The sequence below is a fragment of the Puntigrus tetrazona genome, chromosome 1 (genome assembly GCF_018831695.1).
Source record: "Puntigrus tetrazona isolate hp1 chromosome 1, ASM1883169v1, whole genome shotgun sequence".
In the NCBI taxonomy this organism is placed as follows: domain Eukaryota; kingdom Metazoa; phylum Chordata; class Actinopteri; order Cypriniformes; family Cyprinidae; genus Puntigrus; species Puntigrus tetrazona.
Window position 1 is genome coordinate 641,808 of NC_056699.1, and position 72,089 is coordinate 713,896.

Consider the following 72,089-nt stretch of genomic DNA (forward strand, 5'->3'; position numbering starts at 1 on the left):
AGGCTCACAGACTAACCCCATAACAGTAACACATTACTGGGCATGATTTTATTCAGTAAAGGCCCTGTATTACAGTTTTCTTTAAGGCTTGGGCCCACAAACTCACTCCATTACTATAACACTAATAGGGGCATGATCTTGGCCGGGTTAAGTGTGACTTCTCGTAGTCTTTCCCACTCAACAATGGCAACCCTGGAAGAAATATTCAAGCATTCAAAACCTACATCCAGACATACAGGCTCACAGACTAACCCCATAACAGTAACACAAAACTGGGCATGATTTTATTCAGTAAAGGCCCTGTATTACAGTTTTCTTTAAGGCTTGGGCCCACAAACTCACTCCATTACTATAACACTAATAGGGGCATGATCTTGGCGGGTTAAGTGTGACTTTCTGAGGCTTTCCCACTCGACCATATTAACCCTGGAAGAAATTTTTAAGCGTTCAAAACCTAAATCAAAACATCCAGGCTCACAGACAAACCCCATAAGAGCAACACATTACTGGGCATGATTTTATTCAGTAAAGGCCTGGGGCCACAGATTCATCCGATTACTGTTAAATTTTTATGGGCATGATCTTGACAGGGTTAAGAGTGACTTCTCGTAGGCTTTCCCACTCGACCATGGTAACCCTGGAAGAAATTTTTAAACGTTCAAAATCTAAATCCAGGCTCACAGACTAACCCCATAACAGTAACACATTACTGGGCATGATTTTATTCAGTAAAGGCCCTGTATTACAGTTTTCTTTAAGGCCTGGGCCCACAAACTTACCCCATTACTATAAAACTTTAAAGGGCATGATCTTGACAGTGTTAAGAGTGACTTCTCATAGGCTTTCCCACTCGACCATGGTAACCCTGGAAGAAATGTTTAAGCGTTCAAAACCTAAGTCCAGACATCCAGGGGCTTCATCCAGGCGATATTGGCCGGTTTAAGTGCGACTTCTCGGATGCTAATCCACTCGACCATGGTAACCCTGGAACAAATAATTGAGCATTCAAAACCTATGTCCAGATATTGTGGGATTTATGTTTTAAAGGATTTATGTTTTACAGGTTTTACTCAATAGAAGCACTGTGCCCAGGCCTCATAAAGGCTGTGTTTTTCCATTTGATATTATGTGTTTTTCCATTTTGATATTATGTGTGTATGTGCTGTACAAAATGTCTTATCTACAGAAACAAGATATGGAGACTGCTGAGCTCATCTACTGGTCGAGAAGAAACAACTGCACCTGGTTCTGTGAAGGACACCCTGAATGGGAGGAAGACCCAAGCACAAGAATATAAATATTGTGTGAAATGTAGTGTGAGCATACAGGACTGCCCTGCATGCCTTGATGCTGTTGTTCTGTATCCTGAGCTCAGTCTCAATTATTCTGACTTTATTAAACTTAAGATTTTAAATTTAAGAGTAAGTCTCATCATTGACAGACCTGAACCTGGGAGGGAAACAACAAAGATTTTTCCCAACAATTTGGAGGGGGCACCCGGATCTGTCTGAGATGAGGTCTCTGCTGGGAATCCTCTGCTTCAACCATCAGTACTGAACAACGAAACAGGTAAGCAGTCACCTTTTTCATAAAAGAACTGCAGGATTGATTACTCTAAATTATCTGGTTGAAGTGGTGGAGGCACCAGTGGTTTTCTGTATATTGAAATCAGAATAATTGACGAATTCAAAAAGATTTAAAGAAGTAAATGCAGTCAAAATGAATAGAAAAATGGTAATGTCCTTTTAGAAAGGTTGAACTGTATAAGTAATTTCCTGACAAGGTTGAACTGCAAAAAGTAATTTCCTGGCAAGGTTGAACTGTAGTATTAATTTCCTGGCATGGTTGAGCTGTAAAATTAATGTCCTGGCAAGGTTGAAATTCACTAAAAGGGTGATTTCGTGAAACCCAGCGTGGTAACTTACAGTTCGTGAAACCCGGCGTGGTACTCTACAGTTTGTGAAACCAGCGTGGTAAGTTGCAGTTTGTGAAACCCAGCGTGGTAAAATACAGTTTGTAAAACCCGGCGTGGTACAAAAAGGTATAAGAAATATTGTGAAGTGTGGTGTTATATCGATCTGTGTGTGTACCTGAGTGTGTGTGTGAATGAGATAAGCTGATCTCGAGTATTTTGAGACCAAATTGTCGCGCACCCTCTCTGGACCGTCACTTAAGTGTGACCCGGTAGGAACGGACGCGAGGGTTTGGCCTCAAGTGCGGAGAAAGCTGAATGTATGAGCCCAAGAGATTGGGACACTGAATGACAAAAATAAAACAAGAGTGAAAGAAGCAGTACACACACAGTGGTTTCTGTATTAAGGACATTGATCCTGGGAAAATAGGTGGTGTTAGATTATATAATAAAAAGCCAATTAGTACCCATAGGGAAGCATAGAAAAGTTAGACATACAAACACCCCAATAACCTGATGGTGCAGACTGTTTGGTCATAATCCAAATTGTGAGAAGTGTAATTGGACTAGGGTAAAATATAAACTGATAAAATGACTACCTATAAGGAAGTATGGGATAAATTGAGTAGACAAATGTTGGCACAGGCTGAAATTAAAGAAAAACCAAGGGTGACAAGAGAATTAGAAAAGGCATGGAAGCAATTAGAGTGTATTAATGGGTGGGACAATTCCACTGAGAACAAAGGGGAACTATTAAAGGCCATAATGAGAGAAGAAGAAAGAGCAGACAAAGAGCATAAAATGGCGGTACAGAACAGGCAAGCTGCAACATTTTTTACTAAAGGGAAATTAGAAAAAGAGGTGAAAGAAAAGGCCTATCAGACTAGAATATGGAGCAGAATAAAAAGTGTTATGGTCTGCAGGGTAAAAATTGCAGCTATTAATGAGAAACAATCAGAAGAAGAAAAACCTAGGCCACCCCCTTATGCAGAAAAGTCCCCTTCCGCTCCTTTAATGCTGCCTGTGATGCATGTTGTGGCAGGGGAAGTGTCCACGACAACCAAACAGGCAAATAAAAATGGAAGGTTTGTCCTGACAGGAGGGACAGTTGAGGTAGAACAAAGTGAGGAGGCTAGGTTTGAAGAAGAAAAAAGAGTAAGAGAGCTAATAAATGAAGAACTGACAAAACAACCCATGAGTTCAATCATTAACAGTAGTTTAGACAGAGAAATACTTCAGAGAACTCAGGAAGTAGTGGAATTAGAGCGACACGTAGGGCAGCTGACTGGAGAAAGGAAGAGACTGACGGGTGTGGATAAGGAGGAGGCAGCATGTGGAAGCAGAGTAGGTAGTCTGTATGGAGGAGAAAGTATACATGAGGAGGAAAATGTCAGAATGCTGAGGGCAGAACTCGAAAGTAGGGAAAGGGAAATCAGAGAAGAATGTAGGGAAGATTCAATGAAAGGGCTAAGCCTAGCTAAAGGTCAGGGTGAAGAAAAGGATAGTGTAACAATCACTGGATATGAGCTGGACATAGACTGGGGTTATAAACAGGCGGCACAGGCCCAACAGAGGGCTGGTACAGCTACCAGCCCCCCCACAAAGGAGAAGGAGGTGCCTCAGGAACAACCTTATTACAAGCCTTAAATTTAAAGAAAGACATGGGGGTTAGAACAACATACCCAACCCAGTATCCACTGTACAGGATAGGAGGACAACAGAATCCAGAGTATAGACCATGGGGAAATGCAGACATGAATGCAGTACTGCAGAAATTGCCAGATCTAACTAAGGGAGGAATGAGATGGTTAAATAAACTGACCACATTAACCCATGGTAATGAACTAGCAATAGGGGACTTTAGGGCCCTAATGGGACATCTGCTTACCAGAACCCAGATGACTACTTTAGAGGATGAAGCTAGAATAGAAGACATGGCCAATGAGAAACCACTGTCAAAAGTAATTACCCAAATAAGCAGGGCTCTTACAAACCTATATCCAACACCAAAAATGACTTATCAATCTATCAAATTTAAGATAGGAGCAGAAGAATCTGAATAAGCATATCTGCATAGGACAGAACCTGAATGGGAAGAAAGGACAGGGCAGCACCCAGATTGCAGTGACATCTGTAAAGAGTTTTACAGGCAGGCAGTAGTGAAGGGAGTTCCAGAAGAAGCAAAACAACAAGTAGAAAACAGTCCAGAAATGTGTGGGGGTAGTGGAGAGACATGGGCCAGGTATTTCATTTACTATGTAGACAAAGCCATGGAAAAACAAGAAAGGGAGGATTCTGAGGTAGAAAAACTGAAAACACAGCTACTAAAATTGCAAATAGAGGCAGAAAAAGAAAATAATAAAAAGAAGCCTAGAGAGGGAGCTCTGCAAATGCCTGTAATGAATCAGGGGATGAAGGGACAGGAAGTGTCACAAGGGGCAGCAAACTATCAGCCTCAGGGCCCATATGATTATCCATATGACCCGCTGCGGACTGGCCACCTTATGGAAATGGGTGGAAAACCAAAATTATAGGGGGAATTACGGGAGACCAGGGAGAGAGCAGGGGTGTTATCTGTGCGGAGCAGGTGATCACTGGAGAAAAGACTGCCCACTGAATAGACGGGGACAACCTCCTGCACGGGAACGGGCTCCTGTCAGAGGAGGGCCTCAGGGAAGAGGAAGAGGTGTCCCCAGAAATGTCCCGTGGTCTACCAACCAACAGGTGCCCAGACAAAGCCCAGTCTGGGGGCCAGGCAGACCAGGCGGATTATTGACGAGACCAACAGAGAACCTGTAAGGGGGCTGAGGCTGAGCCCTACCTAACTATACTGGTCAACAGACAGCCAGTACAGGCCTTAGTTGACACTGGGGCCTACTTCTATACAATCAGGCTGGAATGGTTGAGAAAGGACTTTATTATGCTTTGCCAGTGTGCCCTCTGCTCTGCTCAGACGAGACCTGTTAGTAAAATTGGGGGTGAAAATTCTGTGTAGCCCAGAGGGCATAATTTTAACTTTTCCAAATGGAAAAACACAAAACTGTTCCATTAAGGGTGGTCTAGTACCTGCAGCTGGTCAATGGGTATTAACTAAAAAAGGAAGAGTGGGAGTGGACATTTATTGGGTCAGAGTGCTGCATCCAGAACAAACCAACTTTAGGCAGCTGATAAACCAGAGACCAGACCTGTTGAGACACTTCCTGACAGTTTCTGACCCATTATAGACTTTATACTATGACAAAAAGCAATGATGAGGTTTATACAACAGAGTTTAGCCAATATGTAGATCAAAGACATACCAACCTGAAAGGCTGAGTCATATACATTGGAAAGGAAGGGGTAGCTGTGGAAGTAAGGTTGAGTAAGGAACAATATGACTGGTTTGAAATGAAAACTGTCTCTGTACCACACATTTCCTTAATGATAAGTAAAAACCACGGAGCCAAGGCCTTAGGCCCATGGTAAAAAGACTAAAACAGGCAGCAGATTGGGAAGATGAGAGACAGGGTTGGGAAAGATCGCACATGACAGGAGGTCACAGACTACACATAGAGGAAATATGTGAGGGCAGGTACGAGAAGTTAAGGTCAAACAGAGAAAAGACTAATGATGTAATGGATGGGCCAGGGGCAGAAGAGATGCTAGCCAACCTACCAGAAAAGTTATGGTCAACAGGAAGTGAGGATGTGGGTTATTGTGATATTCAACCAGTGTCTTTTGAAATAGACAAAACAACAGTGGTAAAGGAGAGACAGTATAGAAATAATTGTGAGGCCATGACTGGTATTGCCCCCACCATTCAGAGTCTATTGAACAAGGGAGTGCTGTGTGAGACCACCTCTGAGTGGAACACCCCAATACTGCCTGTCATTAAACACTACACAGGGAAATATAGAATGGTAAATGACCTGAGAAAAATAAATGAGAGGGTTATGACAATACAACTGCCCACTTCAAATCCTTACACCATTTTAACCAGATTGACCCCAGAACACACCGACTTCTACTGTATAGATCTGGCAAATGCATTTTTGTGTATACATTTAGAGCTTTAGTGAAGGAAATCGGAATAAAAAAAGTAAGGGTGAATTGAATTGGACAACAGAGGCTGAACAGGCCTTCATTACCGTAAAAGGGGACATGGCAAAGGCTGCTGCTGTACAAACCCCAGACTATGGCCAACCTTTAGATTTAGATGTGACAACCACGGGCAAAAATGTGAGTGGTGTGCTATACGAGAAACAATTTCAACAAAGACTAGTGTTGAGTTTATAATTAGAGAGCAAGCTGCATCATTCCCAGAAGCACTAATATGGAGGAGTATACCATAATAAAAGCCAAGGTAAAGTTGAACGATTGAACCTGACTCTAAAAAACAAAATAGCCAAAATCTGTGCAAGCACTTCTCTGAATTGGGTAGAAGCATTACCAATAGCTTTAATGTCTGTGAGATGTTCAATAAACAGAACCACTGGATTTACTGCTTTTGAATTAACCACTGGACGCCAATTTCCTGGCCCATGGGCACCAATGCCTGGGGATGGGTACACTGATACACCTAAGGCCTACCAATAAAAAGTAAGAGCTGTTATTAATACATTTTTGCCACAGAAGTTTTGGCCTGAAATAGAGCAACAGGAATTGGACACGAAAAGAGGACATGACGAGCAGTGGGTGAGGCTGAAACAAATGAAACGAAAATGGTCTGCCACCAGGTGGTCAGAGCCAATGAAAATAACTGCGCGAACCTCGCACTGCGTACAGTTGGCTGGAAAAGGTAACACATGGTTTCACTTGTCTGCTTGCTGTTTCTGTTATGACCCTAGCAGGTTTCTGACAACAGTTCGAGCTGACCTTCGAGAAGGTCAGAGAGAGGGAGAAGAGGGAGAAGAGACGGGAGACGGGGAAACGGCAACAGACCAACCCGAGGAGGGAGACAAACAACAAGCAGATAATAATTATGGTGCTAAATCATGAGGGATAATGTTAACAAGGTGGTCACATGTTGGGGGGTGGGAATTGTTGTAGTAATAATAACGTTGATACTGTGGAATGGAACAAGAGAGAGGAGGGACTCAAGGCAGACACAAAAGAGATGTCATAAGGGGTGGGGAGAAGCAAAACTAACTCTGGTAAGGGAAAAGGAAAAGATTGCCTGTGGGAATTTGACTTATACCAGGTGATTCACTGTGAGGAAGAAGTGGAGCAAAAGTTGTGATCTCTTTTAGAGAGATCAAGAGAGGGAATTGTGGGATTTATGTTTTAAAGGATTTATGTTTTACAGGTTTTACTCAATAGAAGCACTGTGCCCAGGCCTCATAAAGGCTGTGTTTTTCCATTTGATATTATGTGTTTTTCCATTTTGATATTATGTGTGTATGTGCTGTACAAAATGTCTTATCTACAGAAACAAGATATGGAGACTGCTGAGCTCATCTACTGGTCGAGAAGAAACAACTGCACCTGGTTCTGTGAAGGACACCCTGAATGGGAGGAAGACCCAAGCACAAGAATATAAATATTGTGTGAAATGTAGTGTGAGCATACAGGACTGCCCTGCATGCCTTGATGCTGTTGTTCTGTATCCTGAGCTCAGTCTCAATTATTCTGACTTTATTAAACTTAAGATTTTAAATTTAAGAGTAAGTCTCATCATTGACAGACCTGAACCTGGGAGGGAAACAACAAAGATTTTTCCCAACAATATCCAGGCTCAAGACTAACCCCATAACAGCAAGACATTACTGGGAATGATTTTATTCACTAAAGGCCCTGTACTACAGTTTTCTTTAAGGCCTGGACCCACAGACGCACCCCATCACTAAAACACTATTATGAGCATGATCTTGGCCGGTGTTGAGTGTTACTTCTCGTAGGCTTTCCCACTCGACCATGGTAACCCTGGAAGAAATTTTTAACATTTCAAAAACTAAGTCCAGATATCCAGGCTCAAGACTAACCCCATAAGAGCAATTCAATACTGGGCATGATTTTGTTCACTAAATGCCCTGTATTACAGTTTTTTTTAAGGCCTGGGCCCACAAACTCACCCCATTACTATAACACTTTTATGGGCATGATCTTGGCCGGGTTAAGTGTGACTTCTCGTAGGCTTTCTTACTCGACCATGGTAACCCTGGAACAAATGTTTGAGCGTTCAAAACCTACATCCAGACATCCAGGCGCTTCATCCAGGCGATATTGGCCGGTTTAAGTGCAACTTTTTGGATGCTAATCCACTCGACCATGGTAACCCTGGAACAAATATTTGAGCATTCAAAACCTACGTCCAGATATCCAGGCTCTAGACTAACCCCATAACAGCAAGACATTACTGGGCATGATTTTATTCACTAAAGGCCCTGTATTACAGTTTTCTTCAAGGCCTGGGCCCACAAACTCGCCCCAGTACTATAACACTTTCAAGGGCATGATCTTTGTCGGGTTTATTTTATTCAGTAAAGGCCTGAGCCCACAGACTCACCCCATTTCTATAACAATATTATGGGCATGATCTTGGCCGGTTTAAGTGTGACTTCTCGTAGTCTTAGCCACTCAACAATGGCAACCCTGGAAGAAATATTCAAGCATTCAAAACCTACGTCCAGACATATAGGCTCTCAGACTAACCCCATAACAGTAACACATTACTGGGCATGATTTTATTCAGTAAAGGCCTGGGCCCACAGATTCAACCCATTACTATTAAACTTTTATGGGCATGATCTTGACAGGGTTAAGAGTGACTTCTCGTAGGCTTTCCCACTCGACCACGGTAACCTTGGAAGAAATTTTTAAGCGTTCAAAACCTCAGTCCAGACATCCAGGCGCTTCATCCAGGCGACATTGGCCGGTTTAAGTGCGACTTCTCGAAAGCTAATCCACTCGACCATGGTAACCCTGGAAAAACTATTTGAACGTTCAAAACCTACGTCCAGATATCCAGGCTCACAGACTAAACCCCGAGACAATAACACATTACTGGGCATGATTTTATTCAGTAAAATCCCTGTATTACAGTTTTCTTTAAGGCATGAGCCCACAAACTCACCCCATTACTATAATATTTTCATGGGCATGATCTTGGACGGATTAAGCGTGACTTCTTTTAGGTTTTACCACTCGACCATGGTAACCCTGGAAGAAATATTGAAGCATTCAAAACCTAAATCCAGACATCCAGGCTCACAGACTAACCCCATAACAGTAACACTTTACTGGGCATGATTTTATTCAGTAAAGGCCTGGGCCCACAGACTCACCCCATTACTATAACACTATTAGGGGCATGATCTTGGCCGGGTTAAGTGTGACTTCTCGTAGGCTTTCCCACTCGACCATGGTAACCCTAGAAGAAGTTTTTAAGCATTCAAAACCTAAGTCCAGACATCCAGGCGATATTGGCCGGTTTAAGTAAGACTTCTCGGACGCTAATCCACTCGACCTTGGTAACCCTGGAACAAATATTTGAATGTTCAAAACCTACGTCCAGATATCCAGGCTCACAGACTAACCCCAGAACAATAACACATTACTGGGCATGATTTCATTCAGTAAAGGCCCTGTATTATAGTTTTCATTAAGGCATGGGCCCACAAACTCACCCCATTACTATGACACTTTCTTGGGCATGATCTTGGCCGGGTTAAGTGTGACTTCTCGTAGGATTTCCCACTCGACCATGGTAACCCTGGAAGAAATATTGAAGCATTCAAAACCTAAATCCAGACATCCAGGCTCACAGACTAACCCAATAACAGTTACACATTACTGGGCATGATTTTATTCACTAAAGGCCTGGGCCCAAAGATTCAACCCATTACTATAAAACTTTTATAAGCATGATCTTGGCCGGTTTAAGTGTGATTTCTCATAGTCTTTCTCACTCAACAATGGTAACCCTGGAAGAAATATTCAAGTATTCAAAACCTATGTCCAGACATCCAGGCTCACAGACTAACCCCATAACAGTAACACATTACTGGGCATGATTTTATTCAGTAAAGGCCTGGGCCCACAGATTCAACCCATTACTATTAAACTTTTATGGGCATGATCTTGACAGGGTTAAGAGTGACTTCTCGTAGGCTTTCCCACTCGACCACGGTAACCTTGGAAGAAATTTTTAAGCGTTCAAAACCTCAGTCCAGACATCCAGGCGCTTCATCCAGGCGACATTGGCCGGTTTAAGTGCGACTTCTCGGAAGCTTATCCACTCGACCATGGTAACCCTGGAAAAACTATTTGAACGTTCAAAACCTACGTCCAGATATCCAGGCTCACAGACTAAACCCCGAGACAATAACACATTACTGGGCATGATTTTATTCAGTAAAATCCTTGTATTACAGTTTTCTTTAAGGCATGAGCCCACAAACTCACCCCATTACTATAATATTTTCATGGGCATGATCTTGGACGGGTTAAGCGTGACTTCTTTTAGGTTTTACCACTCGACCATGGTAACCCTGGAAGAAATATTGAAGCATTCAAAACCTAAATCCAGACATCCAGGCTCACAGACTAACCCCATAACAGTAACACTTTACTGGGCATGATTTTATTCAGTAAAGGCCTGGGCCCACAGACTCACCCCATTACTATAACACTATAATGGGCATGATCTTGGTCGACTTAAGTGTGACTTCTCGTAGGCTTTCTTACTCGACCATGGTAACCCTGGAAGAAACTTTTAAGCATTCAAAACCTACGTCCAGACATCCAAGCACACAGACTAACCCCTTAACAGTAACACAAAACTGGGCATAATTTTATTCAGTAAAGGCCTGGGCCCACAAACTCACTCCATTACTATATCACTATTAGGGGCATGATCTTGGCCGGGTTAAGTGTGACTTCTCGTAGGCTTTCCCACTCGACCATGGTAACCCTAGAAGAAGTTTTTAAGCTTTCAAAACCTAAGTCCAGACATCCAGGCGATATTGGCCGGTTTAAGTAAGACTTCTCGGACGCTAATCCACTCGACCTTGGTAACCCTGGAACAAATATTTGAATGTTCAAAACCTACGTCCAGATATCCAGGCTCACAGACTAACCCCAGAACAATAACACATTACTGGGCATGATTTCATTCAGTAAAGGCCCTGTATTATAGTTTTCATTAAGGCATGGGCCCACAAACTCACCCCATTACTATGACACTTTCTTGGGCATGATCTTGGCCGGGTTAAGTGTGACTTCTCGTAGGATTTCCCACTCGACCATGGTAACCCTGGAAGAAATATTGAAGCATTCAAAACCTAAATCCAGACATCCAGGCTCACAGACTAACCCAATAACAGTTACACATTACTGGGCATGATTTTATTCACTAAAGGCCTGGGCCCAAAGATTCAACCCATTACTATAAAACTTTTATAAGCATGATCTTGGCCGGTTTAAGTGTGATTTCTCATAGTCTTTCTCACTCAACAATGGTAACCCTGGAAGAAATATTCAAGTATTCAAAACCTATGTCCAGACATCCAGGCTCACAGACTAACCCCATAACAGTAACACATTACTGGGCATGATTTTATTCAGTAAAGGCCCTGTATTACAGTTTTCTTTAAGACCTGGGCCCACAAACTCACCCCATTACTATAAAACTTTAAAGGGCTTGATCTTGACAGGGTTAAGAGTGACTTCTCATAGGCTTTCCCACTCGACCATGGTAACCCTGGAAGAAATTTTTAAGCGTTCAAAACCTAAGTCCAGACATCCAGGGGCTTCATCCAGGCGATATTGGCCGGTTTAAATGCGACTTCTCGGACGCTAATCCACTCGACCATGGTAACCCTGTAACAAATGTTTGAGCGTTCAAAACCTACATCCAGACATCCAGGCTCAAGACTAACCCCATAACAGCAAGACATTACTGGGAATGATTTTATTCACTAAAGGCCCTGTACTACAGTTTTCTTTAAGGCCTGGACCCACATACTCAGCCCATTACTATAACACTAATAGGGACATGATCTTGGCCGGGTTAAGTGAGACTTCTCGTAGGCTTTCTTACTCGACCATGGTAACCCTGGAACAAATGTTTGAGCGTTCAAAACCTACATCCAGACATCCAGGCGCTTCATCCCGTCGATATTGGCCGGTTTAAGTGCGACTTCTCGGACGCTTATCCACTCGACCATGGTAACCCTGGAACAAATTTTTGAGCATTCAAAACCTACGTCCACACATCCAGGCTCACAGACTAATCCCATAACAGTAACACATTACTGGGCATGATTTTATTCAGTAAAGGCCTGGACCCACAAACTCACCCCAATACTACAATATCATTATGGGCATGATCTTGGCCGACTTAAGTGTGACTTCTCGTAGGCTTTCACACTCGACCATGGTTACCCTGGAAGAAATTTTTAAACGTTCAAAATCTAAATCCAGACATCCAGAGGGTTCATCCAGGCGCTTCATCCAGGCGATATTGGCCGGTTTAAGTGCAACTTTTTGGATGCTAATCCACTCGACCATGGTAACCCTGGAACAAATATTTGAGCATTCAAAACCTACGTCCAGACATACAGGCTCACAGACTAACCCCATAACAGTAACACATTACTGGGCATGATATTATTCAGTAAAGGCCCTGTATTACAGTTTTCTTTAAGGCTTGTGCCCACAAACTCACTCCATTACTATAACACTAATAGGGGCATGATCTTGGCCGGGTTAAGTGTGACTTCTCGTAGTCTTTCCCACTCAACAATGGCAACCCTGGAAGAAATATTCAAGCATTCAAAACCTACATCCAGACATACAGGCTCACAGACTAACCCCATAACAGTAACACATTACTGGGCATGATTTTATTCAGTAAAGGCCCTGTATTACAGTTTTCTTTAAGGCTTGGGCCCACAAACTCACTCCATTACTAAAACACTAATAGGGGCATGATCTTGGCCGGGTTAAGTGTGACTTCTCGTAGGCTTTCCCACTCGACCATATTAACCCTGGAAGAAATTTTTAAGCGTTCAAAACCTAAATCCAGACATCCAGGCTCACAGACAAACCCCATAACAGCAACACATTACTGGGCATGATTTTATTCAGTAAAGGCCTGGGCCCACAGATTCAACCCATTACTGTAAAGCTTTTATGGGCATGATCTTGACAGGGTTAAAAGTGACTTCTCGTAGGCTTTCCCACTCGACCATGGTAACCCTGGAAGAAATTTTTAAGCGTTCAAAACCTAAGTCCAGACATCCAGGCGATATTGTCCGGTTTAAGTGCGACTTCTCGGACGCTAATCCACTCAACCATGGTAACCCTGTAACAAATGTTTAAGCGTTCAAAACCTACATTCAGACATCAAGACGCTTTATCCAGTCGATATTGGCCGGTTTAAGTGCGACTTCTCGGACGCTTATCCACTCGACCATGGTAACCCTGGAACAAATTTTTGAGCATTCAAAACCTACGTCCAGACATCCAGGCTCACAGACTAATCCCATAACAGTAACACATTACTGGGCATGATTTTATTCAGTAAAGGCCTGGACCCAAAGTTTAAACCCATTACTATAATACTTTCATGTGCATGATCTTGGCCGGTTTAAGTGTGACTTCTCGTAGACTTTCCCACTCAACAATGGTAACCCTGTGTGGCAATACTGAGTGGAAGAAAAGTTGTTATATTTAAAGGAACCGACTACGCCACCCCGTAAAAGAAACCGGGGAAATAAAAATTAGGAAGCACAGATTCGTAGGCCGGAATAACTCGGAGAGACGTGGGAACAATGTACAAAACTTTATTTTCGATATCCACAATAAATAGTTAAAAGTCTCAAGATCAATCAGTATCAAGTCAATATCACACGGTCACAAAAAGGGAGCTCTGTTTCCTACAAATAAAGACATTTAGAATACTCAAAGAAACAAAAAAAAATAAGATACAGCACAGACTTTCCAACGGCAAGGGCAGGCTAGGCGAAGTGAGGATCCTAATGGCGCACTCGTGCATCCCACACACACACACACACACTCTGTGAAAGGTGAATCCAAGCAGCACTGCACTCCACGCGATTATACCACCACCAATACTCGAAGCTAACTAGCCTCCCAGCCTCAGGGACCGACAGTGCCTAGAGCAAGCCAAAACAAGAGAAAAGTAATTACATTCGGTAATACAATAAAGATATTTCCATCAAATTAAACCTACAGAAATATTCAAAGCAAAGAAAAAAAGGACCCAAATACTGGATGGAACAGTTCAAATGCTCACTGGAGCGATAGGGTCAGCAATCAGGTTATCGAAAGTCAAAGTTGCATCAGGACACTTTTCACAGCACCGGTAAAAGTCACGGTGCAACCAACCCGTCTTGATCAGTTTTAAATGACGCGACGATAAACAGATGCAAACAAAATTAATAACATAACAGTGGGCATGCCACAAAAAGGAAAATAAAAAGAAAACGAAAAAAAGAAAGTCCCAAAGAGAAATGAGAAAAAGGAGAAAAACAGCAGCGCCGTCCTTTTAAACGCCGTGTAAACACTTCCGCATTCTCGTAACTAAACGCGCGGCATCGGAAAGACGTCCACGCACTGAAAGTAAAGAAAATGATATTTAAAATATAAATGTCCCATATAAAAGGATAAGAACAAAAATCACACTTACCAAAAAGCGGATTATTATAAACAAGTTTTACCGCTGCTCACAACTCACAAAAGATTATGCAGGAAAGAGACACGAAAGGATCCACAACTAAATAAAATAAACACCAGTTAACGTCACCGCTCCATGAACTACGCATAAAAGAACCTGCACATACCTGACATATGGTGGACAGCCTGTCACCAGAACAAAGTATCAACCAGCCACTTTGCGCACTAGGGGAAGAAAAGATCTACTTTTAATCCTCATACCCACTCCTCCATTAACTGCTACATACCACAGAGACCACGCACCCTCTGCACATGCGCACTCCATCAACAACAGTCCCAGCGGTGACGCATACCAGGTGACATGACTCCAGCCTTAAATACTATAAAGGGCAAAACCTCATTGACTATTGTGGGTGACACTCACACGCCAATGAACAAAAGGTTAGATCGTCACCCACCTTGCCACACCTGGAAGAAATATTCAAGTATTCAAAACCTATGTCCAGACATCCAGGCTCACAGACTAACCCCATACCAGTAACACATTACTGGGCATGATTTTATTCAGTAAAGGCCCTGTATTACAGTTTTCTTTAAAGCCTGGGCCCACAAACTCACCCCATTACTATGACACTTTTATGGGCGGTATCTTGGCCGGGTTAAGTGTGACTTCTCATAAGCTTTCTTACTCGACCATGGTAACCCTGGAACAAATGTTTGAGCGTTCAAAACCTACATCCAGACATCCAGGCGCTTCATCCAGTCGTTATTGGCCGGTTTAAGTGCGACTTCTCGGACGCTTATCCACTCGACCATGGTAACCCTGGAACAAATTTTTGAGCATTCAAAACCTACGTCCAGACATCCAGGCTCACAGACTAATCCCATAACAGTAACACATTACTGGGCATGATTTTATTCAGTAGAGGCCTGGACCCACAAACTCACCCCAATACTTCAACATTATTATGGGCATGATCTTGGCCGACTTAAGTGTGACTTCTCGTAGGCTTTCCCACTCGACCATTGTTACCCTGGAAGAAATTTTTAAACGTTCAAAATCTAAATCCAGACATCCAGACATCCAGGCTCACAGACTAACCCCATAACAGTAACACATTACTGGGCATGATTTTATTCAGTAAAGGCCCTGTATTACAGTTTTCTTTAAGGCCTGGGCCCACAAACTCACCCCATTACAATAAAACTTTAAAGGGCATGATCTTGACAGGGTTAAGAGTGACTTCTCATAGGCTTTCCCACTCGACCATGGTAACCCTGGAAGAAATTTTTAACATTTCAAAAACTAAGTCCAGATATCCAGGCTCAAGACTAACCCCTTAAGAGCAATTCAATACTGGGCATGATTTTGTTCACTAAAGGCCCTGCATTACAGTTTTTTTTAAAGCCTGGGCCCACAAACTCACCCCATTACTATAACACTTTTATGGGCGGTATCTTGGCGGGTTAAGTGTGACTTCTCGTGAGGCTTTCTTACTCGACCATGGTAACCCTGGAACAAATGTTTGAGCGTTCAAAACCTACATCGAGACATCCAGGCGCTTCATCCAGTCGATATTGGCCGGTTTAAGTGCGACTTCTCGGACGCTTATCCACTCGACCATGGTAACCCTGGAACAAATTTTTGAGCATTCAAAACCTACGTCCAGACATCCAGGCTCACAGACTAATCCCATAACAGTAACACATTACTGGGCATGATTTTATTCAGTAAAGGCCTGGACCCACAAACTCACCCCAATACTACAACATTATTATGGGCATGATCTTGGCCGACTTAAGTGTGACTTCTCGTAGGCTTTCCCACTCGACCATGGTTACCCTGGAAGAAATTTTTAAACGTTCAAAATCTAAATCCAGACATCCAGGCTCACAGACTAACCCCATAACAGTAACACATTACTGGGCATGATTTTATTCAGTAAAGGCCCTGTATTACAGTTTTCTTTAAGGCCTGGGCCCACAAACTCACCCCATTACTATAAAACTTTAAAGGGCATGGTCTTGACAGGGTTAAGAGTGACTTCTCATAGGCTTTCCCACTCGACCATGGTAACCCTGGAAGAAATTTTTAAGCGTTCAAAACCTAAGTCCAGACATCCAGGGCCTTTATCCAGGCGCTTCATCCAGGCGATATTGGTCGGATTAAGTGTGACTTTTGGATGCTAATCCACTCGACCATGGTAACCCTGGAACAAATATTTGAGCATTCAAAACCTACGTCCAGATATCCAGGCCCAAGACTAACCCCATAACAGCAAGACATTACTGGGCATGATTTTATTCACTAAAGGCCCTGTATTACAGTTTTCTTCAAGACCTAGGCCTAAAAACTCACCCCAGTACTATAAAACTTTCAAGGGCATTATCTTTGTCGGGTTTATTTTATTCCGTAAAGGCCTGAGCCCACAGACTCACCCCATTACTATAACACTATTATGGGCATTATCTTGGCGGTTTAAGTGTGACTTCTCGTAGTCTTTCCCACTCAACAATGGTAACCCTGGAAAAAATATTCAAGCATTCAAAACCTACGTCCAGACATACAGGCTCACAGACTAACCCCATAACAGTAACACATTACTGGGCATGATTTTATTCAGTAAAGGCCCTGTATTACAGTTTTCTTTAAGGCTTGGGCCCACAAACTCACTCCATTACTATAACACTAATAGGGGCATGATCTTGGCCGGTTTAAGTGTGACTTCTCGTAGGCTTTCCCACTCGACCATGGTTACCCTGGAAGAAATTTTTAAACGATCAAAATCTAAATCCAGACATCCAGGCTCACAGACTAACCCCATAACAGTAACACATTACTGGGCATGATTTTATTCAGTAAAGGCCCTGTATTACAGTTTTCTTTAAGGCCTGGTCCCACAAACTCACCCCATTACTATAAAACTTTAAAGGGCATGATCTTGACAGGGTTAAGAGTGACTTCTCATAGGCTTTCCCACTCGACTATGGTAACCCTGGAAGAAATGTTTAAGCGTTCAAAACCTAAGTCCAGACATCCAGGGGCTTCATCCAGGCGATATTGGCGGTTTAAGTGCGACTTCTCGGATGCTAATCCACTCGACCATGGTAACCCTGGAACAAATATTTGAGCATTCAAAACCTACGTCCAGATATCCAGGCTCAAGACTAACCCCATAACAGCAAGACATTACTGGGAATGATTTTATTCACTAAAGGCCCTGTACTACAGTTTTCTTTAAGACCTGGACCCACAGACGCACCCCATTACTAAAACACTATTATGAGCATGATCTTGGCCGGTGTTGAGTGTTACTTCTCGTAGGCTTTCCCACTCGACCATGGTAACCCTGGAAGAAATTTTTAACATTTCAAAAACTAAGTCCAGATATCCAGGCTCAAGACTAACCCCATAAGAGCAATTCAATACTGGGCATGATTTTGTTCACTAAATGCCCTGTATTACAGTTTTTTTTAAGGCCTGGGCCCACAAACTCACCCCATTACTATAACACTTTTATGGGCATGATCTTGGCCGTGTTAAGCATGACGTCACGTAGGTTTTCCAACTCGACCATGGTAACCCTGGAAGAAATATTGAAGCATTTAAAACCTAAATCCAGACATCCAGGCTCACAGACTAACCCCATAACAGTTACACATTACTGGGCACGATTTTATACAGTAAGAGCCTAGGCCCACAGACTCACCGCATTACTCTATCACTATTACGGGCGTGATCTTGGCGTGTTAAGTGTGACTTCTTGTAGGCTTTTTACTCGACCATGGTAACCCTGGAAGAAACTTTTAAGCGTTCAAAACCTACATCCAGACATCCAGGCTCATAGACTAACCCCAAAACAGTAACACAATACTGGGCATGATTTTATTCAGTAAAGGCCTGGGCCCACAGACTCACCCCCATTACTATAACACTTTTATGGGCATGATCTCGGCCGGGTTAAGTGTGACTTCTCATAGGCTTTCCCACTCAACCATGGTAACCCTTGAAGAAATTTTTAAAATTTCAAAACCTACATCCAGACATCCAAGCTCACAGACTAACCCCAAAACAGTAACACATTACTGGGCATGATTTTATTCAGTAAAGGCCTGGGCCACAGACTCACCCCATTACTATAACACTATTATGGGCATAATCTCGGCCGGGTTAAGTGTGACTTCTCATAGGCTTTCCCACTCGACCATGGTAACCCTTGAAGAAATTTTTAAAATTTCAAAACCTACATCCAGACATCCAGGCTCACAGACAAACTCACAGACTAAACTCAACCCATTACTATAAAACTTTAAAGGGCATGGTCTTGACAGGGTTAAGAGTGACTTCTCATAGGCTTTCCCACTCGACCATGGTAATCCTGGAAGAAATTTTTAAGCGTTCAAAACCTGAGTCCAGACATCCAGGGCTTCATCCAAGCGATATTGGCGGTTTAAGTGCGACTTCACGGATGCTAATCCACTCGACCATGGTAACCCTGGAACAAATATTTGAGCATTCAAAACCTACGTCCAGATATCCAGGCTCAAGACTAACTCCATAAGAGCAATTCAATACTGGGCATGATTTTGTTCACTAAATGCCCTGTATTACAGTTTTCTTCAAGGCCTGGCCCACAATCTCACCCCATTACTATAACACTTTTATGGGCATGATCTTTGCCGGGTTAAGTGTGACTTCTCGTAGGCTTTCTTACTCGACCATGGTAACCCTGGAACAAATGTTTGAGCGTTCAAAACCTACATCCAGACATCCAGGCGCTTCATCCAGGCGATATTGGCCGGTTTAAGTGCAACTCTATGGATGCTAATCCACTCGACCATGGTAACCCTGGAACAAATATTTGAGCATTCAAAACCTACGTCCAGATATCCAGGCTCTAGACTAACCCTATAACAGCAAGACATTACTGGGCATGATTTTATTCACTAAAGGCCCTGTATTACAGTTTTCTTCAAGGCCTGGGCCCACAAACTCACCCCAGTACTATAAAACTTTAAAGGGCATGATCTTGGCCGGTTTAAGTGTGACTTCTCGTAGTCTTTCCCACTCAACAATGGCAACCCTGGAAGAAATATTCAAGCATTCAAAACCTACGTCCAGACATACAGGCTCACAGACTAACCCCATAACAGTAACACATTACTGGGCATGATTTTATTCAGTAAAGGCCATGTATTACAGTTTTCCCTAAGTCTTGGGCCCACAAACTCACTCCATTACTATAACACTAATAGGGCATGATCTTGGCCGGGTTAAGTGTGACTTCTCGTAGGCTTTCCCACTCGACCATATTAACCCTGGAAGAAATTTTTAAACGTTCAAAACCTAAATCCAGACATCCAGGCTCACAGACAAACCCCATAACAGCAACACATTACTGGGCATGATTTTATTCAGTAAAGGCCTGGGCCCACAGATTCAACCCATTACTATTATACTTTCATGGGCATGATCTTGACAGGGTTAAGAGTGACTTCTCGTAAGCTTTCCCACTCGACCATATTAACCCTGGAAGAAATATTGAAGCGTTCAAAACCTCAGTCCAGACATCCAGGCGCTGCACCCGGCAACATTGGCGGTTTAAGTGCGACTTCTCAGAAGCTAATCCACTCGACCATGGTAACCCTGGAAAAATATTTGAACGTTCAAAACCTACGTCCAGACATCCAGGCTCACAGACTAACCCCATAACAATAACACATTACTGGGCATGATTTTATTCAGTAAAATCCCTGTATTACAGTTTTCTTTAAGGTATGGGCCCACAAACTCACCCCATTACTATAATATTTTCATGGGCATGATCTTGGCCGGGTTAAGCGTGACTTCTTGTAGGTTTTCCCTGTCAACCATGGTAACCCTGGAAGAAACTTTTAAGCATTCAAAACCTACGTCCAGACATACAAGCACACAGACTAACCCCTTAACAGTAACACATTACTGGGCATGATTTTATTCAGTAAAGCCCTGGACCCACAAACTCACCCCAATACTACAACATTATTATGGGCATGATCTTGGCCGACTTAAATGTGACTTCTCGTGAGGCTTTTCCACTCGACCATGGTTACCCAGGAAGAAATATTTAAACGTTCAAAATCTAAATCCAGACATCCAGGCTCACAGACTAACCCCATAACAGCAAGACATTACTGGGAATGATTTTATTCAGTAAAGGCCCTGTATTACAGTTTTCTTTAAGGCCTGGGCCCACAAACTCACCCCATTACTATAAAACTTTAAAGGGCATGATCTTGACAGGGTTAAGAGTGACTTCTCATAGGCTTTCCCACTCGACCATGGTAACCCTGGAAGAAATATTGAAGCATTCAAAACCTAAATCCAGACATCCAGGCTCACAGACTAACCCCATAACAGTAACACTTTACTGGGCATGATTTTATTCAGTAAAGGCCTGGGCCCACAGACTCATCCCATTACTATAACACTATTATGGGCATGATCTCAGCCGGGTTAAGTGTGACTTCTCATAGGCTTTCGCACTCGACCATGGTAACCCTTGAAGAAATTTTTCAAATTTCAAAAACTAAGTCCAGATATCCAGGCTCAGGACTAACCCCACAACAGCAAGACATTACTGGGAATGATTTTATTCACTAAAGGCCTGGGCCCACAGACTCACCCCATTACTATAACACTTTTATGGGCATGATCTTGGTCGACTTAAGTGTGACTTCTCGTAGGCTTTTTTACTCGACCATGGTAACCCTGGAAGAAACTTTTAAGCATTCAAAACCTACGTGCAGACATCCAAGCACACAGACTAACCCCTTAACAGTAACACATTACTGGGCATGATTTTATTCAGTAAAGGCCTGGGCCCACAGACTCACTCCATTACTATATCACTATTAGGGGCATGTTCTTGGCCGGGTTAAGTGTGACTTCTCGTAGGCTTTCCCACTCGACCATGGTAACCCTAGAAGAAGTTTTTAAGCATTCAAAACCTAAGTCCGGACAACCAGGCGATATTGGCCGGTTTAAGTAAGACTTCTCGGACGCAAATCCACTCGACCTTGGTAACCCTGGAACAAATATTTGAACGTTCAAAACCTACGTCTAGACATCCAGGCTCTCAGACTAACCCCAGAACAATAACACATTACTGGGCATGAACAGTAACTGTATTACATTAACTGGGCTATGATTTCTTGGCCGGGTTCAGTGAAGTCTTTCCACTCAAAAATGTAACCCTTATTCAGTATTTATGTCCAGACATCCAGGCTCACAGACTAACCCCATAACAGTAACTCACATTACTGGGCATGATTTTTATTCAGTAAAGGCCCTGTATTACACTTTAAGGCCTGGGCCCACAAACTCACCCCATTACTATAGGCATGATCTTGACAGGGTTAAGAGTGACTTCTCATAGGCTTTCCCACTCGACCATGGTAACGCTGGAAGAAATTTTTAAGCGTTCAAAACCGAAGTCCAGACATCCAGTGGCTTCATCAAGGCGCTTCATCCAGGCGATATTGGCGGTTTAAGTGCAACTTTTTGGATGCTAATCCACTCGACCATGGTAACCCTGGAACAAATATTTGAGCATTCAAAACCTACGTCCAGACATCCAGGCTCACAGACTAACCCCATAACAGTAACACATTACTGGGCATGATTTTATTCATTAAAGGCCCTGTATTACAGTTTTCTTTAAGGCTTGGGCCCAAAAACTCACTCCATTACTATAACACTAATAGGGGCATGATCTTGGCGGGTTAAGTGTGACTTCTCATAGGCTTTCCCACTCGACCATATTAACCCTGGAAGAAATTTTTAAGCATTCAAAACCTAAATCCAGACATCCAGGCTCAGAGACAAACCCCATAACAGCAACACATTACTGGGCATGATTTTATTCAGTAAAGGCCTTGCCCACAGATTCAACCCAGTACTATTAAACTTTTATGGGCATGATCTTGACAGGGTTAAGAGTGACTTCTCGTAGGCTTTCCCACTCGACCATGGTAACCCTGGAAGAAATTTTTAAGCGTTCAAAACCTACATCCAGACATCCAGGCGATATTGTCCGGTTTAAGTGCGACTTCTCGGACGCTAATCCACTCGACCATGGTAACCCTGTAACAAATGTTTGAGCGTTCAAAACCTACATCCAGACATCCAGGCGCTTCATCCAGTCGATATTGGCGGTTTAAGTGCGACTTCTTGGACGCTTATCCACTCAACCATGGTAACCCTAGAACAAAATTTTGAGCATTCAAAACCTACGTCCAGACATCCAGGCTCACAGACTAATCCCATAACGGTAACACATTACTGGGTATGATTTTATTCAGCAAAGGCCTGGGCCCACAAACTCACCCCAGTACTACAACACTATTATGGGCATGATCTTGGCCGACTTAAGTGTGACTTCTCGTAGGCTTTCCCACTCGACCATGGTTACCCTGGAAGAAATTTTTAAACGTTCAAAACCTAAGTCCAGACATCCAGGGGCTTCATCCAGGCGATATTGGCGGTTTAAGTGCAACTTTTTGGATGCTAATCCACTCGACCATGGTAACCCTGGAACAAATATTTGAGCATTCAAAACCTACGTCCAGATATCCAGGCTCTAGACTAACCCCATAACAGCAAGACATTACTGGTCATGATTTTATTCAGTAAAGGCCTGGGCCCACAGATTCAACCCATTACTATTAAACTTTTATGGGCAAATTTTTAAGCGTTCAGAACCTCAGTCCAGACATCCAGGCGCTTCATCCAGGCGACATTGGCGGTTTAAGTGCGACTTTTCGGAAGCTAATCCACTCGACCATGGTAACCCTGGAAAAAATATTTGAACGTTCAAAACCTACGTCCAGACATCCAGGCTCAAAGACTAACCCCATAACAATAACACATTACTGGGCATGATTTTATTCAGTAAAACTCCTGTATTACAGTTTTCTTTAAGGCATGGGCCCACAAACTCACCCCATTACTATAAAACTTTAAAGGTCATGATCTTGACAGGGTTAAGAGTGACTTCTCGGATGCTAATCCACTCGACCATGGTAACCCTGGAACAAATATTTGAGCGTTCAAAACCTACGTCCAGATATCCAGGCTCAAGACTAACCCCATAACAGCAAGACATTACTGGGAATAATTTTATTCACTAAAGGCCCTGTATTACAGTTTTCTTTAAGGCTTGGGCCCACAAACTCAGCCCGTTACGATAAAACTTTTATGGGAATGATCTTAGCGGGTTAAGTGTGACTTCTCGTAGGCTTTCCCACTCGACCTGGAAGAAGTTTTTAAGCGTTCAAAACTTAAATCTAGACATCCAGGCTCACAGACTAACTCCATAACAGTAACACATTACTGGGCATGATTTTATTCAGTAAAGGCCTGGGCTCACAGATTCAACCAATTACTATAACACTTTTATAAGCATGATCTTGGCGGTTTAAGTGTGACTTCTCATAGTCTTTCCCACTCAACAATGGTAACCCTGGAAGAAATATTCAAGCATTCAAAACCTGCGTCCAGACATGCAGGCGCTTCATCCAGGCGGTTTGGGCGGTTTAAGTGCGACTTCTCGGACGCTAATCCACTCGACCATGGTAACCCTGGAAAAAATATTTGAGCCTTCAAAACCTGCGTCCAGACATCCAGGCTCACAGACTAACCCCATAACACTATCACATTACTGGGCATGATTTTATTCAGTAAAGGCCCTGTATTACAGTTTTATTTAAGGCATGGGCCCACAAACTCACCCCATTACTATAATACTTTTATGGGCATGATCTTGCCCATGTTAAGCGTGACGTCACATAGGTTTTCCAACTCAACCATGGTAACCCTGGAAGAAATATTGAAGCTTTTAAAACCTAAATCCAGACATCCAGGCTCACAGACTAACCCCATAACAGTTACACATTACTGGGCACGATTTTACACAATAAGGGCCTAGGCCCACAGACTCACCGCTTTACTCTATCACTATTACGGGCATGATCTTAGCCGTGTTAAGTGTGACTTCTTGTAGGCTTTCTTACTCGACCATGGTAACCCTGGAAGAAACTTTTAAGTGTTCAAAACCTACATCCAGACATCCAGGCTCACAGACTAACCCCAAAACAGTAACACATTACTGGGCATGATTTTATTCAGTAAAGGCCTGGGCCCACAGACTCACCCCATTACTATAACATTTTTATGGGCATGATCTTGGCCGACTTAAGTGTGACTTCGTAGGCTTTCCCACTCGACCATGGTTACCCTGGAAGAAATTTTTAAACGTTCAAAAACTAAGTCCAGATATCCAAGCTCAGGACTAACCCCATAACAGCAAGACATTACTGGGAATGATTTTATTCACTAAAGGCCCTGTATTACAGTTTTCTTCAAGGCCTGGGCCCACAAACTCAACCCAGTACTATAACACTTTCAAGGGCATGATCTTTGTCGGGTTTATTTTATTCAGTAAAGGCCTGAGCCCACAGACTCACCCCATTACTATAACACCATTATGGGCATGATCTTGGCCGGTTTAAGTGTGACTTCTCGTAGTCTTTCCCACTCAACAATGGCAGCCCTGGAAGAAGTTTTTAATCATTCAAAACCTAAGTCCAGACATTCAGGGGCTTCATCCAGTCGATATTGGCCGGTTTAAGTGCGACTTCTCGGACGCTTATCCACTCGACCATGGTAACCCTGGAACAAATTTTTGAGCATTCAAAACGTACGTCCAGACATCCAGGCTCACAGACTAATCCCATGACAGTAACACATTACTGGGCATGATTTTATTCAGTAAAGGCCTGGACCCACCAACTCACCCCAATACTACAACATTATTATGGGCATGATCTTGGCCGACTTAAGTGTGACTTCTCGTAGGCTTTCCCACTCGACCATGGTTACCCTGGAAGAAATTTTTAAACGTTCAAAATCTAAATCAAGACATCCAGGCTCACAGACTAACCCCATAACAGTAACACATTACTGGGCATGATTTTATTCAGTAAAGGCCCTGTATTACAGTTTTCTTTAAGGCCTGGGCCACAAACTCACCCCATTACTATAAAACTTTAAAGTGCATGATCTTGACAGGGTTAAGAGTGACTTCTCATAGGCTTTCCCACTCCACCATGGTAACCCTGGAAGAAATTTTTAAGCGTTCAAAACCTAAGTCCAGACATCCAGGGGCTTCATCCAGGCGCTTCATCCAGGTGATATTGGCGGTTTAAGTGCAACTTTTGGATGCTAATCCACTCGACCATGGTAACCCTGGAACAAATATTTGAGCATTCAAAACCTACGTCCAGATATCCAGGCTCTAGACTAACCCCATAACAGCAAGACTTTACTGGGCATGATTTTATTCACTAAAGGCCCTGTATTACAGTTTTCTTCAAGGCCTGGGCCCACAAACTCACCCCAGTACTATAACACTTTCAAGGGCATGATCTTTGTCGAGTTTATTTTATTCAGTAAAGGCCTGAGCCCACAGACTCACCCCATTACTATAACACTATTATGGGCATGATCTTGGCGGTTTAAGTGTGACTTCTCGTAGTCTTTCCCACTCAACAATGGTAACCCTGGAAGAAATATTCAAGCATTCAAAACCTACGTCCAGACATACAGGCTCACAGACTAACCCCATAACAGTAACACATTACTGGGCATGATTTTATTCAGTAAAGGCCCTGTATTACAGTTTTCTTTAAGGCTTGGGCCCACAAACTAACTCCATTACTATAACACTAATAGGGGCATGATCTTGGCCGGGTTAAGTGTGACTTCTCGTCGGCTTTCCCACTCGACCTTATTAACCCTGGAAGAAATTTTTAGCGTTCAAAACCTAAATCCAGACATCCAGGCTCACAGACAAACCCCATAACAGCAACACATTACTGGGCATGATTTTATTCAGTAAAGGCCTGGGCCCACAGATTCAACCCATTACTATTAAACTTTTATGGGCATGATCTTGACAGGGTTAAGAGTGACTTCTCGTAGTCTTTCCCACTCGACCACGGTTACCCTGGAAGAAATATTGAAGCATTCAAAACCTAAATCCAGACATCCAGGCTCACAACAGGAACACATTACTGGCCATGATTTTATTCACTAAAGGCCTGGGCCCACAGATTCCACCCATTGCTATAACACTTTTATAAGCATGATCTTGGCCGGGTTAAGTGTGACTTCTCGTAGGCTTTCCCACTCGACCATGGTAACCCTGGAAGAAGCTTTTAAGCGTTCAAAACTTATATCTAGACATCCAGGCTCACAGACTAACTCCATAACAGTAACACATTACTGGGCATAATTTTATTCAGTAAAGGCCTGGGCTCACAGATTCAACCCATTACTATAAAACTTTTATAAGCATGATCTTGGCCGGTTTAAATGTGACATCTCGTAGTCTTTCCCACTCAACAATGGTAACCCTGGAAAAAATATTCAAGCATTCAAAACCTATATCCAGACATGCAGGCTCACAGACTAACCCCATAACAGTAACACATTACTGGGCATGATTTTTATTCAGTAAAGGCCCTGTATTACAGTTTTCTTTAAGGCTTGGGCCCACAAACTCACTCCATTACTAGAACAGTATTAGGGGCATGATCTTGGCAGGTGTTGAGTGTGACTTCTCGTAGGCTTTCCCACTCGACCATATTAACCCTGGAAGAAAATTTTAAGTGTTCAAAACCTAAATCCAGACATCCAGTCTTACAGGCTAACCCCATAACAGGAACACATTACTGGCCATGATTTTATTCACTAAAGGCCTGGGCCCACAGATTCCACCCATTGCTATAACACTTTTATAAGCATGATCTTGGCGGGTTAAGTGTGACTTCTCGTAGGCTTTCCCACTCGACCATGGTAACCCTGGAAGAAATATTGAAGCTTTCAAAACCTAAATCCAGACATCCAGGCTCACAGACTAACCCCATAACAGCAACACATTACTGGCATGATTTTATTCAGTAAAGGCCTGGGCCCACAAATTTACTCCATTACTATAACACTATTAAGGGCATGATCTTGGCTGGGTTAAGTGTGACTTCTCGTAGGCTTTCCCACTCGACCCTATTAACCCTGGAAGAAATTTTTAGCGTTCAAAACCTACGTCCAGACATACAGGCTCACAGACTAACCCCATAACAGTAACACATTACTGGGCATGTTTTTATTCAATAAACGCCCTGTATTACAGTTTTCTTTAAGGCCTGGGCCCACAAACTCACACCATTACTATAAAATTTTTATGGGCATGATCTTCGCAGGGTTAAGCGTGACTTCTCGTAGGCTTTCCCACTTGACCATGGTAACCCTGGAAAAAAACTATTGAAGCATTCAAAACCTAAATCCAGACATCCAGACTCTCAGACTAACCCATTAACAGTAACACATTACTGGGCATAATTTTATTCACTAAAGGCCCTGTATTACAGTTTTCTTTAAGGACTGGACCAACAGACTCAGCCCATTATGATAAAACTTTTATGGGAAAGATCTTGGCCGGGTTAAGTGTGACTTCTCGTAGGCTTTCCCACTCGACCATGGTAACCCTGGAAGAAGCTTTTAAGCGTTCAAAACTTATATCTAGACATCCAGGCTCACAGACTAACTCCATAACAGTAACACATTACTGGGCATAATTTTATTCAGTAAAGGCCTGGGCTCACAGATTCAACCCATTACTATAAAACTTTTATAAGCATGATCTTGGCCGGTTTAAGTGTGACATCTCGTAGTCTTTCCCACTCAACAATGGTAACCCTGGAAAAAATATTCAAGCATTCAAAACCTATATCCAGACATGCAGGCTCACAGACTAACCCCATAACAGTAACACATTACTGGGCATGATTTTTATTCAGTAAAGGCCCTGTATTACAGTTTTCTTTAAGGCTTGGGCCCACAAACTCACTCCATTACTAGAACAGTATTAGGGGCATGATCTTGGCAGGTGTTGAGTGTGACTTCTCGTAGGCTTTCCCACTCGACCATATTAACCCTGGAAGAAAATTTTAAGTGTTCAAAACCTAAATCCAGACATCCAGTCTTACAGGCTAACCCCATAACAGGAACACATTACTGGCCATGATTTTATTCACTAAAGGCCTGGGCCCACAGATTCCACCCATTGCTATAACACTTTTATAAGCATGATCTTGGCGGGTTAAGTGTGACTTCTCGTAGGCTTTCCCACTCGACCATGGTAACCCTGGAAGAAATATTGAAGCTTTCAAAACCTAAATCCAGACATCCAGGCTCACAGACTAACCCCATAACAGCAACACATTACTGGCATGATTTTATTCAGTAAAGGCCTGGGCCACAAATTTACTCCATTACTATAACACTATTAAGGGCATGATCTTGGCTGGGTTAAGTGTGACTTCTCGTAGGCTTTCCCACTCGACCCTATTAACCCTGGAAGAAATTTTTAGCGTTCAAAACCTACGTCCAGACATGCAGGCTCACAGACTAACCCCATAACAGTAACACATTACTGGGCATGTTTTTATTCAATAAACGCCCTGTATTACAGTTTTCTTTAAGGCCTGGGCCCACAAACTCACACCATTACTATAAAATTTTTATGGGCATGATCTTCGCAGGGTTAAGCGTGACTTCTCGTAGGCTTTCCCACTTGACCATGGTAACCCTGGAAAAAAACTATTGAAGCATTCAAAACCTAAATCCAGACATCCAGACTCTCAGACTAACCCATTAACAGTAACACATTACTGGGCATAATTTTATTCACTAAAGGCCCTGTATTACAGTTTTCTTTAAGGACTGGACCAACAGACTCAGCCCATTACGATAAAACTTTTATGGGAAAGATCTTGGCGGGTTAAGTGTGACTTCTCGTGGCTTTCCCACTCGACCATGGTAACCCTGGAAGAAGCTTTTAAGCGTTCAAAACTTATATCTAGACATCCAGGCTCACAGACTAACTCCATAACAGTAACACATTACTGGGCATAATTTTATTCAGTAAAGGCCTGGGCTCACAGATTCAACCCATTACTATAAAACTTTTATAAGCATGATCTTGGCGGTTTAAGTGTGACATCTCGTAGTCTTTCCCACTCAACAATGGTAACCCTGGAAAAAATATTCAAGCATTCAAAACCTATATCCAGACATGCAGGCTCACAGACTAACCCCATAACAGTAACACATTACTGGGCATGATTTTTATTCAGTAAAGGCCCTGTATTACAGTTTTCTTTAAGGCTTGGGCCCACAAACTCACTCCATTACTAGAACAGTATTAGGGGCATGATCTTGGCAGGTGTTGAGTGTGACTTCTCGTAAAGCTTTCCCACTCGACCATATTAACCCTGGAAGAAAATTTTAAGTGTTCAAAACCTAAATCCAGACATCCAGTCTTACAGGCTAACCCCATAACAGGAACACATTACTGGCCATGATTTTATTCACTAAAGGCCTGGGCCCACAGATTCCACCCATTGCTATAACACTTTTATAAGCATGATCTTGGCCGGGTTAAGTGTGACTTCTCGTAGGCTTTCCCACTCGACCATGGTAACCCTGGAAGAAATATTGAAGCTTTCAAAACCTAAATCCAGACATCCAGGCTCACAGACTAACCCCATAACAGCAACACATTACTGGCATGATTTTATTCAGTAAAGGCCTGGGCCCACAAATTTACTCCATTACTATAACACTATTAAGGGCATGATCTTGGCTGGGTTAAGTGTGACTTCTCGTAGGCTTTCCCACTCGACCCTATTAACCCTGGAAGAAATTTTTAAGCGTTCAAAACCTACGTCCAGACATGCAGGCTCACAGACTAACCCCATAACAGTAACACATTACTGGGCATGTTTTTATTCAATAAACGCCCTGTATTACAGTTTTCTTTAAGGCCTGGGCCCACAAACTCACACCATTACTATAAAATTTTTATGGGCATGATCTTCGCAGGGTTAAGCGTGACTTCTCGTAGGCTTTCCCACTTGACCATGGTAACCCTGGAAAAAAAACTATTGAAGCATTCAAAAACCTAAATCCAGACATCCAGACTCTCAGACTAACCCATTAACAGTAACACATTACTGGGCATAATTTTATTCACTAAAGGCCCTGTATTACAGTTTTCTTTAAGGACTGGACCAACAGACTCAGCCCATTACGATAAAACTTTTATGGGAAAGATCTTGGCGGGTTAAGTGTGACTTCTCGTAGGCTTTCCCACTCGACCATGGTAACCCTGGAAGAAGCTTTTAAGCGTTCAAAACTTATATCTAGACATCCAGGCTCACAGACTAACTCCATAACAGTAACACATTACTGGGCATAATTTTATTCAGTAAAGGCCTGGGCTCACAGATTCAACCCATTACTATAAAACTTTTATAAGCATGATCTTGGCGGTTTAAGTGTGACATCTCGTAGTCTTTCCCACTCAACAATGGTAACCCTGGAAAAAATATTCAAGCATTAAAACCTGCGTCCAGACATCCAAGCTCACAGACTAACCCCATAACACTAACACATTACTGGGCATGATTTTATTCAGTAAAGGCCCTGTATTACAGTTTTCTTTAAGGCATGGGCCCACAAACTCACCCCATTACTATAATACTTTTATGGGTATGATCTTGGCGTGTTAAGCATGGCGTCACGTAGGTTTTCCCACTCGACCATATTAACCCTGGAAGAAATTTTTAAGCATTCAAAACCTAAATCCAGACATCCAGGCTCAGAGACAAACCCCATAACAGCAACACATTACTGGGCATGATTTTATTCAGTAAAGGCCTGGGCCCACAGATTCAACCCAGTACTATTAAACTTTTATGGGCATGATCTTGACAGGGTTAAGAGTGACTTCTCGTAGGCTTTCCCACTCGACCATGGTAACCCTGGAAGAAATTTTTAAGCGTTCAAAACCTACATCCAGACATCCAGGCGATATTGTCCGGTTTAAGTGCGACTTCTCGGGCCGCTAATCCACTCGACCATGGTAACCCTGTAACAAATGTTTGAGCGTTCAAAACCTACATCCAGACATCCAGGCGCTTCATCCAGTCGATATTGGCGGTTTAAGTGCGACTTCTTGGGCGCTTATCCACTCGACCATGGTAACCCTAGAACAAAATTTTGAGCATTCAAAACCTACGTCCAGACATCCAGGCTCACAGACTAATCCCATAACAGTAACACATTACTGGGTATGATTTTATTCAGCAAAGGCCTGGGCCACAAACTCACCCCAGTACTACAACACTATTATGGGCATGATCTTGGCCGACTTAAGTGTGACTTCTCGTAGGCTTTCCCTCTCGACCATGGTTACCCTGGAAGAAATTTTTAAGCGTTCAAAACCTAAGTCCAGACATCAAGGGGCTTCATCCAGGCGATATTGGCGGTTTAAGTGCAACTTTTTGGATGCTAATCCACTCGACCATGGTAACCCTGGAACAAATATTTGAGCATTCAAAACCTACGTCCAGATATCCAGGCTCTAGACTAACCCCCCATAACAGCAAGACATTACTGGTCATGATTTTATTCAGTAAAGGCCTGGGCCCACAGATTCAACCCATTACTATTAAACTTTTATGGGCAAATTTTTAAGCGTTCAGAACCTCAGTCCAGACATCCAGGCGCTTCATCCAGGCGACATTGGCGGTTTAAGTGCGACTTTTAGGAAGCTAATCCACTCGACCATGGTAACCCTGGAAAAAATATTTGAATGTTCAAAACCTACGTCCAGACATCCAGGCTCAAATACTAACCCCATAACAATAACACATTACTGGGCAGGATTTTATTCAGTAAAATTCCTGTATTACAGTTTTCTTTAAGGCATGGGCCCACAAACTCACCCCATTACTATAAAACTTTAAAGGTCGTGATCTTGACAGGGTTAAGAGTGACTTCTCGGATGCTAATCCACTCGACCATGGTAACCCTGGAACAAATATTTGGCGTTCAAAACCTACGTCCAGATATCCAGGCTCAAGACTAACTCCATAACAGCAAGACATTACTGGGAATAATTTTATTCACTAAAGGCCCTGTATTTCAGTTTTCTTTAAGGCTTGGGCCCACAAACTCAGCCCGTTCTGATAAAACTTTTGTATGGGAATGATCTTGGCGGGTTAAGTGTGACTTCTCGTAGGCTTTCCCACTCGACCTGGAAGAAGTTTTTAAAGCGTTCAAAACTTAAATCTAGACATCCAGGCTCACAGACTAACTCCATAACAGTAACACATTACTGGGCATGATTTTATTCAGTAAAGGCCTGGGCTCACAGATTCAACCAATTACTATAACACTTTTATAAGCATGATCTTGGCGGTTTAAGTGTGACTTCTCATAGTCTTTCCCACTCAACAATGGTAACCCTGGAAGAAATATTCAAGCATTCAAAACCTGCGTCCAGACATGCAGGCGCTTCATCAAGCGGTTTGGGCGGTTTAAGTGCGACTTCTCGGGCGCTAATCCACTCGACCATGGTAACCCTGGAAAAAATATTTGAGCCTTCAAAACCTGCGTCCAGACATCCAGGCTCACAGACTAACCCCATAACACTATCACATTACTGGGCATGATTTTATTCAGTAAAGGCCCTGTATTACAGTTTTATTTAAGGCATGGGCCACAAACTCACCCCATTACTATAATACTTTTATGGGCATGATCTTGCCCATGTTAAGCGTGACGTCACGTAGGTTTTCCAACTCAACCATGGTAACCCTGGAAGAAATATTGAAGCTTTTAAAACCTAAATCCAGACATCCAGGCTCACAGACTAACCCCATAACAGTTACACATTACTGGGCACGATTTTTACACAATAAGGGCCTAGGCCCACAGACTCACCGCTTTGCTCTATCACTATTACGGGCATGATCTTGGCCGTGTTAAGTGTGACTTCTTGTAGGCTTTCTTACTCGACCATGGTAACCCTGGAAGAAACTTTTAAGTGTTCAAAACCTACATCCAGACATCCAGGCTCACAGACTAATCCCAAAACAGTAACACATTACTGGGCATGATTTTATTCAGTAAAGGCCTGGGCCCACAGACTCTCCCCATTACTATAACATTTTTATGGGCATGATCTTGGCACGACTTAAGTGTGACTTCTCGTAGGCTTTCCCACTCGACCATGGTTACCCTGGAAGAAATTTTTAAGCGTTCAAAAACTAAGCCCAGATATCCAAGCTCAGGACTAACCCCATGACAGCAAGACATTACTGGGAATGATTTTATTCACTAAAGGCCCTGTATTACAGTTTTCTTCAAGGCCTGGGCCACAAACTCAACCCAGTACTATAACACTTTTCAAGGGCATGATCTTTTGTCGGGTTTATTTTATTCAGTAAAGGCCTGAGCCCACAGACTCACCCCATTACTATAACACCATTATGGGCATGATCTTGGCCTGTTTAAGTGTGACTTCTCGTAGTCTTTCCCACTCAACAATGGCAGCCCTGGAAGAGTTTTTAAGCATTCAAAACCTAAGTCCAGACATTCAGGGGCTTCATCCAGGCGAATCCACTTGACCATGGTAACCCTGTAACAAATGTTTGAGCATTCAAAATCTACATCCAGACATCCGGGAGCTTCATCCAGTCGATAATGGCCGGTTTAAGTGCGACTTCTTGGACGCTTATCCACTCGACCATGGTAACCCTGGAAGAAATTTTTAAGCATTCAAAACATAAGTCCAGACATCCAGGGGCTTCATCCAGGCACTTCATCCAAGCGTTATTGGCCGGTTTAAGTGCGACTTCTCGGATGCTAATCCACTCAACCATGGTAACCCTGGAACAAATATTTGAGCATTCAAAACCTACGTCCAGATATCCAGGCTTAAGACTAACCCCAGAACAGCAAGACATTACTGGGCATGATCTTATTCACTAAAGCCCTGTATTACAGTTTTCTTCAAGGCCTGGGCCCACAAACTCACCCCAGTACTATAACACTTTCAAGGGCATGATCTTGGCCGGTTTAAGTGTGACTTCTCGTAGTCTTTCCCACTCAATAATGGCAACCCTGGAAGAAATATTCAAGCATTCAAAGCCTACGTCCAGACATACAGGCTCACAGACTAACCCCATAACAGTAACACATTACTGGGCATGATTTTATTCAGTAAAGGCCCTGTATTACAGTTTTCTTTAAGGCTTGGGCCCACAAACTCACTCCATTACTATAACACTAATAGGGGCATGATCTTGGCCGGGTTAAGTGTGACTTCTCGTAGGCTTTCCCACTCGACCATATTAACCCTGGAACAAATTTTTGAGCATTCAAAACCTAAGTCCAGACATCCAGGCTCACAGACTAATCCCATAACAGTAACACATTACTGGGCATGATTTTATTCAGTAAAGGCCCTGTATTACAGTTTTCTTTAAGGTCTGGGCCCACAAACTCACCCCATTACTATAAAACTTTAAAGGGCATGATCTTGACAGGGTTAAGAGTGACTTCTCATAGGATTTCCCACTCGACCATGGTAACCCTGGAAGAAATTTTTAAGCGTTCAAAACCTAAGTCCAGACATCCAGGGGCTTCATCCAGGCGCTTCATCCAGGCGATATTGGCGGTTTAAGTGCGACTTCTCGGATGCTAATCCACTCAACCATGGTAACCCTGGAACAAATTTTTGAGCATTCAAAACCTACGTCCAGACATCCAGGCTCACAGACTAATCCCATAACAGTAACACATTACTGGGCATGATTTTTACTCAGTAAAGGCCTGGACCCACAAACTCACCCCAATACTACCACATTATTATGGGCATGATCTTGGCCGACTTAAGTGTGACTTCTCGTAGGCTTTCCCACTCGACCATGGTTACCCTGGAAGAAATTTTTAAACGTTCAAAATCTAAATCCAGACATCCAGGCTCACAGACTAACCCCATAACAGTAACACATTACTGGGTATGATTTTATTCAGTAAAGGCCCTGTATTACAGTTTTCTTTAAGGCCTGGGCCCACAAACTCACCCCATTACTATAAAACTTTAAAGGGCATGATCTTGACAGGGTTAAGAGTGACTTCTCATAGGCTTTCCCACTCGACCATGGTAACCCTGGAAGAAATTTTTAAGCATTCAAAACCTAAGTCCAGACATCCAGGGGCTTCATCCAGGTGATATTGGCCGGTTTAAGTGCAACTTTTTGGATGCTAATCCACTTCATGGTAACCCTGGAACAAATATTTGAGCATTCAAAACCTAATTCCAGATATCCAGGCTCTAGACTAACCCCATAACAGCAAGACATTACTGGGCATGATTTTATTCACTAAAGGCCCTGTATTACAGTTTTCTTCAAGGCCTGGGCCCACAAACTCACCCCAGTACTATAACACTTTGAAGGCCATGATCTTTGTCGGGTTTATTTTATTCAGTAAAGGCCTGAGCCCACAGACTCACCCCATTACTATAACACTATTATGGGCATGATCTTGGCGGTTTAAGTGTGACTTCTCGTAGTCTTTCCCACTCAACAATGGCAACCCTGGAAGAAATATTCAAGCATTCAAAACCTACGTCCAGACATACAGGCTCACAGACTAACCCCATAACAGTAACACATTACTGGGCATGATTTTATTCAGTAAAGGCCCTGTATTACAGTTTTCTCTAAGGCTTGGGCCCACAAACTCACTCCATTACTATAACACTAATAGGGGGCATGATCTTGGCCGGGTTAAGGGTGACTTCTCGTGAGGCTTTCCCACTCGACCATATTAACCCTGGAAGAAATTTTTAAGCGTTCAAAACCTAAATCCAGACATTCAGGCTCACAGACAAACCCCATAACAGCAACACATTACTGGGCATGATTTTATTCAGTAAAGGCCTGGGCCCACAGATTCAACCCATTACTATTAAACTTTTATGGGCATGATCTTGACAGGGTTAAGAGTGACTTTTCGTAGGCTTTCCCACTCGACCATGGTAACCCTGGAAGAAATTTTTAAGCGTTCAAAACCTAAGTACAGACATCCAGGCGATATTGTCCGGTTTAAGTGCGACTTCTCGGACGGTAATCCACTCGACCATGGTAACCCTGTAACAAATGTTTGAGCGTTCAAAACCTACATCCAGACATCCAGGCGCTTCATCCAGTCGATATTGCCCGGTTTAAGTGCGACTTCTCGTAGGCTTTCCCACTCGACCATATTAACCCTGGAAGAAATTTTTAAGCGTTCAAAACCTAAATCCAGACATCCAGGCTCACAGACAAACCCCATAACAGCAACACATTACTGGGCATGATTTTATTCAGTAAAGGCCTGGGCCCACAGATTCAACCCATTACTATTAAACTTTTATGGGCATGATCTTGACAGGGTTAAGAGTGACTTTACGTAGGCTTTCCCACTCGACCATGGTAACCCTGGAAGAAATTTTTAAGCGTTCAAAACCTAAGTCCAGACATCCAGGCGATATTGTCCGGTTTAAGTGCGACTTCTCGGACGCTAATCCACTCGACCATGGTAACCCTGTAACAAATGTTTGAGCGTTCAAAATCTACATCCAGACATCCAGGCGCTTCATCCAGTCAATATTCCCCGGATTAAGTGCGACTTCTCGGACGCTTATCCACTCGACCATGGTAACCCTGGAACAAATTTTTGAGCATTCAAAACCTACGTCCAGACATCCAGGCTCACAGACTAATCCCATAACAGTAACACATTTCTGGGCATGATTTTATTCAGTAAAGGCCTGGACCCACAAACTCACCCCAATACTACAACATTATTATGGGCATGATATTGGCCGACTTAAGTGTGACTTCTCGTAGGCTTTCCCTCTCGACCATGGTTACCCTGGAAGAAATTTTTAAACGTTCAAAATCTAAATCCAGACATCCAGGCTCACAGACTAACCCCATAACAGTAACACATTACTGGGCATGATTTTATTCAGTAAAGGCCCTGTATTACAGTTTTCTTTAAGGCCTGGGCCCACAAACTCACCCCATTACTATAAAACTTTAAAGGGCATGATCTTGACAGGGTTAAGAGTGACTTCTCATAGGCTTTCCCACTCGACCATGGTAACCCTGGAAGAAATTTTTAAGCATTCAAAACCTAAGTCCAGACATCCAGGGGCTTCATCCAGGTGATATTGGCCGGTTTAAGTGCAACTCTTTGGATGCTAATCCACTCGACCATGGTAACCCTGGAACAAATATTTGAGCATTCAAAACCTACTTCCAGATATCCAGGCTCTAGACTAACCCCATAACAGCAAGACATTACTGGGCATGATTTTCTGTATTACAGTTTTCTTCAAGGCCTGGGCCCACAAACTCACCCCAGTACTATAACACTTTGAAGGCCATGATCTTTGTCGGGTTTATTTTATTCAGTAAAGGCCTGAGCCCACAGACTCACCCCATTACTATAACACTATTATGGGCATGATCTTGGCGGTTTAAGTGTGACTTCTCGTAGTCTTTCCCACTCAACAATGGCAACCCTGGAAGAAATATTCAAGCATTCAAAACCTACGTCTAGACATACAGGCTCACAGACTAACCCCATAACAGTAACACATTACTGGGCATGATTTTATTCAGTAAAGGCCCTGTATTACAGTTTTCTTTAAGGCTTGGGCCCACAAACTCACTCCATTACTATAACACTAATAGGGGCATGATCTTGGCCGGGTTAAGGGTGACTTCTCGTAGGCTTTCCCACTCGACCATATTAACCCTGGAAGAAATTTTTAAGCGTTCAAAACCTAAATCCAGACATTCAGGCTCACAGACAAACCCCATAACAGCAACACATTACTGGGCATGATTTTATTCAGTAAAGGCCTGGGCCCACAGATTCAACCCATTACTATTAAACTTTTATGGGCATGATCTTGACAGGGTTAAGAGTGACTTTTCGTAGGCTTTCCCACTCGACCATGGTAACCCTGGAAGAAATTTTTAAGCGTTCAAAACCTAAGTCCAGACATCCAGGCGATATTGTCCGGTTTAAGTGCGACTTCTCGGACGCTAATCCACTCGACCATGGTAACCCTGTAACAAATGTTTGAGCGTTCAAAACCTACATCCAGGCGCTTCATCCAGTCGATATTGCCCGGATTAAGTGCGACTTCTCGGACACTTATCCACTCGACCATGGTAACCCTGGAACAAATTTTTGAGCATTCAAAACCTACGTCCAGACATCCAGGCTCACAGACTAATCCCATAACAGTAACACATTTCTGGGCATGATTTTATTCAGTAAAGGCCTGGACCCACAAACTCACCCCAATACTACAACATTATTATGGGCATGATATTGGCCGACTTAAGTGTGACTTCTCGTAGGCTTTCCCTCTCGACCATGGTTACCCTGGAAGAAATTTTTAAACGTTCAAAATCTAAATCCAGACATCCAGGCTCACAGACTAACCCCATAACAGTAACACATTACTGGGCATGATTTTATTCAGTAAAGGCCCTGTATTACAGTTTTCTTTAAGGCCTGGGCACACAAACTCACCCCATTACTATAAAACTTTAAAGGGCATGATCTTGACAGGGTTAAGTGACTTCTCATAGGCTTTCCCACTCGACCATGGTAACGCTGGAAGAAATTTTTAAGCATTCAAAACCTAAGTCCAGACATCCAGGGGCTTCATCCAGGCGATATTGGCCGGTTTAAGTGCGACTTCTCGGATGCTAATCCACTCAACCATGGTAACCCTGGAACAAATATTTGAGCATTCAAAACCTACGTCCAGATATCCAGGCTTAAGACTAACCCCATAACAGCAAGACATTACTGGGCATGATTTTATTCACTAAAGGCCCTGTATTACAGTTTTATTTCAAGGCCTGGGCCCACAAACTCACCCCAGTACTATAACACTTTCAAGGGCATGATCTTGGCGGTTTAAGTGTGACTTCTCGTAGTCTTTCCCACTCAATAATGGCAACCCTGGAAGAAATATTCAAGCATTCAAAGCCTACGTCCAGACATACAGGCTCACAGACTAACCCCATAACAGTAACACATTACTGGGCATGATTTTATTCAGTAAAGGCCCTGTATTACAGTTTTCTTTAAGGCTTGGGCCCACAAACTCACTCCATTACTATAACACTAATAGGGGCATGATCTTGGCAGGTTAAGTGTGACTTCTCGTAGGCTTTCCCACTCGACCATATTAACCCTGGAACAAATTTTTGAGCATTCAAAACCTAAGTCCAGACATCCAGGCTCACAGACTAATCCCATAACAGTAACACATTACTGGGCATGATTTTATTCAGTAAAGGCCCTGTATTACAGTTTTCTTTAAGGTCTGGGCCCACAAACTCACCCCATTACTATAAAACTTTAAAGGGCATGATCTTGACAGGGTCAAGAGTGACTTCTCATAGGCTTTCCCACTCGACCATGGTAACCCTGGAAGAAATTTTTAAGCATTCAAAACCTAAGTCCAGACATCCAGGGGCTTCATCCAGGCTATATTGGCGGTTTAAGTGCGACTTCTCGGATGCTAATCCACTCAACCATGGTAACCCTGGAACAAATATTTGAGCATTCAAAACCTACGTCCAGATATCCAGGCTTAAGACTAACCCCATAACAGCAAGACATTACTGGGCATGATTTTATTCACTAAAGGCCCTGTATTACAGTTTTCTTCAGGTCTGGGCCCCACAAACTCACCCCAGTACTATAACACTTTCCAAGGGCATGATCTTTGTCGGGTTTATTTTATTCAGTAAAGGCCTGAGCCCACAGACTCACCCCATTACTATAACACTATTATGGGCATGATCTTGGCCGGTTTAAGTGTGACTTCTCGTAGTCTTTCCCACTCAACAATGGCAACCCTGGAAGAAATATTCAAGCATTCAAAACCTACGTCCAGACATACAGGCTCACAGACTAACCCCATAACAGTAAAACATTACTGGGCATGATTTTATTCAGTAAAGGCCCTGTATTACAGTTTTCTTTAAGGCTTGGGCCCACAAACTCACTCCATTACTATAACACTAATAGGGGCATGATCTTGGCGGGTTAAGTGTGACTTCTCGTGAGCTTTCCCACTCGACCATATTAACCCTGGAACAAATTTTTGAGCATTCAAAACCTACGTCCAGACATCCAGGCTCACAGACTAATGCCATAACAGTAACACATTACTGGGCATGATTTTATTCAGTAAAGGCCCTGTATTACAGTTTTCTTTAAGGTCTGGGCCCACAAACTCACCCCATTACTATAAAACTTTAAAGGGCATGATCTTGACAGGGTTAAGAGTGACTTCTCATAGGCTTTCCCACTCGACCATGGTAACCATGGAAGAAATTTTTAAGCATTCAAAACCTAAGTCCAGACATCCAGGGCTTCATCCAGGCGGTTCATCCAGGCGATATTGGCGGTTTAAGTGCGACTTCTCGGATGCTAATCCACTCAACCATGGTAACCCTGGAACAATTTTTTGAGCATTCAAAACCTACGTCCAGACATCCAGGCTCACAGACTAATCCCATAACAGTAACACATTACTGGGCATGATTTTATTCACTAAAGGCCCTGTATTACAGTTTTCTTCAAGGCCTGGGCCCACAAACTCACCCCAGTAGTATAACACTTTCAAGGGCATGATCTTTGTTGTGTTTATTTTATTCAGTAAAGGCCTGAGCCCACAGACTCACCCCATTACTATAACACTATTATGGGCATGATCTTGGCCGGTTTAAGTGTGACTTCTCGTAGTCTTTCCCACTCAACAATGGCAACCCTGGAAGAAATATTCAAGCATTCAAAACCTACGTCCAGACATACAGGCTCAAAGACTAACCCCATAACAGTAACACATTACTGGGCATGATTTTATTCAGTAAAGGCCCTGTATTACAGTTTTCCTTAAGGCTTGGGCCCACAAACTCACTCCATTACTATAACACTAATAGGGGCATGATCTTGGCGGGTTAAGTGTGACTTCTCGTAGGCTTTCCCACTCGACCATATTAACCCTGGAAGAAATTTTTAAGCGTTCAAAACCTAAATCCAGACATCCAGGCTCACAGGCAAACCCCATAACAGCAACACATTACTGGGCATGATTTTATTCAGTAAAGGCCTAGGCCCACAGATTCAACCCATTACTATAAAAACTTTTATGGGCATGATCTTGACAGGGTTAAGAGTGACTTCTCGTAGGCTTTCCCACTCGACCATGGTAACCCTGGAAGAAATTTTTAAGCGTTCAAAACCTAAGTCCAGACATCCAGGCGATATTGTCTGGTTTAATTTGCGACTTCTCGGACGCTAATCCACTCGACCATGGTAACCCTGTAACAAATGTTTGAGCGTTCAAAACCTACATCCAGACATCCAGGAGCTTCATCCAGTTGATAATGGCGGTTTAAGTGCGACTTCTCGGACGCTTATCCACTCGACCATGGTAACCCTGGAACAAATTTTTGAGCATTCAAAACCTACGTCCAGACATCCAGGCTCACAGACTAATCCCATAACAGTAACACATTACTGGGCATGATTTTCTTCAGTAAAGGCCTGGACCCACAAACTCTTCCCAATACTACAACATTATTATGGGCATGATCTTGGCGACTTAAGTCTGACTTCTCGTAGGCTTTCCCACTCGACCATGATTACCCTGGAAGAAATTTTTAAGCGTTTAAAATCTAAATCCAGACATCCAGGCTCACAGACTAACCCCATAACAGTAACACATTACTGGGCATGATTTTATTCAGTAAAGGCCCTGTATTACAGTTTTCTTTAAGGTCCGGGCCCACAAACTCACCCCATTACTATAAAACTTTAAAGGGCATGATCTTGACAGGGTTAAGAGTGATTTCTCATAGGCTTTCCCACTCGACCGTCGTAACCCTGGAAGAAATTTTAAGCATTCAAAACCTAAGTCCAGACATCCAGGGGCTTCATCCAGGCGATATTGGCGGTTTAAGTGCGACTTCTCGGACGCTAATCCACTTGACCATGGTAACCCTGGAACAAATGTTTGAGCGTTCAAAACCTACGTCCAGACATCCAGGCTCACAGACTAACCCCATGACTAACCCCATAACAGTAACACATTACTGGGTATGATTTTATTCAGTAAAGGCCTGGGCCCACAGATTCAACCCATTACTATAACACTTTTATGCGCATGATCTTGGCCGGTTTAAGTGTGACTTCTCATAGTCTTTCCCATTCAACAATGGTAACCCTGGAAGAAATTTTAAGCATTCAAAACCTAAATCCAGACATCCAGGCTCACAGACAAACCCCATAACAACAACACATTACTGCTGCATTTGACACCATAGATCATAATATTCTCCTGGAGCGTTTAAACAACGCTGGTGTACAGGGACAGGCGTTAAATTGGTTTAAATCATACATATCAGACCGTTATCAATTTGTAGATATAAACGGAGACCTCTCTAGTATAACGCCTGTAAAGTGTGGTGTGCCTCAAGGATCAGTTCTAGGCCCCTTACTGTTCTCTATATACATGCTGCCCCTGGGGAACATTATTAGAAAGCACAGGGTTAATTTCACTGTTATGCAGATGACACACAGCTATACATTTCATCTAAGCCTGATAAGTTATCAGAAATGTCTAAATTAACAGAGTGTGTTAAAGACATAAAAGACTGGATGACTAGAAATTTTCTTCTATTAAACTCTAATAAAACAGAGGTGCTTCTTATCGGACCAAATTCATGTTTACAGCAAATTTCTGAGCTCAAACTACAACTAGATGGATGTGATATAAACGTTACTCCGACAGTTAAAGACTTGGGTGTGATATTGGACAGCAACCTGTCCTTGAACACCATATCACTCATGTTACAAAATCTGCCTACTTTCATCTTAGAAATATTGCTAAACTCAGACACATGCTCTCTCTCTCAGATGCAGAAAAGCTAGTTCATGCGTTCATGACATCTAGACTGGATTACTGTAATGCGCTGCTTGCTGGTTGTCCAGCATCTTCAATAAACAAGCTTCAGTTAGTGCAGAAGCGCAGCCGCTCGAGTTCTTACCAGGACAAGGAAATATGATCATATAACCCCAGTTTTATCCTCCTGCACTGGCTGCCTGTTAATTTCGAATTGATTATAAAGTACTGTTACTGACCTACAAGGCTCTAAATGGTTTAGCCCCCATTTATCTGACCAGCCTTCTGTCAAGCTACAACCCGTCACGCTCTTTAAGATCTCAAAACTCAGGGCTCCTTGTAGTTCCTCGTATAGCAAAGTCTACTAAAGGTGGTCGAGCGTTTTCACATTTGGCACCCAAACTCTAAGCCAAAGTCTAGGCTAAAGACATATCTTTTTAGCAAAGCATACTCGTAAAGATTAACATAAATCTATGCTACAGTACATCGTGATTCCCAATAGTATGAATGGCGCTACGCTAATTATCCTTTTGTCTCCACCTCGGGATGTACATCCCGAGGCATCTAGTTACCGAGCCTCTCCAGTGGACCCAGTGAGGAGATGACCTTCCAGCGATGACGTCGAGGAAAACTCAACCTTCTGTCTGGACTAATTCTATCTTGAACTTTCTGCATTGTAATTCATCCTGCTGTTTTGTAACGCATCCTGCTGTGTAGTGATTTACTTTTGTCTGTGGAACGATTTGCTTTTGTTATGTAATAATTTGCTTTTGTGAAGCTGCTGTGGAACAATAGCCATTGTAAAAAGCGCTATACAAATAAACTTGAATTGAATTGAATTGAATTTTATTCAGTAAAGGCCTGGGCCCACAGATTCAACCCATTACTATAAAACTTTTATGGGCATGATCTTGACAGGGTTAAGAGTGACTTCTCGTAGGCTTTCCCACTCGACCATGGTAACCCTGGAAGAAATTTTTAAAGCGTTCAAAACCTAAGTCCAGACATCCAGGCGATATTGTCCGGTTTAAGTGCGACTTCTCGGACGCTAATCCACTCGACCATGTTAAACCTGGAACAAATGTTTGAGCGTTCAAAACCTACGTCCAGACATCCAGGCTCACAGACTAACCCTATAATAGCAACACATTACTGGGCATGATTTTATTCACTAAAGGCCCTGTATTACAGTTTTCTTTAAGGCCTGGGCCCACAAACTCACCCCATTACTATAACACTTTCATGGACATGATCTTGGCGGGTTAAGTGTGACTTCTCGTAGTCTTTCCCACTCAACAATGGTAACCCTGGAAGAAATAGTCAAGCATTCAAAACCTGCATCCAAACATCCAGGCTCACAGACTAACCCCATAACAGTAACGCATTACTGAGCATGATTTTATTCAGTAAAGGCCTGGGCTCACAGATTCAACCCATTACTATAACACTTTTATGCGCCTGATCTTCGCGGTTTAAGTGTGACTTCTCGTAGTCTTTCCCACTGAACAATGGTAACCCTGGAAGAAACTTTTAAGCATTCAAAACCTACGTCCAGACATCCAGGCACACAGACTAACCCCATAACAGTAACACATTACTGGGCATGATTTTATTCAGTAAAGGCCTGGGCCAACAGACACACCCCATTACCATAAAACTTTTATGGGCATAATCTTGGCCGGGTTAAGTGCGACTTCTCGGACACTTTCCCATTTGACCATGGTAACCCTGGAGGAAATTTTTAAGTCCAGACCTCCAGGCGCTTCATCCAGGCGATATTGGCCGGGTTAAGTGCGACTTCTCGGACGCTTTCCCATTCAACCATGGTAACCCTGGAGGAAATTTTTAAGTTCACACATCCAAGTGCTTCATCCAGGCGATATTGGCTGGGTTAAGTGAGTCTTCTCGTACACTTTCCCACTCGACCATGGTAACCCTGTAGGAAATTTTTAAGCGTTTAAAACCTAAATCCAGACAGCCAGCCATCCAGCCGAGTTAGATGCGACTTCTTGGACGACTTTTTCACTCGATCCCCACCACCCTGGATAAAATTTTTAAGCATTCAAAACCTAACCCCAGACATCCAGGCGATATTGACCGGGTAAAGTGCGAATTCTCAGACGCTTTTCCACTCGACCATGGTAACCCTGAAAGAAATTTTTAAGCGTTTAAAACCTACGTCCAGACATCCAGGAGTTATTGGCCGGGTAAAGTGCGAATTCTCGGACGCTTTTCCAATCTACCATGGTAACTCTGGCGGAAATTTTTAAGCGTTCAAAACCTAAGTCCGGACATCCAGGCGCTTCATCCAGCCGATCTTGGCTGTGATAGGTGCTCATTCTTGGACGTTTTCCCACTCTAACACCGCCACCCTGGAGAAAATTTTTAAACGTTTCAAACCTAAGTCCAGACTTCCGTCGTTAACTTCAGGCCAGGTGTGTGTGCCCGATGAAACCACCTATATCCCAGCAAGCTAACAGTTGTTTGTTGACTCACTAGTATGTTTATCAGTATCAGTGTGTGTGAGGCCCGAGAGCTACAGATCTCCATCCTGTAGATGGAGGAGAACACAACCTTCTCATGTTGAACCCAACAAAAACCGTTTCCTGTTCTGTTCTCATTGTACAGTATGTGCCGTGTTTCAGTGTCTGAGTCTCTTAACTTGTGATGTGTCTGCTTCTCTTTGTAGGACACGTAGTGTTCATGTCTTCAAAAGCTTCTTGGTTAGCCACATGCCCCTCGTGATTTCGCTGATGAAGGGATTTCCAGACAATGGTCACCTGTCCAGAGAAGAGAGGCGTTTCATCTCCTGTCCAGAACCGTGCACAAATGATCACTGAAGAAGAAGTGGAAAGTCGACCAATCAAAATGAGCTTCACTGTAAATAAATGAACCTAATGGAGTACTACTAAAGCTGATTTAGATGAATCATTGATAGTTCATGTTGTTTTAGCATCTCAGAAATATCCACCTTGATTTTTTTCTCATTTATTTTTTAAACATAGGAATAACTTTCATACGTTAGCTTCATATTTTACATGTTAGCTCAGTTTGAATAAAATCATGCTTGCTTTAAATCATCCGTCATCCTTGGCCCCATGTTTTCACTCTATAATATGAAGGTCAAATGATTACGAATGATTTAAGAACAAATGAATATAAAAAAAACTGAAAGACAACACAAGTATATGTTTGATCTCTTGAAGAAGCACGCACACACACACACACACATATATACACTCTCACTCTCAGACACACACACAGGTTGCTACAACGTATATTTTTATTTTATGTATGTTTGTATAAATGGTAAATAAACTGTTTAATAAGAATAATATTAGTAGAATTTTTTCCAGGGTTAAAAACACATGGTTGACTCTTTATACAGGGTCACATGATTGATTCAGTACATCCTCAAAACGACATTCAATCAAAATGGGTGACCCTGATGAACTTAATCCTGATTAATTATACAGTTGTGGCCAAAAGTTTTGAGAATGACACAAATATTAGTTTTCACAAAGTTTGCTGCTAATCTGCTTTTAGATCTTTGTTTCAGTTGTTTCTGTGATGTACTGAAGTGTAATTACAAGCACTTCATACGTTTCAAAGGCTTTTATCGACAATTACATAGCAAATAATGACTCTTTGCATAAATGCCGTGTTGGCCCTTCTTTTTCAGGACCTCTGCAATTCGACTGAGCATGCTCTCAATCAACTTCTGGGCCAAATCCTGACTGATAGCAACCCATTCTTTCATAATCACTTCTTGGAGTTTGTCATAAGTAGTGGGTTTTTGTTTGTCCACCCGCCTCTTGAGGATTGACCACAAGTTCTCAATGGGATTAAGATCTGGGGAGTTTCCAGGCTATGGACCCAAAATTTCAACGTTTTGGTCCCGAGCCACTTAGTTATCACTTTTGCCTTATTGGCACGGTGCTCCATCGTGCTGAAAAATGCATTGTTCTTCACCAAACTGTTGTTGGATTGTTGGAAGAAGTTGCTGTTGGAGGGTGTTTTGGTACCGTTCTTTATTCATGGCTGTATTTTTGGGAAAAATTGTGAGTGAGCCCACTCCCTTGGATGAGAAGCAACCTCTCACATGAATGGTCTCAGGATGCTTTACTGTTGGCATGACACAGGACTGATGGTAGCGCTCACCTTTTCTTCTCCGGACAAGCCTTTTCCAGATGCCCCAAACAATCGGAAAGGGGCTTCATCGGAGAATATGACTTTGCCCCAGTCCTCAGCAGTCCATTCACCATACTTTTTGCAAAAGATCAGTCTGTCCCTGATGTTTTTTTGGAAAGTGACTTCTTTGCTGTCCTTCTTGACACCAGGCCATCTTCCAAAAGTCTTGGCCTCACTGTGCGTGTAGATGCGCTCACACCTGCCTGCTGCCATTCCTGAGAAAGCTCTGCACTGGTGGCACTCCGATCCTGCAGCTGAATCCTCTTTAGACGAGACGATCCTGGCGCTTGCTGGACTTTCTTGGACGCCCTGAAGCCTTCTTAATAAGAATTGAACCTCTTTCCTTGAAGTTCTTGATGAGTCTATAAATTGTTGATTTAGGTGCAATCTTAGTAGCCACAATATCCTTGCCTGTGAAGCCATTTTTATGCAACGCAATGATGGCTGCAGCGTTACCATGGTTAACAATGGAAGAACGATGATTTCAAGCATCACCCTCCTTTTAACATGTCAAGTCTGTCATTCTAACCCAATCAGCCTGACATAATGATCTCCAGCCTTGTGCTCGTCAACATTCTCACCTGAGTTAACAAGACGTTTACTGAAATGATCTCAGCAGGTCGTTTAATGACAGCAATTAAATGCAGTGGAAAGTTTTTTTCAGGTTTAAGTTCATTTTCATGGCAAAGAAGGACTATACAATCCATCTGATCACTCTTCATAACATTCTGGAGTATATGCAAATTGCTATTACAAAAACGTAAGCAGCAACTTTTCCAATTTCCAATATTTATGTCATTCTCAAAACCTTTGGCCACAACTGTACATATACTGTTGATACACATTTCTTTCATAAACTCCAATTTTCTATTAATACACAATTCCAAACCTTTCCAAAACAATCTTGAGTAAATGAGAAAAGAAAGATGCTAAATAGTTTTCTTTTGTTTACCAAAGTTGACAGCTATACTGAAATGTTAAGCTTAAATATTTCCAAATGTAATAAATTCTATAAAGTAGTTTGTAAGACACTTCCTTCATTTTGATACAACATTTATTTGGCAGTATTCATTCTTTAACACAAGAGATATAACCAAATAAAGAAGAGCAAAGGACACAGAACAAAGAGCATTTGTTCAAATCGTATTAATTAATATATTGTTGTCTTAAAACAAATACAGTTTTTCAAATGTGCACACTTTTGGAAAAAAATGCTAATTCTCCTGGTTTCACAGGTGATTGGATTTTCTGAGGAAATCCTGTATACGACAACAATTACCCATTGAAATGAACTAATTTACTTGCATCTTACTAAAAGAATACCTCCTTTGAGCCAACGATAAAATAAAGATCTGTTTTTAAATAATATGCCCTTGTTATTTCATATGAAATAGTTGTGGGGTGAAAAATGGTGAAAAGAGCTTGTCTGTGAAAACCGGCCAATTTAGCAGGAATTTTGTCAACAGAGAAATTATGTTCCAATAAAAAAATCTATGCTTCCAAGAAAATTAAATATATCATTAGGGAAGGCATTCCGAGGATTTTAATAAGAAATTATGAATAAAATAAATAAAACTAATGAATCACTGTATCAAATGCTTGATATTTTCAGTAATATCTTATATTTTTTCTTTAAACATTCATTTTCAAGCAGGTTTACTCACAGGTTTGATGACGCTTTTGAAGATACTGAAAGCTGATTGGCCTCCTGACAGTGATCGGTTAAATACGCGGGAAAATAGCGCGTTCAGTTTAGTCAGAGATCATAGTAACTTCTCTGATTTATATAGTAATTTATACATTTATTAATAAATCTCGCTATATAATAATGAAAAGTGCATAAGATTCAACGCTTCGATAAAAGCGCACGCTCGCGCTGTTGTACTCACGCGCACGCGACGTCACGCGCGCACCATGTGCGTGAACTATAGTTTCTATGGCGACGCGTGTTATGACGTGAATTCTAAACATAAACACTCAAACCCATCGATATCTGTTTGTTGAGAGACGAGGCGATTTCAGAGACTTTCGGAGATTATTTCCTGACACTGTGATTTTCAGCGCAGTTCAGAGCGAGAGGAGACTTTTATTTTAGGAGATCGGAGGATATTTCCTTTGAGGGAAGTTTGAAGGAAGTTTTTTTATTCTCTTCTTATTTCTCTTCTTATTTCTTTCTCTTTATTTCTCTCATTCTTTCTCTCTTTCTTTCTTTCTTTCTTTAACTAATTTTTTTTTTTTTTTTTTTTTTATTTACTGTATTTCGTGGAGTTTGGAGAGATTGTCAGCCGCTCTTATGAGTGAAAGACAAGGTGAGCGTTTTGTTTGTTATTGCTATGTTATGGTATGATGTTGTACAATGTTTGACTGAATTAATGTGAAGATATGCCTTTGATTTTCTATTCAAGAGCAAATAGAAGTAAAAGCAATTGGTGCTTGGTTATGATAAAGGTTGCTAATAGAGGCTGTAAGTGTCTGATGTGTGAAATATTGCAGCCTCGGGCCGCTCCAGATCCAGGAGTGCTGCTGTCTCTCAGGCGGCTGCTCAGGAGGTTGGGAGAAGCGGCTCTGGTGACGACACTCAGGAACCGCTGACCAACCCAAACCTGCCTCTGAGCCAAGAGCTGCCTGGGTACATCGCTCCTCTGCCGTCAGAGTTGGCGTTTCTGTGTCCGTGTCTCACGGGAAGAGGAAGCGGCAGAGCGGCAGCCAGGAGGATGAGGGTCCGTCCCCCCTCATACAGAAGAGCTGCCCAAGCGCTCCCGCAGAGGTCAGAGTGCACTGAGATTAAACACCTCACCACTCACTAAGCGAGTCGTCACTGAAGAGCGTTACAGTAAGGTCCCGTTTAAAGAGGTTTCTTGTGATCTTGTGTGTTGCAGAAGCGTATGTCAAGGGCCCATTGCTGGGGCGAGGTGGATTCGGCTCGGTGTATGCTGGGACCCGGAGGTCTGACGGACTGCCAGTAAGACTTCCTCTCACCTCCTCGTTAGAAATGTTGCCGTCAGTGAGCGTGGTCTGTGATAATTAGTCAGCGTGGTCTTCATCTGTCTACAGGTTGCCATCAAGCACGTCTGTAAAAGAGGAACACCGAGACTGAGAGTCGTGAGTTCAGAGTGAATCTGTTGCTCTGCTTGCTCTGATTGAGCGCTGGATATAACGCAACGTTCGTCCTGCAGGAAGGTCAGGATCAGCTGCCGCTGGAGGTGGCGTTGATGAGTCTGGTCAATTCGGCTCCTGCCTGCCCCAACGTCCTGCAGCTGCTGGAGTGGTTAGACTTTCCCAGACGCTACACCTTGATCCTGGAGCGTCCCGTTCCTTGCCAAGATCTGGACACTTTCTGCAAGCAGAACGGACGCCTGGAGGAGAGTCTGGCCAAGAAAGTGCTGCTGCAGCTGGTCACGGCGCTGAAACACTGCGAGAGCCGCGGAGTCCTGCACCGGGACGTCAAACCGGAGAACCTGCTGATCTGATCTGCTGAAAGACTCGGCCTACAGACACTTTGCAGGTGGGTTTGATCTCACTGCGGTGATCTGTGTTTGTTTGTGGAGCCTCTTCAGGTGACGTCTGGGGTCTTGTTGTGTCTCTCAGGCACTCTTCAGTACGCCCCTCCTGAGTGGTTTCGGCGGCAGCGCTATCACGCAGGACCGGCTACGGTTTGGTCGGTCGGGGTGACGCTCTACAACATCTTGTGCGGCTGTTTCCCCTTCAGAGGCACGTTGAGGGTCACCTCCAGAAGCAGACTGCGCTTCCCTAGAGAGCTGTCCACAGGCAAGAGACAGAGGTCACGTCCAGATCCAGGTGAAGCGTGTGCTTCTGTCTTCCTGAACACTGTGTTGTGTGTAACAGAGTGCCGTCAGCTGATTGGCTGGTGTCTCAGTGCATCGGCGTCAGACCGGCCCACTTTAGAGGACATTGAGCGCCACCCCTGGTTACACTGAGCAGGTGGCCAGAGACACACACTTATCTGACTCACAGCAGTCACGGCTGGATTGTCTCGTTAGGATCAGACTAGATTAATGCTTCTGATTGTTTGTATAGGGTGAGCAGGAGTGACACAGGAAGTGCAGGAACGGCTTCCTGGTCGCCTCCAGAAAGAGCAGAGGATCATGGGCTGATGGTGGAGGTTCGGATCCTCTGCTCCAGTCGGTGAAGATCTCTGTGTGGATGCTGCAGGAGTCTGAACACACAGCAGCAGCTGAAACCACCCACAGATCAATATGTGTAGCTTCTCCACAATAAAGTGTAAATATGTATATAACAGGAGTTGTACATCTCGCTGTATCACAGTAGTATTACTTTTTTTTGGAATCGGGACAGGAAAAAAGGACCAAAAATAAGAAAGAAATCAGAAGAAAAATCTCTTAGTGATTCAAATTAATAGAAGGGGATGCATAGAATGTAAATTGCAAAAACAAATATATAAATAAAGCCATTTTTATGCTTAAGGAAAAAAAAAAAATAATGGTGACCCAAAACCATTGTTCCATACTTTTTTCAAAATATCCTCCTTTGTGTTCGGGAGAACAAAGAAATTCATAGTCATTCAAGTTTGGAACTACTTGAGGATGAGTAAATGATAACAAAATCTTACTTGTTGGGTAAAATTCCTTTAAACAGTAATATTTTCGTTTGCCTTACCGTGGTGCTTTAACTGTGGCAGTGGGGCTGCACAACATCTGTGCAAATTATCAGGGTAAAGAAATTAACCAAATAAATAGAAATAAACAAGCTAAAATATTTAGTTCAATACGTCCTGCAACTGGTTTTGCACATACAGTAGAATACAAATTGCCTAGAAAGACATATTTTTAACAGTTATTTATATTATTTAATAGAAATTACTTGATTTATAGTTTGGATTCATAACAACATAAATTAGTCATTTCGGGCTCACTGATTCAAAGAAAACTAATTTTCTGGTTGACCAGAAGCTGAATACAAAGTATTTATTCAGTAAATAATAATCAGTGAACCATATTCCTTTTAACATACCTACAAACATTGAGTTAGACAACATTTGACAGTCCACTTTAGGCATTCCACGATCAGTAAGCAACTTTTCAGCTACATGTCATTAGAGTTTTAGTAAACTGTCTGTTTAATAACCTCTTATTAGTTAATAGATGGCAAGTATTAAGGTATTAAACATATTCTTAATAAAAACAGAGAAATATATGCTATTAATAGCTGTAAAATTAGCCCATTTTGTTTCAATATAGGATTATGGAAATGAGTACAACCTAGATTTAATTCAACAAGGTGTGATATTTTAGTACTTAATATGTCCTCCATAACTCTATGTATATACTAAATGTAAAATTTTATTACAAACTGTTACATCTGTCCTGTTTAACTCCTTCTTAAACGACCTGGTCTTTAATGGGGAGAGTTTCTGGTTTGGGGAGAGTTGAGGTTTTGTATTATATCACACAGTGGTTGATAAAGCCTAACTCTCTCACGCCTTCAGCTCTCATACGTCCCTACAGAAGAGCTTTACTACCCTGAAGTTCACTGTGGAAACCAGACACTTCTCACTGTATGCCTCCTCACAACATTTTAGATGCTGTCAGATCTGAAATGATTAACTTGGTCTCATGAGACTAGAGCATGGATTCCCAGAAGCCCTCACTTACTTAAGCCAAGGGTCTTGGAAAAGGAGTTTATTGTGCTTTGGCCGCAGTGGATAGTTTGGGTGCGGACAAACAACCATGCATGGTGCTATTTTAAGATGTACAGTCACTCTTCTCATAGCGTTTACTGGCTCTGAGACGCTTTCTTACAAATGATTATTTGGGGCTTTTACAAGTCCATTGTTTTTGAATTTTTGAAAATGTTGCAGTATTTTTACATTGAAAACAAGAATTTGGTATTCCTTTGCATTATTGTCCTCTTATAAGTTAAAAAATAAATATCCTGGCAGTGTTCACTGTTCCAACAAAAAACTACAAAAAAATTAAAACCCGACGTTAACTTCAGGCCAGGTGTGTGTGCCCGATGAAACCACCTATATCCCAGCAAGCTAACAGTTGTTTGTTGACTCACTAGTATGTTTATCAGTATCAGTGTGTGAGGCCCGAGAGCTACAGATCTCCATCCTGTAGATGGAGGAGAACACAACTTTCTCATGTTGAACCCAACAAAAACCGTTTCCTGTTCTGTTCTCATTGTACAGTATGTGCCGTGTTTCAGTGTCTGAGTCTCTTAACTTGTGATGTGTCTGCTTCTCTTTGTAGGACACGTAGTGTTCATGTCTTCAGAAGCTTCTTGGTGAGCCACATGCCCCTCGTGATCTCGCTGATGAAGGGATTTCCAGACAATGGTCACCTGTCCAGAGAAGAGAGGCGTTTCATCTCCTGTCCAGAACCGTGCACACATGATCACTGAAGAGGAAGTGGAAAGTCAACCAATCAAAATGAGCTTCACTGTTAATAAATGAACCTAATGGAGTACTACTAAAGCTGATTTAGATGAATCATTGATAGTTCATGCTGATTTAGCATCTCAGAAATATCCACCTTGATTTTTTCTCATTTATTTTTTAAACATAGGAATAACTTTCATACGTTAGCTTCATATTTTACATGTTAGCTCAGTTTGAATAAAATCATGCTTGATTTAAATCATCCGTCATCCTTTGCCCCATGTTTTCACTCTATAATATAAAGGTCAAATGATTACGAATGATTCAAGAACAAATTAATATAAAAAAACTGAAAGACAACCCAAGTATATGTTTGATATCTTGAAGCTTTTACACACACACACACACACACACACACACACACACACACACACACACACACACACACACACACACATATATACACTCTCACACACACACAGGTTGCTACAACGTACATTTTTATTTTATGTATGTTTGTATAAATGGTAAATAAACTGTTTAATAAGAATAATATTAGTAGAATTTTTTTTCCAGGGTTAAAAAACACATGGTTGATTCCTTATACAGGGTCACATGATTGATTCAGTACATCCTCAAAACGACATTCAATCAAAAATGGGTGACCCTGATGAACTTAATCCTGATTAATTATACAGTTGTGGCCAAAAGTTTTGAAAATGACACAATTATTAGTTTTTTACAATGTTTGCTGTTAAACTGCTTTTAGATCTTTGTTTCAGTTGTTTCTGTGATGTACTGAAGTGTAATTACAAGCACTTCATACGTTTCAAAGGCTTTAATCGACAATTAAATGACATTTATGCAAAGAGTCATTATTTGCTGTGTTGACCCTTCTTTTTCAGGACCTCTGCAATTCGACTGAGCATGCTCTCAATCAACTTCTGGGCCAAATCCTGACTGATAGCAACCCATTCTTTCATAATCACTTCTTGGAGTTTGTCATAAGTAGTGGGTTTTGTTTGTCCACCGCCTCTTGAGGATTGACCACAAGTTCTCAATGGGATTAAGATCTGGGAGTTTCAGGCCATGGAGCAAAAATTTCAACGTTTTGGTCCCCGAGCCACTTAGTTATCACTTTTGCCTTGTTGGCACGGTGCTCCATCGTGCTGAAAAATGCATTGTTCTTCACCAAACTGTTGTTGGATTGTTGGAAGAACTGCTGTTGGAGGGTCCTTTTGGCAGGCCATTCTTTATTCATGGCTGTATTTTTGGGCAAATTTGAGTGAGCCCAGCTCCCTTGGATGAGAAGCAACCTCTCACATGAATGGTCTCAGGATGCTTTACTGTTGGCATGACACAGGACTGATGGTAGCGCTCACCTTTTCTCGGTGCAATCTTAGTAGCCACAATATCCTTGCCTGTGAAGCCATTTTTATGCAACGCAATGATGGCTGCAGCGTTACCATGGTTAACAATGGAAGAACGATGATTTCAAGCATCACCCTCCTTTTAACATGTCAAGTCTGTCATTCTAACCCAATCAGCCTGACATAATGATCTCCAGCCTTGTGCTCTTCAACATTCTCACCTGAGTTAACAAGACGTTTACTGAAATGATCTCAGCAGGTCGTTTAATGACAGCAATGAAATGCAGTGGAAAGTTTTTTTCAGGTTTAAGTTCATTTTCATGGCAAAGAAGGACTATGCAATCCATCTGATCACTCTTCATAACATTCTGGAGTATATGCAAATTGCTATTACAAAAAACTTAAGCAGCAACTTTTCCAATTTCCAATATTTATGTCATTCTCAAAACCTTTGGCCACAACTGTACATATACTGTTGATACACATTTCTTTCATAAACTCCAATTTTCTATTAATACACAATTCCAAACCTTTCCATAACAATCTTGAGTAAATGAGAAAAGAAAGATGCTAAATAGTTTTCTTTTGTTTACCAAAGTTGACAGCTATACGAAATGTTAAGCTTAAATATTTCCAAATGTAATAAATTCTATAAAGTAGTTTGTAAGACACTTCCTTCATTTTGATAAAACATTTTTTTTGGCAGTATTCATTCTTTAACACAAGAGATACAACCAAATAAAGAAGAGCAAAGGACACAGAACAAAGAGCATTTGTTAAAATCGTATTAATTAATTGTTGTCTTAAAACAAATACAGTGTGACTTCTTGGAGGCTTTTCCACTCAACCATGGTAAGCCTGGAGGAAATTATTAATCGCTTAAAACTTAAGTCCAGACATCCAGGTGCTTCATCTAGCCTGTCTTGGCTGTGATAAGTGGTACTTCTTGGTGTCTTTCCCACTCGACCATGGTAACCCTGGAGGAAACTTTTAAGCGTGTAAGCATCCATAATGCGACTTCTCGGACGACTTTTCACTCGACCCCACCATCCTGGTAAAATTTTTAAGCGTTCAAAACCTAACACCAGAGATCCAGGTGCTTCATCGAGGCAATCTTGTCCGAGTTAAGTTCAACTTCTTAGACGGTTTTTCACTCGACCATGGTAACCCTGGAAGAAATTTGTAAGCGTTTAAAACCTAAGTCCAAACATCCAGGAGCTTCGTCCAGCCAATATTGGCCACGTTAGGAGCAAATTCTGTGACAACCTTTTGACTCGACCCCGCCACGCTCGATTAAATTTTTAAGCATTCAAAGCCTAAGCCCAGACATCCAGGCGCTTCATCCACGCGATATTGGCCAGGAAAAGTGCGAGATCTCATACACTTTTCCGCTCGACCAGCGGAAGAAGAAAAGAAATTTGTAAGCGTTCAAAACCTACACCCAGGCTCACAGACTAACCCCATATCTGTAAAACATCACTGGGCATGATTTTATTTAGTAATGGCCCAGGAGTACAGTTTTCTTTAAGGCTTGGGCCCACAAACTCCCCATTACTACAACATTTTTTTGGCATGATCTTGGCTGGGTCAAGACTTCTCGGAGAGCTTTCCCACTCGACCATGGTAACCCTGGAAGAAATTTTTAAGCGTTTAAAATCTAAGTCAGACATCTAGACACTTCATCCAGATGATATTGGCCGGATTAAGAGAGACTTTCTCGGACGCTTTTCCACTCGACCATGGTAACCCTGGAACAAATATTTGAGCGTTCAAACCTACATCCAGGCTCACAGACTAACCCCATAATAGCTACATATTACTGCGTATTACTTTATTCAATAGAGGTCTGGGCGCAGAAACTCAACCCATTACTATAACACTTTTATGGGCATGATCTTGGCAGGGTTAAGCGTGACTCTCGTAGGCTTTCTTACTCGACAGTGGTAACCCTGGAAGAAACTTTTAAGCATTCAAAGCCTACGTCCAGACATCCAAGCACACAGACTAACCCCTTAACAGTAACACATTACTGGGCATGATTTTATTCAGTAAAAACCTGGGCCAACAGACTCACCCCATTACTATGAAACTTTTATGGGAATGATCTTGGCCGGGTTAAGTGTGACTTCGTAGGCTTTCCCACTATACCATGGTAACACTGGACGAAATTTTTAAGCGTTCAAAACCTAAATATAGACATCCAAGCTCACAGACAAACCCCTAACAGTAAACCATTACTGGGCATGATTTTATTCAGTAAAGGCCTGGGCCCACAGACTCACCCCATTACTATAACACTATTATGGGCATGATCTTGGCGGGTTAAGTGTGACTTCTGGTATGCTTTCCCACTCGACCATGGTAACCCTGGAAGAAATATTGAAGCATTCAAAACTTACATCCAGACATCCAGGTTCACAGACTAACCCCAAAACAATTACACATTACTGGGCGTTATTTTACTCAGTAAAAGCCCTGTATTACAGTTTTCTTTAAGGCCTGGACTCACAAACTCAACCCATTACTATAACACTTTTATGAGCATGATCTTGGCAGGGTTAAGCGTGACTTGTCGTAGGCTTTCTTACTCGTCAATGGTAACCCTGGTAGAAACATTTAAGCATTCAAAGCCTATGTCCAGACATCCAAGCCCACAGACTAACCCCTTAACAGTAACACATTACTGGGCATGATTTTATTCAGTAAAGGCCTGGGCCAACAGACTCGCCCCATTATACTATAAAACTTTTATGGGAATGATCTTGGCCGGGTTAAGTGTGACTTCTCGTAGGCTTTCCCACTCGACCATGGTAACCCTGGAAGAAATTTTTAACACTTCAAAAACTAAGTCCAGATATCCAGGCTCAAGACTAACCCCATAACAGCAAGACATTACTGGGAATGATTTTATTCAGTAAAGGCCTGGGACCAGAAACTCACCCATTACTATTGTTGAGACTATTTCACTCAAACGGCTCTTTACCAGGAAGGATCAACTCAAAGCGAAATAAAACACAAGACAAGTTTTTAGATTTTTAGCTTGCAAGGATTGCGCTGTCGATTGCAAGCGGGAGAGAAGCAGGTTTCTCCTTAACCTCCCTTTGCCTCCCTTGCCTCCTCCTCCGAAGCTCAGATCGCAAGTCACTTTATTTATAGAGGAAAGGACAAGATACAGTAAATGAAAACAATTGGCCACATTTCTTGTGCGTCAGAATCTTCACTCCTTCAGATTCTTCCGGTGCCCCTATCAGTATTATACGGAGGCCATGTTATGACCAAGAATCAAACTGAAACTAAAAGGCCTCAGGTGCATAACTGTCAACATTTAACTCCAACATTCCGTTCTCACCAAGCTGACAAAGCCTGGCACCCGATGGACACATACATAACTCCAACATCTCCCTCCTGTTTGACACCTGAAAAATAACATAATAAAGCATATGCATTTTGAACTACATCTCTACTGATTACTGGATTACATAGTCGATGCTTACTTTAAACAGCAAGGTTGGGTAAAACCCCAGTATCTGAGAAAAATTCCCAACCGACCCCCAAGATGTTACATGGGCGATCACCTGTAAGGCTTGCATCTTAATCATAATGTATACAATATAAAATGTAAAGCTTGAGCATAGGAGGAAAATGTGAAAATAAACTGAAAAGGAAGAATGAAATAAAACAGTGCCTCTTGTTCTCAGCACGGCTACTGTAGCTTATCAGTGTACCTTTTGTATCATAACATCAGCACTCAGCCATGTCACAGCTGTGGTTTTAACTGAGACTTCACACATGATACTTAAAGCTCTCCATTTCTCTCTTGGTGGAGAAGCATGGTAAAACTGAAAAATGTCTGGCTAATCATTTTAGCAATCATTGCCCTTAAACATGGTAAAACACAGATCATGCATAAACACAGCAAACTTAAAACTGCAATTACTGGTGTGATCAGTTTCAATAGCACATTCCACCATCCCCCACTGAACAGCCATGATAACAGTCCTTGAGTTGTTATGCTGTCTTTCTCCATGGCATCTCTCAATGCAGTGAGGTTGGCTATTGCTCGTTCGATTACTCCTCCGTCCGCATCGTTGTCTGGTATAAACGTGCAGCATGATGTTCCAACTATTGCACACACTCCTCTGGTGGAGGCTGTGAGTTGATCTAATACCAGTCTGTCTTGAAGCTCCATTTGTCTCAGCGCTCTCAGCTCTGCCTGTACTCCTTTTATGGCGGCTATGGTGTTATGTCTCTCAAAAGACCTTTTTCTCAGTCTTACTTTGCTAGGATGTGCACTTACGATGTAGGAATGGTCTGTCAGCAGGACAGGGGCACATCGTCCGGTCCACCTCGCGGGTAGATTGGAATAAACATTGTAGCCACATAACCACACATGTGTTGACTGCGGTGTGGTTCCCATGACGTCAGGAACTGTAAAATATGACTCACAAATTGTCAGTGTAGGATTAATTCCATTATGTTTACCTGCTACACACGCTGTAAATGTCTGATTACAGTATGCAGAGGGGACATCTCCCATTTCTTGCTCTGGAGCGCCACCTAGTGTCTCTCGATTCTCATAACAGGTAAAAACGGACCCTGCCTCTATGTGCACCGGTCCACACAGTTTCTCTTCCCCTGTGGTGTTGAGTATTAACAAGTTCTTGAAAGTCAATGTGCTCATGTTCACAGGTGCAGGCAGTTTGTTGTTCTTAGTGGAATTCAAATAAGCAGAGCTGTAAGCTGATACAAGTGTTTCAGGAAACAATGTTGAAACATTTCTATATGGTCTAGGAACCATGCGCGGGTTCCTGCTTGCTGTTGGCATTTTAGTACAGACATAGCAGTTGGTTGAATTTGTGCTATTCGCTAGGAACTTTGTATAAGCATACCACATGTTCAAATCAAACTGAGTTTTTAGTTCATGTCGTTCTGTGAACCAGTCAAATTTCACCTCTTTCCGCTCCGCTGCAATTGTCTCTCTTTCCTCCGCATCCATCCACAGCAGGACCCCCACCAGGACTGCTACTGCCACAAAGGTGATTTCTTTCCACGCCATGCTAAAAGGAGTAGGGCTCTGTTGGTTTCTTCACGGGTTGAGACCAGCGAGGCCTATTGCCTTCACCACCCTTTGTAACCGGACTTCACACCCGTACTCGTCGTTTTAGGCAGGAAACTCTGTGACCTTTTTACAGTGGCTCTGATGAATCCACGTAGACCTCTCAGCGATCTTCAAGGCAGTTGGGGTAGTCAGCACCACGGTGAAAGGTCCTTCCCACTTGGGCGAGGTCCAGTTTTTCCTCTTTACAGCTTTGATCAGGATGGTATCTCCAGGTCTCACTCGGGTTTCCTGTGTAGACAGAGGAACGGCTGGCAGGTCATTTGCACTCACAACATCTTTAAATTTCAACATTTTGCTTATCCATTCTGCTAGTGTATGCTGCTCTTGTGGTTTCTCACACACATCATCACACAACGGTAAACTGAACGGTCTACCATACAGTATTTCAAAAGGTGTTAGTCCTTTGTCAGTGGGCGTTATTCTCATATACATTTTGACCAATGTCAAACATTCAACCCAATTTCTGCCTGTCTGTTCCATTGTTTTCCTCAATCTGAGTTTAACGGTTCCATTAGTTCTCTCAACCAATCCTGCACTCTGTGGGTGATAAGAACAATGGTTTTTGAGCTCTATGCCCAAATTAATGGACATCTGAGAGACTACATCATTCACAAAATGTGGTCCATTATCACTGTACAGTCTCTGAGGTACTCCATGTTCTGGGATGATTGTCTTACACAAAGCTTTAGCCACCGCTAATGCATCAGCATGTTTACTGGGCACTATTTCAACCCATTTGGAAAATGGATCTACCAGCACCAAACAGTATTTGTACTGTTGGCAAGGTGTCAGTTCAATAAAATCCATGTGGATAAACTGAAGAGGTAGTCTGGCTTTGGAAATTGACCTCTCTTAGGTCTGCAATTTCCCTGTGAGTTATGTTTACAGCAGATCAAACAAGATTTACAAAAAAAATTTTTTTTTGAGTAGTTATTAAAACCTGGTGCATAAAAGTACTGTTCTACCCTATGCACCATCCCTCCTGTTGACACATGTTTACCTTGTGTCAAACTTGCTGCTGTTTTGTACAAACTTCGTGGAAGGCACAGTTTGCCTTCAAGTCTGTATGTGTCATCTGACAATTGGCAAACTCTCTATCAGGGCAACTGCTTCAGCATAAGGTGTATTTTGTCTAGTACGAGGGGGACTGAATTCAGTTATCTTGGATCGGTCATGTTTTTCTGTCTCTTTCCCTTTTACTCGCACTTCGCTTTGTGCTGCCTGCTCTCTCGGCTCCTCTCGCTGAGCTGCTGCAGCCGTCTTCTGGCCTCTAGCTGCTCTTTCTACACTTAACTTTTCTTGCCTATACAATGCCTCTGGTCTCCCAACATAATCTGCTGGATCCTCTTCCTTTTGCACTGCAACCAATCTTTCTAATTTCTGTCTTTTTTTCTCTTCGACTTCCACCTGTCTTTTATCAGCCTGCTCTTGCCACTTCGTCGCTTCAATCAATTGAAGTTTCAACAGATCAACCCTTTTTCCCTTGGCTAAGGATAAATCAACCTTTATTTTGTTTATTAAGAGGGCGCAGTCCCTTTTGACTAATTTACCACTGAAATCATATTTTTTATTCCACTCATTGAGATATCGCACACTGTCTGCCGAATATGTATGCATAAACTTTGGATCTCCCGTCAAATTACTTTTTCCTGCGCCCATATTTGCTTTTTGGTAAGAGTCAACGATTAGTCACACGTCTGATCAGATCGTCCACTGCACCAAGCTTCTACAGACACTAATTTGTCTGCGGATACAGCCGTCTGAACAAACCAACTTTTCAATTTTGACTCAAACCCAATATAATTTCATGTTTGAATAACACAACTCCCTTCCTATTAGGGAGAAATATCAGTCGTGTTATTCCTAAACCACAACAACCACCTTATTCACCGTAAATCTTAGTGATTCACAATGACGTTCATACACCACATTCATACCATTCATACCCTGCGTGCTTAGAACAACTTTTTGTCGACAAACCAATGTCCTAGACAATTGGTCGACAGATTCTTCTGACGAGATTACTGTGCTCGCGGAGTGGATCCAGATCCTTCACCTTAACAGGCAAATCAACGGGTACGCTCGAGCTAGCAGCTAGTAACCTAGGCTCCGAGTCGATCCAGATCCTTCGCCTTAACAGGCAAATCAACGGGTACGCTCGAGCCGGTACCTATTATACTGCAGTCTCATCCACATACTTCACCCATAAAAAACAATACCGGTATATCACCTGATCAGTGCGTTGAGTTGTCCTTCCAACGGCTCCCGTCAGACAGCTCGGAGAAGTTGATTTTTCCAGACGAAGAATCACCGACCCCCTCGGGACCACGCTGGTGGATTTTTGCAGGCAGCTACTGCCTGGCTCTGGATCCAGAGACTATCTCTCAGCTCCTCTTCGTCCTCTCCTCCTCCGCTCTGTCGTTTTGGGATCCGGCTCGAAGGACCAAGTAAATGTTGAGACTATTTCACTCAAACGGCTCTTTACCAGGAAGGATCAACTCAAAGCGAAATAAAACACAAGACAAGTTTTTAGATTTTTAGCTTGCAAGGATTGCGCTGTCGATTGCAAAGCGGAGAGAAGCAGGTTTCTCCTTAACTTCCTTTTGCCTCCCTTGCCTCCTCCTCCGAAGCTCAGATCGCAAGTCACTTTATTTATAGAGGAAAGGACAAGATACAGTAAATGAAAACAATTGGCCACATTTCTTGGGCGTCAGAATCTTCACTCCTTCAGATTCTTCCGGTGCCCCTATCAGTATTATACGGAGGCCATGATATGACCAAGAATCAAACTGAAACTAAAAGGCCACAGGTGCATAACTGTCAACATTTAACTCCAACATTCCGTTCTCACCAAGCTGACAAAGCCTGGCACCCGATGGACACATACATAACTCCAACAACTATAACACGTTTATGGGCATGATCTTGGCAGGGTTAAGCGTGACTTCTCGTAGGCTTTCTTACTCGACAGTGGTAACCCTGGAAGAAACTTTTAAGCATTCAAAGCCTACGTCCAGACATCCAAGCACACAGACTAACCCCTTAACAGTAACACATTACTGGGCATGATTTTATTCAGTAAAAACCTGGGCCAACAGACTCACCCCATTACTATGAAACTTTTATGGGAATCATCTTGGCCGGGTTAAGTGTGACTTCTCGTAGGCTTTCCCACTATACCATGGTAACACTGGACGAAATTTTTAAGCGTTCAAAACCTAAATATAGACATCCAAGCTCACAGACAAACCCCATAACAGTAAACCATTACTGGGCATGATTTTATTCAGTAAAGGCCTGTGCCCACAGACTCACCCCATTACTATAACACTATTATGGGCATGATCTTGGCCGGGTTAAGTGTGACTTCTGGTATGCTTTCCCACTCGACCATGGTAACCCTGGAAGAAATATTGAAGCATTCAAAACTTACATCCAGACATCCAGGTTCACAGACTAACCCCAAAACAATTACACATTACTGGGCGTTATTTTACTCAGTAAAAGCCCTGTATTACAGTTTTCTTTAAGGCCTGGACCCACAAACTCAACCCATTACTATAACACTTTTATGGGCATGATCTTGGCAGGGTTAAGCGTGACTTGTCTTAGGCTTTCTTACTCGTCAATGGTAACCCTGGAAGAAACTTTTAAGCATTCAAAGCCTATGTCCAGACATCCAAGCCCACAGACTAACTCCATAACAGTAACACATTACTGGACATGATTTTATTCAGTAAAAGCCTGGGCCCACAGACTCATCCCATTACTATAACACTATTATGGGCATGAGCTCGGCCGGGTTAAGTGTGACTTCTCATAGGCTTTCCCACTCGACCATGGTAACCCTTGAAGAAATTTTTTACATTTCAAAAACTAAGTCCAGATATCCAGGCTCAAGACTAACCCCATAAAAGCAAGACATTACTGGGCATGATTTTATTCAGTAAAGGCCCTGTATTACGGTTTTCTTTAAGGCATGGGCCAACAAACTCACCCCATTACTATAACACATTCATGGGCATGATCTTGGCCGGGTTAAGTGTGACGTCTTGTAGGTTTTCCCACTCGACCATGGTAACCCTGGAAGAAAAATTGAAGCATTCAAAACCTAAATCCAGACATCCAGGCTCACAGACTAACTCCATAACAGTAACACATTACTGGACATGATTTTATTCAGTAAAGGCCTGGGCCCACAGACTCATCCCATTACTATAACACTATTATGGGCATGATATCGGCCGGGTTAAGTGTGACTTCTCATAGGCTTTCCCACTTGACCATGGTAACCCTTGAAGAAATTTTTTACATTTCAAAAACTAAGTCCAGATATCCAGGCTCAAGACTAACCCCATAACACCAAGACATTACTGGGAATGATTTTATTCAGTAAAGGCCTGGAACCAGAAACTCACCCATTACTATAACACGTTTATGGGCATGATCTTGGCAGGGTTAAGTGTGACTTCTCGTAGGCTTTCTTACTCGACAGTGGTAACCCTGGAAGAAACTTTTAAGCATTCAAAGCCTACGTCCAGACATCCAAGCACACAGACTAACCCCTTAACAGTAACACATTACTGGGCATGATTTTATTCAGTAAAGGCCTGGGCCAACAGACTCACCCCATTACTATAAAACTTTTAAGGGAATGATCTTGGCCGGGTTAAGTGTGACTACTCGTAGGCTTTCCCACTCGACCATGGTAACCCTGGAAGAAATTTTTAACACTTCAAAAACTAAGTCCAGATATCCAGGCTCAAGACTAACTCCATAACAGCAAGACATTACTGGGAATGATTTTAATCAGTAAAGGCCTGGGACCAGAAACTCACCCATTACTATAACACGTTTATGGGCATGATCTTGGCAGGGTTAAGCGTGACTTGTCGTAGGCTTTCCCACTCAACCATGGTATCCCTGGAAGAAGTTTTTAAGTGTTCAAAACCTACGTCCAGACATCCAGGCGATATTGGCCGGTTTAAGTGCGACTTCTTGGAAGCTAATCCACTCGACCATGGTATCCCTGGAACAAATGTTTGAACGTTCAAAACCTAGATCCAGACATCCAGGCTCACAGACTAACCCCATAACAGTAACACATTACTGGGCATGATTTTATTCAGTAAAGGCCTGGGCCCACAGACTCACTCCATTACTTTAACACTATTAGGGGCATGATCTTGGCGGGTTAAGTGTGACTTCTCATAGGCTTTCCCCTCAACCATGGTAACTCTGGAAGAAGTTTTTAAGCGTTCAAAACCTACGCCAAGACTTCCAGGAGATATTGGCCAGTTTAAGTGCGACTTCTCGAACGCTAATCCACTCGACCATGGTAACCCAGGAACAAATATTTGAACGTTCAAAACCTACGTCGAGACATCCAGGCTCACAGACTAACCCCATAACAGTAACACATTACGGGGCATGATTTTATTCAGTAAGGGCCCTGTATTACAGTTTTCTTTAAGGCCTGGGCCCACAAACTCACCCCATTATTATGACACTTTAACGGGCATGATCTTGGCTGGAGTTAAGTGTGACTTCTCATAGGTTTTCCACTCGACCATGGTGACCCTGGAAGAAATTTTTAAGCGTTCAAAACCTAAGTCCAGACATCTAGGCGCTTCATCCAGGCGATATTTGCGGTTTAAGTGCGACTTCTCGGACGCTAATCCACTCGACCATGGTAACCCTGGAACAAATTTTTAAGCGTTCAAAACCTAGATCCAGACATCCAGGCTCACAGACTAACCCCATAACAGTAACACATTACTGGGCATGATTTTATTCAGTAAATCCCTGGGCCCACAGACTCACCCCATTACTATAACAGGCATGATCTTGGACGTGTTAAGTGTGACTTCTCGTAGGCTTTTCCACTTGACCATGGTAACCCTGGAACAAATTTTTAAGGGTTCAAAACCTAAATCCAGACATCCAGGCTCATAGACTAACCCAATAACAGTAACACATTACTGGGCATGATTTTATTCAGTAAAGGCCTGGGACCACAAACTCACCCCATTATTACAACACTATTATGGGCATGATCTTGGCCGGGTTAAGTGTGACTTCTCGTAGGCTTTCTTACTCGACCATGGTAACCCTGGAAGAAACTTTTAAGGGTTCAAAACCTAGATCCAGACATCCAGGCTTACAGACTAACCCCATAACAGTAACACATTACTGGGCATGATTTTATTCAGTAAAGGCCTGGGCCCACTGACTTACCCCATTACTGTAACAGGCGATATCTTGGCCCGGTTAAGTGTGACTTCTCGTAGGCTTTCCTACTCGACCATGGTAACCCTGGAAGAAATTTTTAAGCGTTCAAAACCTACGTCGAGACATCCAGGCTCACAGACTAACCCCATGACAGTAACACACACGGGCATGATTTTATTCAGTAAGGGCCCTGTATTACAGTATTCTTTAAGGCCTGGGCCCACAAACTCACCCCATTACTATGACACTTTAATGGGCATGATCTTGGCCGGGTTAAGTGTGACTTCTCAGAGGTTTTTCCACTCGACCATGGTGACCCTGGAAGAAATTTTTAAGCGTTCAAAACCTAAGTCCAGACATCTAGGCTCTTCATCCAGGCGATATTTGCCGATTTAAGTGCGACTTCTCGGATGCTAATCCACTCGACCATGGTAACCCTTGAACAAATTTTTAAGCGTTCAAAACCTAGATCCAGACATCCAGGCTCACAGACTAACCCCATAACAGTAACACATTACTGGGCATGATTTTATTCAGTAAAGGCCTGGGCCCACAGACTCACTCCATTACTTTAACACTATTAGGGGCATGATCTTGGCCAGGTTAAGTGTGACTTCTCTTAGGCTTTCCCACTCGACCATGGTAACCCTGGAAGAAGTTTTTAAACGTTCAAAATCTACGCCCAGACATCCAGGCGATATTGGCCAGTTTAAGTGCGACTTCTCGGACGCTAATCCACTCGACCATGGTAACCCTGGAACAAATATTTGAACGTTCAAAACCTAAGTCGAGACATCCAGGCTCACAGACTAACCCCATAACAGTAACACATTACGGGGCATGATTTTATTCAGTAAGGGCCCTGTATTACAGTTTTCTTTAAGGCCTGGGCCCACAAACTCACCCCATTACTATGACACTTTAATGTGCATGATCTTGGCCGGGTTAAGTGTGACTTCTCGTAGGTTTTTCCACTCGACCATGGTGACCCTGAAAGAAATTTTAAGCCGCTCAAAACCTAAGTCCAGACATCTAGGCGCTTCATCCAGGCGATATTTGCGGTTTAATGCGACTTCTCGGACGCTAATCCACTCGACCATGGTAACCCTGGAACAAATTTTTAAGCGTTCAAAACCTAGATCCAGACATCCAGGCTCACAGACTAACCCCATAACAGTAACACATTACTGGGCATGATTTTATTCAGTAAAGCCCTGGGCCCACAGACTCACCCCATTACTATAACAGGCCTGATCTTGGACGGGATTAGTGTGACTTCTCGTAGGCTTTCCCACTTGACCATGGTAACCCTGGAAGAAATTTTTAAGCGTTCAAAACCTAAATCCAGACATCCAGGCTCACAGACTAACCCAATAACAGTAACACATTACTGGGCATGATTTTATTCAGTAAAGGCCTGGGCCCACAAACTCACCCCATTACTACAACACTATTATGGGCATGATCTTGGCCGGGTTAAGTGTGGCTTCTCGTAGGCTTTCTTACTCGACCATGGTAACCCTAGAAGAAACTTTTAAGCATTAAAAACCTGCGTCCAGACATCCAAGCACACAGACTAACCCCTTAACAGTAACACATTACTGGGCATGATTTTATTCAGTAAAGGCCTGGGCCCACAGACTCACCCCATTATTATAATACTATTATGGGCATGATCTTGGCCGGGTTAAGTGTGAATTCTCGTATGCATTCACACTCGACCATGGTAACCCTGGAAGAAATATTGAAGCTTTCAAAACCTAAATCAAGACATCCAGGCTCACAGACTAACCCTATAACAGTATCACATTACTGGGCATGATTTTATTCAGTAAAGGCCTGGGCCCACAGACTCACCCCATTACTGTAACAGGCGATATCTTGGCCCGGTTAAGTGTGACTTCTCGTAGGCTTTCCTACTCGACCATGGTAACCCTGGAAGAAATTTTTAAGCGTTCAAAACCTACGTCGAGACATCCAGGCTCACAGACTAACCCCATGACAGTAACACATTACGGGGCATGATTTTATTCAGTAAGGGCCCTGTATTACAGTTTTCTTTAAGGCCTGGGCCCACAAACTCACCCCATTACTATGACACTTTAATGGGCATGATCTTGGCCGGGTTAAGTGTGACTTCTCGTAGGTTTTTCCACTCGACCATGGTGACCCTGGAAGAAATTTTTAAGCGTTCAAAACCTAAGACCAGACATCTAGGCTCTTCATCCAGGCGATATTTGCCGGTTTAAGTGCGACTTCTCGGACGCTAATCCACTCGACCATGGTAACCCTGGAACAAATTTTTAAGCGTTCAAAACCTAGATCCAGACATCCAGGCTCACAGACTAACCCCATAACAGTAACACATTACTGGGCATGATTTTATTCATTAAAGGCCTGGGCCCACAGACTCACTCCATTACTTTAACACTATTAGGGGCATGATCTTAGCCGGGTTAAGTGTGACTTCTCGTAGGCTTTCTCACTCGACCATGGTAACCCTGGAAGAAGTTTTTAAACGTTCAAAACCTACGCCCAGACATCCAGGCGATATTGGCCAGTTTAAGTGTGACTTCTCGGACGCTAATCCACTCGACCATGGTAACCCTGGAACAAATTTTTAAGCGTTCAAAACGTAGATCCAGTTATCAAGGCTCACAGACTAACCCCATAACAGTAACACATTACTGGGCATGATTTTATTCAGTAAAGCCCTGGGCCCACAAACTCACTCCACTACTATAACAGGCGTGAACTTGGCTGGGTAAGGTGTGACTTCTCGTAGGCTTTCCCACTCGACCATGGTAACCCTGGAAGAAGTTTTTAAGCGTTCAAAACCTACGCCCAGACATCCAGGCGATATTGGCCAGTTTAAGTGCGACTTCTCGGACGCTAATCCACTCGACCTTGGTAACCCTGGAACAAATATTTGAACGTTCAAAACCTACGAGACATCCAGGCTCACAGACTAACCCCATAACAGTAACACATTACGGGGCATGATTTTATTCAGTAAGGGCCCTGTATTACAGTTTTCTTTAAGGCCTGGGCCCACAAACTCAGCCCATTATTATGACACTTTAATGGGCATGATCTTGGCCGGGTTAAGTGTGACTTCTCGTAGGTTTTTCCACTCGACCATGGTAACCTCCTGGAACAAATTTTTAAGCGCTCAAAACCTAGATCCAGACGTCCAGGCTCACAGACTAACCCTATAACAGTAACACATTACTGGGTATGATTTTATTCAGTAAAGGCCTGGGCCCACAGACTCACTCCATTACTTTAACACTATTAGGGGCATGATCTTAGCCGGGTTAAGTGTGACTTCTCGTAGGCTTTCCCCATCGACCATGGTAACCCTGGAAGAAGTTTTTAAACGTTCAAAACCTACGCCCAGACATCCAGGCGATATTGGCCAGTTTAAGTGCGACTTCTCGGACGCTAATCCACTTGACCATGGTAACCCTGGAACAAATATTTGAACGTTCAAAACCTACGTCGAGACATCCAGGCTCACAGACTAACCCCATAACAGTAACACATTACGGGGCATGATTTTATTCAGTAAGGGCCCTGTATTACAGTTTTCTTTAAGGCCTGGGCCCACAAACTCACCCCATTACTATGACACTTTAATGGGCATGATCTTGGCCGGGTTAAGTGTGACTTCGTGACGCTTTTTCCACTCGACCATGGTGACCTGAAAGAAATTTTTTAAACGTTCAAAACCTAAGTCCAGACATCTAGGCTCTTCATCCAGGCGATATTTGCCGGTTTAAGTGCGACTTCTCGGACGCTAATTCACACGACCATGGTAACCCTGGAACAAATTTTTAAGCGTTCAAAACCTAGATCCAGAAATCCAGGCTCACAGACTAACCCCATAACAGTAACACATTACTGGGCATGATTTTATTCAGTAAAGGCCTGGGCCCACAGACTCACTCCATTACTTTAACACTATTAGGGGCATGATCTTGGCGGGTTAGTGTGACTTCTCGTAGGCTTTCCCACTCGACTATGGTAACCCTGGAAGAAGTTTTTAAGCATTCAAAACCTACGCCCAGACATCCAGGCGATATTGGCCAGTTTAAGGCGCGACTTCTCGGACGCTAATCCACTCGACCATGGTAACCCTGGAACAAATATTTGAACGTTCAAAACCTACGTCGAGACATCCAGGCTCACAGACTAACCCCATAACAGTAACACATTACGGGCATGATTTTATTCAGTAAGGGCCCTGTATTACAGTTTTCTTTAAGGCCTGGGCCCACAAACTCACCCCATTACTATGACACTTTAATGGGCATGATCTTGGCCGGGTTAAGTGTGACTTCTCGTAGGTTTTTCCACTCGACCATGGTGACCCTGGAAGAAATTTTTTAAGCGTTCCAAAACCTAAGTCCAGACATCTAGGCGCTTCATTCAGGCGATATTTGCCGGTTTAAGTGCGACTTCTCGGACGCTAATCCACTCGACCATGGTAACCCTGGAACAAATTTTTAAGCGTTCAAAACCTACGTCGAGACATCCAGGCTCACAGACTAACCCCATAACAGTAACACATTACGGGCATGATTTTATTCAGTAAGGGCCCTGTATTACAGTTTTCTTTAAGGCCTGGGCCCACAAACTCACCCCATTACTATGACACTTTAATGGGCATGATCTTGGCCGGGTTAAGTGTGACTTCTCGTAGGTTTTTCCACTCGACCATGGTGACCCTGGAAGAAATTTTTAAGCGTTCAAAACCTAAGTCCAGACATCTAGGCGCTTCATTCAGGCGATATTTGCCGGTTTAAGTGCGACTTCTCGGACGCTAATCCACTCGACCATGGTAACCCTGGAACAAATTTTTAAGCGTTCAAAACCTAGATCCAGACATCCAGGCTCACAGACTAACCCCATAACAGTAACACATTACTGGGCATGATTTTATTCAGTAAAGCCCTGGGCCCAAAGACTCACCCCATTACTACAACACTATTATGGGCATGATCTTGGCCGGGTTAAGTGTGACTTCTCGGAGGCTTTCTTACTCGACCATGGTAACCCTAGAAGAAACTTTTAAGCATTAAAAACCTGCGTCCAGACATCCAAGCACACAGACTAACCCCTTAACAGTAACACATTACTGGGCATGATTTTATTCAGTAAAGGCCTGGGCCCACAGACTCACCCCATTATTATAACACTTTTATGGGCATGATCTTGACCGGGTTAAGTGTGAATTCGTGATGCATTCACACTCGACCATGGTAACCCTGGAAGAAATATTGAAGCTTTCAAAACCTAAATCAAGACATCCAGGCTCACAGACTAACCCTAT